The sequence below is a fragment of the Anser cygnoides genome, chromosome 4 (genome assembly GCF_040182565.1).
Source record: "Anser cygnoides isolate HZ-2024a breed goose chromosome 4, Taihu_goose_T2T_genome, whole genome shotgun sequence".
Classification (NCBI taxonomy): Eukaryota; Metazoa; Chordata; class Aves; order Anseriformes; family Anatidae; genus Anser; species Anser cygnoides.
Genome location: NC_089876.1, coordinates 76,857,674 through 76,910,844, shown reverse-complemented (window position 1 = coordinate 76,910,844; position 53,171 = coordinate 76,857,674). Strand labels below are relative to the sequence as shown.

At 42.3% G+C, this 53,171-nt stretch overlaps 1 protein-coding gene and 1 long non-coding RNA gene across 3 annotated transcripts; one reads left to right on the top strand and one right to left on the bottom strand.

The window, feature by feature from the left end:
- Positions 1-7,462: 7,462 nt before the first annotated feature.
- Positions 7,463-11,952, top strand: LOC106038676 (uncharacterized). 2 transcript variants are annotated; one of them, XR_001208764.3, is made up of 3 exons: positions 7,463-9,751; positions 11,313-11,551; positions 11,715-11,952. It is a non-coding gene; the product is annotated as an uncharacterized lncRNA (long non-coding RNA). The 2 variants fall into 2 exon arrangements; XR_001208765.3 differs by having other exon boundaries at positions 7,463-9,756.
- Positions 11,953-17,461: 5,509 nt separating this feature from the next.
- On the bottom strand, positions 17,462-52,022 carry ENPEP (glutamyl aminopeptidase). The gene is made up of 20 exons (XM_013185387.3): positions 51,153-52,022; positions 45,995-46,136; positions 43,374-43,505; positions 39,266-39,386; positions 37,013-37,167; positions 36,268-36,381; positions 34,464-34,598; positions 30,647-30,712; positions 28,845-28,910; positions 27,763-27,914; positions 24,237-24,316; positions 23,756-23,883; positions 23,585-23,640; positions 22,632-22,782; positions 21,807-21,880; positions 21,596-21,697; positions 21,315-21,485; positions 19,684-19,824; positions 18,640-18,718; positions 17,462-18,390 (listed from the first exon to the last, which is right to left on the bottom strand). Exons 1-20 carry the CDS (start codon positions 51,782-51,784, stop codon positions 18,241-18,243), a joined length of 2,847 nt encoding a protein of 948 aa, XP_013040841.3. The 5' UTR covers positions 51,785-52,022; the 3' UTR covers positions 17,462-18,240.
- Positions 52,023-53,171: the final 1,149 nt, after the last annotated feature.

Below are 53,171 nucleotides of genomic sequence, written 5' to 3'. Positions count from 1 at the left end.
GATAATAAGCCACTTGGCCAAAGTCAACATTAGCTTCAGCACACTATCCCCTCGACCAAAGCATACCTTCCATCCAAAAATTATGGTTCAGCCCCCAAAAGCCTCCTTGTTCCATCTTGCATTTAATACCATCGATCTAGGCTGAATACAGAGTTTTCCTGCAGCACTGGTCCATCGGTGGCAGTCCCTGACCGAGGAGACGGTTTGCTGGCATGGAGACATCTACCAACAATGTGCCGTGAGGAATGAAGAAAAGCCTGACCTCGGTCTGGTTTTCTCTTTGTACTTTTCCCAACATCCAGGAACAGGTGCCATACGTACAAACGCTCCGCTAAATGAACATCTGAGGCTTTTGAGCATAGATCCTGGAGACAAGCACCATTGCCCAGAGGGCGTGCAGGGCAAATCTCTGTAGCCTGTACCTCTCCTAATTCATGGTGTATTTCACTACTTCACCACTCCTCTGCTGCTCGGGATGGGTGTGCAGGCTGAAGGCGCAGGGCTACGCCTGCAGCACCCTCTGTGGCCTTGCTCTCAGTGGGCAGCAGGGCTGTGTCATGAGGCAAAGCTGGCCTGTCCCTCCTTGGAGCTGGTCGCCACTGGTGGTCCCCAAGCCCTGGGGCCACACGCAGCCCCGGTGTGGGATGGTGAGGGCAGGAGCCTGAGGTCCATTGCCAGCGTCAGAGGAAAGTCTTGGCGGCTCCCCGGGCACACTTTCACTCACGGCCAGGATTAGGAGCACCTCTCGTCCTGCTTGATAAAGCCCAGCATGGGAGCGGATTCGACCTGCTCCTGGGAGGAGTGCAGCTCAGCAGCCACAGCATGGCCTGCCCTGCTCTGTGCTGCCCACAAAAACCTCGCTGGAAAGCGGCAGCGTCGGTGATGCTGCCTCACAGCTCCAGCTCCTGGATAGGGAGAGCATCAGGGCTGAAATAATGGAGAAGGGGGCTTTACTGCTCCTCTGACCACCATGGAGATCCCTCTGAAAAAATAACTGATTAGAATTTTATACTAATGCTTCTAATTGGTAGCACAATGTGCTAGTTTTGCAATGCAATAACCCCAAGGAAGACGGCTTCACATGCAGCTGAGCACTGCTAGCGAAGGCAAGGTGAGAAATTCCCTGCTCGGAAAGGCTGCCATTTAAATAGATAAGGCAAATTGTAGGAGGAGAAGCAGAGCTAGAGAAAAGTGAAAAGACTTGCTCAAGGTCACATGGCAGATCAGTGGCAGATCAACAAAGCTGTCTGGTTCTCTGACCTGCCAGTCTGCTGTCCCACAAGATCCTTGGAATAAAGGCTCTAATAGCTCCTGCTGTCCTTGTGCCCACGGTGAGGCTGTGCAAACAATATATCACAGCATCACCTCTGGCATCCCAGAAATGAGGATTCCATATTTTATATGCTCATAGTAGGAGTCCCTAAAGTGGCTAATTTGAAAGCGGAATGGTTTGTTAGATTAGTCATTTGTTTTTAAAAATTAACTTTTGGAAAGCGTAGATATCCCGAAGTCTATTTTTTAACATGGTGAGACGAACACGCTGGTGACCATAATCGTGGCGAAAATATAGGATAAGGAGCTCCCCCCCCCCCCCCCATGTGCTATTTTAAGTTGGCATGTGTTTACAGAGATAACATTTGATGTCATAGTTGCCACATTTGACAGAGAAAAGCCTGAGAGAACCATTAACTATAGGACGAGTCAGCAATCTAAGGCATCTTTGTCCTTTGCTAAATGATTAGCTCAAAGCAATGCTTCTTCTGAAGTTTCCACCCCAAGAAAATCCTGCAAACAAACACTCTAATAGCTATTATAAAATAAAGAATCGTTTATACATAACTGAATTTTACAACTAGGCAAAATCAACTCATCTTTATTACCCACAGGAAAAAATATTTATTTTCCCTTCATTTCTAAATGCGTTATAGTGATGTTAACCACAGATTTGAAGGCATCAGAGAATGAGAGAATAGAAACTAGGGACAAACAGGAGTCACGGTGCCAGATTACTTTTTCTGCTCTACCACGTTGTTGCTTTGTAGCCCTGAGCAAGTCACTTAACCTTCTGCCTCAATGCATCCATGAATGAAGAAGGCAGTGATGATTTCTAGTTCACATAACGATGCTTCTTCTGCCAGAGCCCCCATTCCTTGAACCTCCTCAGGACAGGATTCAGGAAAACGAGATCTGCTTGTGAAGATGTGGGGAGAAGCTTTTTCTCAATGAATCCACGTAATCCCCGAGGAGCTCAGCAAATCCTAAGGGATCATATAATTCAGTGGATGAGACATAGCTGTCAGAGTTGCACAGGAACCATGTTCCTAGCGGGCTGCTGGCCACAGCTCCCCCAAAGCCCCTTGAAGGGAAGGGCGATGCTGGTCCACCCAGTCCATGGGTCTTCTCTCAGATGCCTCCAAGGACCAGAGGAGCCAATGATATTTTCGCCTGCAGCTCAGTTGGTTTCTCGACTGGAAAACTCCCTCGCCATAGCTGAGAGAAGGGGAGGACGAGAACGGGACAGGGACAGCTTAATTTGTCTCTGCAGGGGACGGGAAAGCAGCGCGCAGATGGTCCTCTGAGCAAAGGGATCTGAGTAGCTGGGGGAAGATCCCACCCTGAAGCATGCTTAACTGCTAACGGGTTAAGAAGAGCAAGATTATTTTTAACTCACTACTTGTGAAACATTTTTCCTTTTCCTTGAAGAAGTGCTTTGGCAAAAGGTGTGGCACAGATGCCTGTAATAGTAAACGCGGTTACTGGGAAACATTGCACTACATCGCATCCATGAGAATGTAGAGTTTCCTTTTGTAAAAGACTATTTTAGGCACTCAACATTTTTCCATGCTTTCCTTCCTACTAAAAACATCCCTGAAGGGTGTCTATCTTACGGTTGGTGATTTATTTATCTTTTGGTTAAAGATTCAGCAGAAATGGCTCAGCCATTATTTCCAGGGGTAACGAAATGAATCTGTCATTCGGCCCATTTTCTAAAGGGAGGAAAAACACCTCCATCCCACTGCAGAGCACTAGCTTGCGTGTGCTCGGGAGCAGGGATGTGAATTTGCTGACAGGGTTACTCTGGTGTCAGGAACGTGCCCTTTGCTTTCCTAAATAATATCAGCCAAAACCGTGATATTCTGGTTTGGACGTAGTTTGGAGAGCCTTGTTAGAGCCGGGCAGCTCAATTCTCTGAAGGTTACACGTGCCGTAGCCCCCGCCAGCTCTCATCAGGCTACGGCTGTTGTAGGAAACACACATCGATGCGTTACAGAGCCAAAACGCTGCAGCACATCCCAGAGGGTTCCCCGTGATGATGGCGAGCTGGGGGCTGCTGCTTGCTTCACTTTCTGGAACTAGCCAGTAATCCTTCAAGCAGCCCCCGAGGCTGCACTTTTGAACCCCAGCTCTCCAGCCCAGGCTTGGAAGATCGTGAGGAGGGTTTGTGGCCAAGCGTCTGCTGGGATCGCCACTCTTGTGCTCATGGGAGTGCAGCAGGGAGGCAGATCTCAGTGGGCATCTGGAGAGACACAGTCAAGGGACATGTAATGCTGCTCTTGCCAAGAGAATTAAGATACCCAGGCGAGGCTGAAATTGAGGGCTGAGCGTTTTCTCCACAGACGGGACAGAGAGCTTGAGATGGATGGCCATGCCCAGCTGGGGACCATGGGAGACAGCGCAGGCAAGGGCACCATGGCATTAAGAGGAACCGCAATGATTTGCATCCGCTCTGGAGTTTGTAAGCACTAGCAGAGGGCAATCAGCGCGGGTAGGGCAGGTGAGAGCACCGCTTGTAGTTAGAGGACATCCTCATTGGCATGGAAAAGAGCATGCCAGGGAAAGCAGCTCAGCCGAGTGGCTTGCTGCACAGCTGAGGAGCCTCAAGCCATGTCTTTGCTCAGGGACTGTATCGACTGGTGTGAGGCCTTTGGTACCCAGGACTGTGCCTACGTGCTCAGGTCTGAGAGTGGTTTAGACTTCCACAGCACAAGTATGGGTCCCAGTCACGTCCCCAGCCCATGTCAGGACAGGCTACCAGTTTTTGGAATCCGGTTTTTGGAGTCAGCTATCCAGCTCCTGAAGCAATGAAGCAGAAGGCTGTCAGAAGTGGTGGCTCTAAGGGAACACCACATTTTTCTGCAAAATCCTTTCTTGAAACCCTGTTGAATCCAATGGAAGTAATTGCTAGATGTGTGGCTGGTAAATAATATCAGCAGGATTTGTACCACGTAGCAGTGAGTACCCCAAGAATGGGGTGTCACCTCCAAGCTATCCCAGTTTTGTGGAAACTTCTTGACTTTAGCCTCTCTGTGCTCATTTCACCAAGTTAAAAACAAAGACAATACTTTTCCTTTCTTTTCTTCACCAGGAAAGTTTTATTCACCCTCTACCCTCAGGAAAATAGAGTCAGGAACAAAAGAAAAAAAAAAAAAAAGAAAACAGAATTAGATTTTTTTTTCTTAAAAACTCTGAACATTTTCAAAACCAAACATTTTTCATAAAAAAGCTCACATCTGTTATTTATAAAATTCAATTTTTATGTGTTTTTTTTTTCTTTCTTTCTTTTTTCTTTTTTTTACTGGCTCCCATTCAGATACCAACAAAACAAATCAGACACAAGTATTACATGTTGTACCAGTAAGTGCTGGAGTCCCTGGAAGAATATAGCAGCGATTACTTTTTTTCGCTAAAGACTTGGCAAGGGAGGTGTGCTTGGAGGAGGGATAGAAGGAAGAGAGGTAGCTTGAGAACAAAGACAAGCGTGATTAATAGAGTACAACCCTCTTTATCTTCTTTGTTCCAGATACCAAAAATATTCAGGTGAGTAAGGAAAAAGGCAAGTCAGCGTTACATCTCTGATGAGAGCCGGAGTCAAATGAAGCAGACTCCCAGATAAACCCATTTTCTTTTTCAAACAAATATATTCAAGAAGGCACAAGCTCGTCCGCTTGGGCACTAGGCTTATTTTTAAACATTTATCTAGTCAGCATGCCAAGCTCCTAGATATGCTCACCAGCAAAACTCTTAAGCCGGGTGCATTATAGCTGCAGGCTGCCTCTCTTGTCTTTCTTGGGAAACCCACCATTTCAGCCCCAGCTCCACACAGAAGCTGCTTCGCTCCGACCGCTCGGGCGTAAGGACACCGGCACAACCTTCCCCCTCTCCCCCATGTCGTGTCTGCCATTATACCAGCATAAAGACCCCATACCGGTATTATTATTCCTTGCCAGGAAAAGGAATGAATTGCAAGCACCTTCCTGCCACTGTAAGTGAATTGATACCAGGAGCTGTAGATGCAGTTAAAAGACCCTCCAGTGCTTCCCCCCCGAAGTCTCCCACGCAACCGACACAGTTACACTTGTACAAAATCTACCTGTAGAGCCGGCTTTCATGGGCCAGGAGCCTTTACCCTTCTTTAATCCACTTAGATTACCAGCGGTGCACTGCTAATTCGCATGGCAAAGGGCAAAGGGCTTTCTGCAAAGCACAACTTTTTCTTGTAGCAGAAATAGAGGAACCCACTTTCCTCTAAAGAATTGATTACTTGATGCCTTTGTTGGTTTTGTAGAGCACTCTGGCTGTGTGAATTAGGTGTAGTTTGGTGAATGTGAAAACTTAACTCCCTTCTCTCCCCGCAACCATGTGAGGGGATGGCAAGAATTTGTGTTTAAGTTCAGAACTGTAAAAAATACAATAAGCTGTATTTTTTTTTAAATGTAACTTTTCTGTTTCTACATGCAATAACACACATTTTAAACTAACAGAAATACAGAGCCTTCTGAAGTTTTACGAAAATGTCTGTCATGCTAAGAATCTCAGTCTCTGTTGAAATGGCAACACACATTAATGAGAAACATTAGATTATGAATAAAATCATAAATTTGTTATGTTAAGGGCTAACTTTGTGCTGTAAACATTGCCACTAGTCCAAACAAACCTTGGTCCAAATAGAAGTTGCTTATGAAATAGACAAGAAAATGTTATGGATTTATTACATATTAAATATTCTTGTACTTTACATATAGAACTTGATTTTTTAGGCACTCTGGATTTTCATTAATAGAAATCAAGCAAATCAGAGTCCAAGCTGTTGCAGTTGCTTGAGTTGAGCTATGCTGCTAAAGACATTTTTACATGTGACATGCTCTCCTACGCACTACCAACCATTTGGTCACATCAGTACTGTTTGACCACGTGCAATGAAGGCACTGCAACTAAGAAAATGGAAATATATATACTGTGATTGGTGTCACCAGAAATGATGGAAAGCTAGAGGGGGGTAACACACGAAGGCAATTTGTGCCCATCTTTATTTAAACTTTTTAAACTTCCCTTGGTATTCAGATTTTTCTTTCTGGAAATTTTCTCAGAACAGTGGGAGATCCCTGAGCAATTAACTGAAGCTGCTAATATTTTTAAATTTCTGACACTGAACTCAGTTGGCGGCATTATTCATGTAGTTAAAGTTAAGCTTGTGCTGCAGTACCTTGCTGAAAGAACCAAATAGATTTTTTCCCTGCTCACTCAGAAAAGGAGTTACGTCAGTGTTAACAAAAAGGCTTTCTGTATGAACCGATTATTAGTCACGTTCTCTTGGTCTGTCAGATTTACTTCCTCCTTGCCTGACACCACATCTACTAAATCTCCATTCACCTGTAGAGTAAGGCAAGTAGAAAAAAAGAGGACATTTTTTTTTTGTGTGTGTGTGTGTGTGTGAAGTATTACCAGAAAATCTCAGTCTGGACTCAAAAAAAAATGGTGGATTAGTAGAGATTAAGACTACAAAAAGTTATTTTCTCGCACTATTCAATCACATTCGGGGGCAGCCCTAATTCTGCATTTCCTTGTGTTTGCTATTCTTTTAACAGCTTCCAGTGAAAACGGAGATTCGATTCTTGACAGCAAAATGTCCATGACTGTAAAAGAAAGGTTATTTTTCTAGGCTGTGATGGAGATAAACATTGCACGGCCCTTCTTTTCCTCTTCCCTTCCTCAGGCTCTGTTTCAGCTCCTTACGCTGTGATAAATGGCACTTAGATCCAGGATCCTGCTGTATCGCAAGCGCGGCTTCCTTAAGTATAACATCATGCTCTCTGTACCAGCATGCTGCTAGCGCCTAGTGTGGAGCGCATACTTCCATCCAGCCTGTGGACGGCCTCCTGAAATGCAGCGAGGCTGTGGTTGTAGTCTGTCCTCTGCATAAGGCAGATCTGAAGAATAAACATTGATTCCTATTCGGGTAAAGCACAGAGCCTCCATCATCACCAAACATAACTGCAATGCTGATACTTTCTGCTAATAGCGATAACTTTGGTCTAATGCCGTATTGTACACAACATAGGGGGTAGCTATGTTAATGCGCCCACTCATATGTGGACCTTTTCAACTCCAGCCCTTCAAATTTTATCACACGGCTGCTGCTCCACAGAGAGAAGGCTCCTCTTCAGCTGACTGAATGGCAGGTTTATGGCTTTTAAAGGCTGTGTCCAAAACCCGCTGAAGCAAACACATTCAGAAATTCTGTATTCAGTGACTCTTTGCTCAGTACATGAAACAAAGAGCTAGCTTCTGCACTCCCCCAGATGCACAAAGTTTTTAATTCTGGAGATGCAGAGAGACCACATCCCCACATTTTGTCCTGACACAGAGGCAAGACGTAGCCAAGGCAGACAGCAAGACCCGGGAGCTAAGAGGTACTTGGGGTCAGGCTGCATAAACACGGTCAGTATTAAATCTGCATTATTTGCTTACGCCTCAGTGCCTCGGGTCTCTGAGAACCTTACTGTGCTAGGCACCATACAAGTCCAGAACAAACTTACCCAGATATAGACTTTGAATAAGGCAAGCATTGAATCGTGACAGATTTAGAACATGTCCGCTAAAGACATCATTAAAAATATTTTAAAATCCTGTTTTTTGGAGCAATACCACCCCCACTCCCTTCAGAGGGGAGACCTTGTCAGGCACTAAATAAATGTTTACAGAAAAGTGTTTATGACTCAACATTAAATAATGATTTAAGGTGGAAATGTTGACAGAGCCTGACTGCTAGCGATACATCTAAAAATCTCGATGCATCTGGGAATTTATTTCCTTTTACAGCCTATGATAAAAAAGAGAATATCTCTATGCATGTTTTGAAGTAAAGGCACAAAACTTCACAGCAAGTGCCAACCAAAATGACCTGCAATCCCTGAAAACAGGGATCTCTACTGGAAACAGGGACAAAAACTCTACTGTAGATGTTTCAGCAGGAAAAACAAAACAAAAAAAAACCATCTCTGTATGTTGCATAAATACCTTTTTTCATTCATAACTCATTGTTTCAGGAACCAGGACCGTTAACTAGAGCTGGCTTTTCATTTCTCCATTCCCCTTGTTTGTCATTTTATCTTAAAACGTCTATTTGCTTCAGAAAAGCCTTCTTAATTTTGACCCACTGGTGGCCCAGCTAAGCACTGAGCTAATATTGACTAATATTTCAAAATAAATTGCTCCCTCTAGTGAGACCGCCGTAGTACTGATGCCTGGCAGATGTGGTGGGGGGCGGCCTGGGTGAGTTTCTACGTGCTGCTCCAGCAAGACCTCAGCCCCTCGCCGGCTTGGTTCTTGCTCCAGACAAGCTTACGAGGAGCCTTCCCTGAGCAAGGAGTGCTCAATAAGGCCTTCTGCATTTAAGATAAAATTATTTACAAAGGCTTATGCCTCCTACGCTGTTAAAACCTTCCCTAAAAGAGCAGGCCAATTAACCGGCAGACCTTTGGAGAACCACACGGGCTCGCCGAATGCTAAAGTTTTTGCTGTGGATGAGTTTCATACAAACAACACTGCCATCACCCTCTCCTTCTCTTTTTTCAGCTCTGGGCTGTTTAGAAAAAGAAAACCCAGTTAAAAGTAGACCTGGCTCTAAATATGAGCTGAGTTCTTCAGGACACCTCCCTACACCCAGTGGCTTTCAAAGTAAAAAAATATTAACTTTGCAGAGTCCTCAAAAGACCCCTGAAGCAAAAAGACATTAAAAGGAAACGGAGTTAGCTCTCCTTTCGGCACCTGTCAAGATGGCGCCACCAGATGAGGCCTGCTGCCATGAGTGGAAAGGCCAAAATTCTGCCATGCTCCCAGGGAGGGGCTTTTTCTTTAAAAGAGTAAAAATCGAACTCTGTGCAGCACAACTGTAATAAAGCAAGGATTTGGAAAAGGCCGCCGGCGCTCCCAGGACCACATTGGGGAAAGGCCGCCTGGTGGGAGAGGTAGGCCTGTGGGATATGAGAGGGCGGACACGTTAAGAGTGTTGGCAGCCTCGTGCTTCGTGCTTGCTTTTCTGTCAGGGCAAACTCGACACCCCTCCTTTAGGATGAGTTGTTCAGCACAACTCATCTCCAAAATCCCTCCTTGAGCAGAGTGAGGGGCCCTTCTCCTTCAGTGCCCCGAGGCACCATGGCGAGGCCCTGCCAGCTGCCTGGCGCTGCTGGGAATGGGTGAATGATGGCTGGGGGCTCTGCCCCCGCTGGGTCCTGGTCTCCCAGCCTCTCTCTTGCTCTTCACCCTCCCCTTTATGACAGCACAGAAGTCTCACAGTTGCCAGGGCTGCAAACGTGGTGGTGAACATGGGTCCCTTTTCTGACAGCAAAGCTCAGCTCACCTGAACGGCTCTTCAGAGGTCAAAGCAGACTCATACTTGTGGGAGAACAGCCATGGACAGTGATGGTTGAGCTGTTCTTCTGTAAATGACATAATGACTTAAAGGCAGGTGGTAAGGTTTGTTAAATAAATATTTCTTAACTTCTTTTCAGCGAGGAATGAAAGAACATATCAATCTTAAAAGCAATGGATTAAAAAAGACAAACACAAACCTGTTTTGGAAATACTGAGCTCAGACTGAAAGCGCTTTGTTGCAGGCTACTGTCAGCCGGGTGGCGTGGTCCTGGACAGATGTCCTCTGGGGGAGGATGCGGCTCCTCAGCCCAGGCTCTGCCACGCCAGAGGCTGTTCCTGAAGGCAGCACGGCTCCTGCTGCAGCCCCACCACTGAGTACAGTGGGTTATCCAGTCAGATCATCGGCAGGTGCTTTTTTTTTCCAGAGCTCCCTGAAACACACACGTGTGTACGTTCGTAAAGAAAGTCAAGCTTGCGAGGAGATGTAATATCTTTTTAAGGAATCAGGTGGTATAAGTGGAAGGAGCTAGCAAATACCTGGCACAGAATGGTCTGAGTTTATGTGCGTTTCTGATCGCTGCAAATGACACGTGCCTGATTTTGCTAAAAAACTTTCTTTGGCTGCAAACAACTCCTTGAGGTAAAAACCATCACTCTCAAGCTCAATTTGCTTGCTGAGCCCAGGCGTGCAAGCCAGTTCTTTACAACTGTCTGAGGTTCTGAGTGTTTGGCTTCCTGGTCCTTTATAGTAGTGCCCAGCATTTTTTGAAACATAACTTGCATTTCCAACAGTTTCTAAGGACTTGAATGGCTAAACAAAATTTTCAAAAGCAACATAGAACCTTATCTTATAGGGGTTTTATTTTTTGTTGTTCATTTGTTTGACTTGCATGATTACAAATTTTAGCTTAATGATTGGCATTTATTCTCGGTTAAGTAGTCTTACCTGGTGTTACTTAGACGTGCCTGCATACCTGACTGGTGTTATTCCTAAGATCCTTAAGACAACTTTGTTTTCTTAAGATGTATTTCAAACAGTTAAGCACGCTGTGTTAAAGCCGGTATAATTAAATGCAATGACTGCTAACCGTCACTAGAGGATGCTCTTAATACACTGCGGAGAAATAAAAATAGGAAAATCTTTTCACTGCATGTTCTCGTCTTCGACAAAGGAGTATGGTTTTTGTTGTCGTTGCTGTTGTTTTTCTTTTACGAGGCGGAAAAAAGTTCATTTCTATCTCCATGATGCTTCTGCATGAATATCCTATTTATTTCCATCCTTTTAACCATAAACTCATTCTAGCTATTACAACCCCGTGAGATTAGAAAATGCACAGACAAACCACATTTCCCAGATCACCATATTCATTTTTTCTGGTGCACACAGAAAATAGATTATAATTTTCGAGTTGCCTGTTAAGATGTATTTGAGCAATAGCTCCTAATTATAGTAGTAAACATTTTAATATTTTACCTTTACTTTACTTTTTACTACATTTACTTTTTACTTTCCTACAAGTTTATGTTTTACTTTGATATATGTTTGGGGGGGCAATACCTTTCCCATAGCAAAAACTTAATGCCGTTATTTCTCTAACATGTTTTCTGATGCTTACTCTTTTCTGTCCTAATCTCCCCATCTGATTTGTCTTTGATAGGTTGCATTCATCTCCTATGTAAGGAACTACATCTAAAACAATTTTTAAAATATTTCAGGAACTCTTCAATAACTTGTGCAGAGCTGTTAACGTCAAAAATAGGCATGGTTAAACAAACAACACCCAGGATAGGACGTGTGTCACCAGGACATGTCTGTCAAACTACTTTGTCAACTTAAATGCCTCTCTGGTCCCAAGTCCTGCACATTGTTTCCGTGTTCACTTGGACAGCCCGGAAGGTACTCCAGAAATGTTTTGTTTTTATTTTTTTCCCGAGTGAAATCACCCATCCATCAGATCAGATTGTTTTGGACTGATGTTGTGTTCTCCAGCCTTTCAAAATGCACAGATGACCAAACGTTTCTCTCCTTGCTCTCTTCTCTTTTAATCATGCCTCTACAGATGTGGCCGTGGGTAGCAGTCTGTCCAGCGTGTGGAGCAATTGGAGCAGGAGGCACCAGCTCTGCTCTGGAAGCCGCATTGGCTTGTTAGCATAGCGTGCTCACATGAACAACGTCCTTCATCCTAGCCCTGACTTTTCTGGCCAGGCTGCTCCGATGCCAACTACGACATGCTGTTTGGCTGCCTAACTGATTTCCCTCTCCTGCAATCTGATCTTTGCCATGGCTGACCTTCTCCTAGGTTGTGTTGTTCCAATGCAAATTGCATGTTGTTGGCTCTGCTGGCTGTTCCGTGTTTGTAATAAAGCAGTGACTGACAGTGTTCATGAAAACCTGCCCCTGCTTGCATCAGCCTTTCTCAAATTGCGCAATTGTGTGCTTCTGTTTTGTGGCTAGGGCGATACCTGAGGGTGTAGTTTGCTCTGGTTCACCTCCCAGTTTGTGTTGGTTCACTTTCCTGCCTGGAGCTTGTCTTTCCTCCCTTGCAGTCTGGCTGGGAAGCTCGGCAGCCCGCGTGTGAAGCCAGCAGTTGTGTTATTTTGGGGCACTCGCTAGGGGAGCACATTTTTGTTTGTTTGTTTTTCTCCTGAACTAGGGAGGAGAGGAGCGAGCCTGTGCGGCTTGAATGGAGCTTTGTTTTGGGCAGGGGAAATGAAAAGCTGAAATCTTGCCTAGCCTGACACAGAACTGTGCCCTTCCACAGGGCTCAGCCTTTTGGTTTGGGGTCCTTGAAGTGGTAAAGTACAAGAAGGGCTGCCTTTACCAGAGCGCCAGAGCAGAGGAACGCCCCTTACGTGCAGCGGTCGGAGACCTTGTGCGGGAGGTGGAAGACTTGGTGAATTATTGTTTCTGCTGGAGAGAATTTCAAACCGCATGCCTTCCCTTTCGGGCTGTTGCTCAAACCGCTGTACTCTACAACTCTGATCCTATGCGTTTGTATTTGCTTAGGGCCTGTTAATGCAGGTCTGAGCTTATTAGCAGTCTCTGTTGAGGACATCCATCTGTACTTAAAGTAATAATAAAATACAGCAGTCTGGCATTCCTGTGTTTTCAGATACTCATGTGAAGGACCAAACTAGAAAGCTACTCATTTGCTTTTAGTCCTGACTATTATTTAAGTACCACGTGGGAATTTGAACGACCAGGCCTGGTATATTGTCACGTGGAAGAATTCTCTTGCATTTCTGTGGAGGAGATGGAACCGAGCCTTGATCTGCTTGCTTTCTTTGTAAGTGCTCCAGCCTGAGAAAAAGGGAGCTGGTGACTTTTCATCAGTGATTTTGTAGCTTCAGGTCCGCAGTGTTTTCTCCATCTGAACTTGCTTAACGAACCTGGGTGGGCCATAATTTCAGTTTGCTGAAAGAGAGCATTTGCTAAAATAAATGAATCAAATCTGTTTTTGGCTGCCCACCAGACACCTGCAAAATCTGCCTCCTAGACTGCCACAGCAACTATTTTGGCTCATAAGAACTTGATCTGCGGCATTAACAACTTCTTGCCATAATGTCCTGCAACTTTTTCTCTGGCTATAGCTACAGTGACTATCCTCTGGAGAGTGTCCTGCAGTTGTTTTGTTTCAGGCTCCCTCTTTGCAAAAGACATGAAAATACCCTGAAGTTGCAGACCTGCTACAGGTGTGAGATCTGTAGCTCTGTGGCATGCGGCTCCTGGCTGGACTGGCTTCTTCACCAAGCTGTTTGAATGAATTTGACAGCAGACAATGCAGAATGGGAAAGCTGCTGTGGCAGGACCTCATGATATGCAACTGGCTTTGCACTCCCTGGAAGAAAATGTATCTGTGACTAGACTCTAGTTCACTGCAAGTTGTTTAAAAAAATTCAGAAGTGCTGGAAAGGATATTTAGAGGTCACCTGGCCATTTCATCCATCTCCAAAGAAAAGTTAGCATTGATAATTTAAGCTAAAGCAAAGGTTGTACAGTGGATATCGCACATACAACTCCACCATCTACTTAAAATTAAGGTTTAATTCTTATTAAAAATAAGAATCTTGTATCCCCAGCCTCCCTTTCGTAGAGTTAGACTCCAGTGCTCTCTCATGCCTGGATCTCTTCCTTTCCCTGTCTGCCTGCTTCTTGAGACCACCTGTACACATTGCTTCAGCGTCATTAAACCACCAGCAAACAGACAAATCCCTGGACATCAGTGTGTGAAGAACAGAGGGTTGATATTGAAAGGATTTCCGTATGTGAGAGATTACTGAAACAGCTAGTGAGTGCTACTTAAGAGCAAGGTCTCTCAGATACTGTGCCATGGTCGTGTTTCTCAGGATTTGTTCTTCACTCGCAGCTCTTTAGAATATACTCTGTGAAGCCAGAACCTCTCAGATTTATCTGAACCTAATACAATTCAGGTGCTTTGATAAATAGATTTATTTTTTTTTCCAGAATGTACCTTGGAAATGCTCAGACACCTGGGCAGCCGTATGAGTCACTGCGGTACCTGTGAGCTGGAGAACACCTTAGTCTCATCTGGCTGTATGCTCCTGTACCAGTTTTCCACATACAGGCATACATTTAGGTGCTGTAAATGTGGGTGTGAAGTTGGAATACCTCCAGGTCAACTGCCTAAACACTAGGGAAAGCAAACACAGCCTTGTTTGACTAACTTTCATAATTGGATATGTATAACACAAGATGAAGTCTTAACCTGACAGCATAGTATTGCTGCTGATAGCAATGGGATGAGGCCCCGTGCTTCTGATCCCACTTGGCTGGGCTCTTCCGTGCCCTCTACAAGCTACTTTTCACCGTGAGCCCCCCAGACTGCTGGAAGATGCCATTACCCAACATGATGGTAGCTAGGAGATGGCACTGGTCATTGCAGGATGACGGGAGGGCTACTTCCTAATCCTGTCCTCTTTCAACAGAGAGACATACTGTAGGTGTATGGTGGGTTTTATGTATGCATACTGTGTAGTGATCTTAACTGCTGTTTTAGAACCTGACTCAGCTGGGGAGTTGTAAACCCCTTTGCATTTGCATTGGTGCTATTCATTTTTTGTGTTCTTCTGTGCAATAATGTGATGTTTTCAGTCCTTTCTTTACCTGAATCATCAAGATAAAGCATTTTCGTGTACCTATCAAATTTACAGCCTCCCGGGGCACACAGGCTCAGGCTCTATAGGACACACAGCTGTGGCTGGTATGAAAAAGATTTGTAGGGCTGGTGTAAGGCAACACTACAACAGTCACAAATGGCCCCTCTTTAAGTCCACCACACTGCACTTTGGTTACTCAAAGCGTTTCTTTACCTCTTTGCGTGCAATAGCCTTTGCTCCGGTACAACAGCAGCAGCAGAGCCTCCAAAGCTGTGCGGGTCTGAGGGGCCAGCCAGTTCTGCACTCCTTCACTTGGCTTTATCAGTGGAAATTCCTTCCTCGCTGATCGAATGACCAAGGCAAAATTATCTCTTTTTAAAACAGTTCACATTTCTTTGGATTCAGTTTCAAATTGGCATTCTTAAGCTTATCACAGACCATTTGTAAATGCACTAGTTCCTGACCGAAAGATTTAGCATGTACCAGATTTGTTATCCGTCTAGGACAAACAGTCTGAAAGAGGCACATGCCATACAGTACATTCTCCATGAACTGTTTAGGGTAGCAAGAGCACTGCATAATCTAGAGAACATTATTTAAAATTGACAGAACCTTTATCGTGCTATAAAAGCAGCCTTCTTCTGGGGCTTTTCGGTTTACTTCCACGTTCACCCACCTACTTAAGATCAATGCAGACATCCAACAAACCTTTCTGTAACATCAGAAGTACCCAAGCACTGGCCAAATGTCTCTCTGATCAAATACCACTCAGGCACAAAAGCTGCACGTGGTCCTCCTGTCTTCCTGAGTGGGGCAGGACTGCAATGACAGGAGGCAATTTCTTGGTTCACTACTTTAAATCCCTTTCTCTCCTCCATGCACGCAGGGTCATGCGCCCAGTTCTTGCTCAGGCTTGTGCTTGGCTTCCTGCTCTCTCTTTGCCTTAGTGGTATTTTTCTGTTGTCTCTCTCTGATTGACCTTTTTGGTTTTTTTCCACGACAGCAGTGCACGGTACTACCGATATGTGCCTTGTCTTGAATAGTGCTGTGTCTGTGGGTTTGGGATGAAGGCTGATTTTGTCAGAGCTTTCGAGCACCGCAGCAAATCTTCGTGCCTTCTTGTGCTTTCCCTGATGAAAGCCTACCACTGTAGCTAACAAGGTAGACAAGTTTGAGCCCACTCCACGGTAGCAGCACCTACGTATTACAAAGGTTAGAAATCTCTCAAACTAACTGCTTAATCTTAGCCCATTCACACATTTCTTCCTACAGCAAATTGAGACAGAAGCATAGGAACAGTTAAAGAATCAGTTCTTTCTGCCAGATTTCAGTGCCTTCTCTTAAAGGGAAGACTGCTGAGCTAGCTCCTTGAGCATCTTTGTGTCAGTTCTGCATCGTTCCACATGGTGGTCAGCAGGAGTTAAATACCTGTCACTAAAACAAACAGCACCTGCAGCCCAAGCGAAATTCTGTGCGCTGACCGTACGTACTACTGCCCAGTCACAGCACTACAGCGTGCTGACAGCATTACAGCGTGGGGTGGCCAAACCAGTCTGTGACCTTGACACCAAGAGAGGTGTTACTCGTTTTCTGGGCTTCCAATTCACTCCCTGAAAATGGAGAATGATGGAGGCGAACCCATACATCTCCTCCCGAGCAGGCAGCTGAACAAGGCCGGTCCCATGGCCTGATCTGCTGGTGGTTTTGCTTCACTCTCTCTGTCCTCTGTGTATCAATCTGAAAATAAGAAAACCTGGCAGAAATTGCTTGGCCCTTTGCTGCCTCTTGGCCTTAAAGAGAAGCTGGTGCCTATAGCCAGTTGTTACCACTGTTAGTCAGCATCCTGTCATGTTTTGTTTGTGGGAGGCAAATGGCTGCTGACATTTTCCTTTGACAGGACGGCTGACTTGGTCACCAGATCAGTCTGGGCTTGTTGCAGCTATTTGGGTATCTAGGGAGAGGCCCAAAACTGTACCAGCCCTGAATCTCCTGGGGGAGTAGGGTAAAGTGTTTGTTTCCACCTGTGACTATATGTGCTTCTCTGGAGCCCCCTGTGCTGAACAGAAGCCCAAAGGCAGGCAGAGCTTGTACCCCAGCATTTCTGTACATCAGAGACACCTCTTCAGCATCTCCAGCTTTTCCTTTGAATAGCATTGCAGGCTAAAGGGAAGAGAAGTGCTTTTCCGTGCTTCTGTCATCCCATCTCACTGCAGTTTCCAGACAGCTGTGCCTCACCTCTCCCAGATCTACCTACGGGGAGATGCTTTGTGGCCCTGCTCCCGGGGCATTCACACAGGGACCAGCTCCAGCTGCTTCCCTTCTGCTGCTCCTTTCCACCCAGGAGACCAGGGAGAAGGCGGTGAGGATGGGGCCGATGCTCACGTCTGCTGCCTGCACGGTGTCAAGACGCAGCTCAGAGGCAGGCAGAGTGGCCCCAGTGCCTTCCCCCAGCATCGCAGTGGCAGAGGGACTGGAAACAGAGAGTTGTTTCTTTGCTGCCTGTGCTTCTGCTGTCTACTGATTTGCAGTCCTCTGCCTGACTTTGCCATTTTTTTAATTCCTTGGAAGAGGGAGTAGATGTTTTCCCCTTAAAAGTCACTGAAGCTATATGTACCCCATATGAAATGGCTGCTTTTCTATATGCCATGCAGTTTTCCCACTTTATTAGAAAGAGACTGAGACTTTCAGGTAGATTTTCTAAATTTTATTTTTCCTTAAGAAAGGAGACAGCAAGTACCACCTGTCTTTGTTTGCAGTAAAGGCTGCCACAAGTTCTTTTGACAAGATTTAGAAATAAGACAAAAATAACTAAGACAACCCCTTCCCCAAGCTACCGAATCCCAACTAATAACATTGAAAAAGTAGCTGATAATATTGATCCCTTGTGTACCAGTAGTTAAACTTCAAAAATCAATGGAGATGGAAGCTTAACCGGCCTTTCTGTAGGATAAGAATGCAAAGCTAAATCCCAAATGTAGATTTTGTAAATGAATATAAATATAGGGGGCGATTTTCAGACAAAGTTTAAATCACTGCATAATTCCCTTTTCTCCAGAACAAAGCTCCCACAAGGTGCACATGGAAAGGAATCCCTGAGTGTCGTAGGTGTATTTCTGTATCAACCATGAAGTAGTTTTTCAGAGTGGTATATGGAAGGCCTGAGAGCCGCTTGATAAGCAAGGACCCCAATTCTGCCATCATTTCTGCCTTGAGTAACTTGAAATATTTGTCCTGTTTATTCAGGCAAATGAATCTCTCAAAATACAAAGCTATTCATGTGCACAAGCGCTGGCAGGATCCAGGATCAGCGGCTACACAAACATTGCTCTGGCAGTGGTCTCCTGAGTGGTTGCAGAAAAAATATTAGACCTTGGTCCCCTAAAGTACCTAGGTGAGAAATCCGCATTGCTAAATATCTCCGAGGATCTGCACGCCCAGAATGAAGGCCTGGTATTTTTAACTAAGACTTTAAGGGCCTTTCCATGACTCTAGCCATGCTCGTATCTCCTCCTTGTTATCTTTCAGCCACTGAATGTTAGTCTTCACCTGCTCGATTGACTGACTCCTGGGTGATTCTCCTGCCCCAGCATTAGGATATTTCTCAAAGAAATTTTCCATCTGGAAAAGAGAGAGAGAAAGAATTGGCATGAAGCAGATAACGCCGTCATTGGCAAGTAGGATTTTATGGGGACCAGATCAAGTGCAGTTGGGGGTGAGAGTGATATTTAAGCTCAAGCTAGTAGCACTGGTAAAGCTTTACAATAATTCATACTGCTCTAGATACTTAGGGAATAAAAAGTCCAGTTTTCTGACCAGTAGCTTTTAAAACGTGATGGCTTAGAACCAAGAGAAGTGCTGGCACCATACCTGCCAAAGCTGGAGTTCAGTGTTAAAGGTTTGGCTGATGGTTACTATTCGGCCAAGGTTTCTGTCATTTATAGTGAATCTAGGGAAAAAAAATATAATAATAATAATAATAATGTTTGATGCAAAGCTGTTCAAAATAAAAGACAGAAGTAATTATCTGAAGCTTAAACTTCTAACAGCTCTATAATAAAACAGATGCACCCATATTTCAGCATTTTTGGAAACACGTGAAAAATGGTACTCCTAGAGAATATCTATACTGTTCTCAAATAAGTCTAGTAATGGAATGATTTCTTCTGGGGGATTATTATTACTTTAATTTATGGTTTATTGTCTCACATTGGAAATCGGGCGTTTCAAGATATTTTGGTCCTCCCAGGTCTATCTCCTGCTGTGGAATGAACTGCTTAGCAATACAAACACTGCCTGGTTCGCAGCTCTAGGCTAGCAGGTGGGTTCTGTTTCCGTGCCCTCACCCAGCATTTAGATAGGGGAAGGAAGGAGAGGGAAGTCACTCCAACAGGGAGGAGCAAAACTAAGAGGTTTGTTGTTACTTCCACTGCTCGTCTGTACCTCCTGCTGCTTGCTGTTACCACCAGAAGGGTTTTAATTCTAAAATTACTGCTCTGTACACTGTCTTCTCATTATGAAATCAAGAGAAGGAAAACTCTACATCAGAGTGGAGACATGACTGACTACTGCAGAGCATTTCCATGCAAAAAGAAGAGATCTCTACATGTTTAGTGGAACTTTCTATACTTTTTCATCACCATTTATCGGTAATGGTCATTTAGGGAAAGAATGGTTTTTGAGTTAGCAGCCAAGTACTTTTTCACAGAAGGTGGCTGTAATTGTGTTGGTTATGCTTTTGGTTTTCATTATGAAAAGAAGCTGAGCATAAGAACTGGTTGCTTTTACAGAAATGAAAGGAAACTCACAAACTTTACCTTTCCAGAGAAAAGAAGAGGACAGTGATTATGGCTGTACAGTGACAACAGAGAAAGGCCTGTAGACCTAAACTACTCCATGAGATCATTAACGTACCTGTCAACTAAGTATTGCCAGTTAAGCCGAATCCAGTCCCAGGCCATTGTTTTCCCATAGGTGTTATAGGAGATGTATCTCAGGACTGTGAACACATCTTGGCTTTTGATGAAGTTGGTGTCGTAAACGTATTTCAGATACCTAAAGGAAATCCCGTAAGAATCAGTGCCTTTCATGGTTGTTACCAGGGAAAGCAAATAATAAGTTAATACTTTCAATGCAGACTTCACTGATGTCAAAGAGAAATAATGCAGTGCTAATGCCTATGTTTCTCAAGCATTTGCCACCACAATTTACAGTCATTTCCAAGCAGGAATATTATTTCTGTCGAAAGCATTTTAATGGTGAAGTACACCAATCTAAAACATAACTACCCGTTGAAAACTGTATTAAGAGATCATAGAGTATTGAAAGTAACCTGGACAGTTGAGCATCTGTTTAGAAAAGAAGTAGAGTTCATGCCACTAAGTTACTTGAAAATAGCCCAAATTTTTTTTATTTTTTTATTTTTTTATTTGTGAATACAGTTTTGATGGCTACAGAGGGGGGATCCCTCAGCATGCACGTGTGCAGGGCAATGAGGAGCATGGTCATGGCTTCTCAGCAGCAGAGCCTTTGGCTGTCATGTGTTGGGATTATGTTTTGTCTCTTTTTTTTCCTATATGCAGGTGCCAGGAACAATTTATCAAACCGTTTGCTCTTTTTCCCTCCCTTGGTATTTTAATAACAAATTAAGAGGCAAATTTTCCCTGCTTTAGGAGGGATTCTTTATTTTTTGCAAATTTAGGTTGATCTAGATAATTAATTAATGCCTTCATCATGTCAGTGATTACTTACTGAATGGCTTTAGGTTATGGCTCTTGTGGCCACAAGAATTTATGAATACAGCTGCCTCCTACCACTATTTTAATTACTCCAACTCTTCTATTTACTCTTCCTGAACCTCCTGTACTTCCTTGTTTCATCTTGTCTAAACTTGGGTCTCATTCACGCAGAGACTGCTCCTTTTTATGATATTTAGACAGAGCTCCAGCAAAGTGGTGTATGGTCCCAGTGAAGATGTTTGCCTGCGGCTCTGCTCTGTGGTACAACTGCACACAAAGGTATCCGATAAGCTTAAAGGAATTGGTGTGGCCATGCAGAGTCACAGCCAGGGGAGGTGCTCGCCCAGTCTGACGGCTGCACCAGCCTGGCACAGCAATCAGGTTCCCCATCAGTGCATCAGTACCCTTTGATTTTGAGTCCCTTTCCTGGTCTGGGATGAACAGTGCTCTGTAAGTCTTGCTTCCCTTTCCTGATTATAGAAGAAATGTAGAAGAATATTTTTCTCCTGCTGCCTATTAGGCAGCTAAAATTACACAGGATGAAGGCACTGCTGGAAAAGCTGAAGGCTGTTGATCACATGCAGAAACAACTACATGTTCAACATCTTTCCACTAAAGGAGCAAGGCTTTTTTTCTACTATGGCACAATCTCGGAGGGGGGTGTTAGATAACTGTGCTTTAAAATGTGTTGCATTCCTCATGCTGTAATCTGACAAAATGACAGCACAGGAGAGAGGAGAGGTGAATGAGCAAACGGTGAATAGTTGCGTCTCAAGGGAAAGAATAATCTTTGTGTATGTAAATCACCTGTCCAAAAGGCTGATGTTATTCACTGACGCCAGGCCATACAGCAGTTTTTCTTTTTCTTGTGCTAATGAACTTTCCTGGTACATCTTGAACATGTAATTCCACGATGACTCATTGCCAGAGTTCTGCATCCCATAGCGATATACCAGGAGTCGGAGATTTACAGCAATGCTAGCATAAAGAAAAAAGCACTTTAATATTCTTCCCCCTTTCCTGCTTGAGATCTGTGACCACGTCACAGGCAGTGTTATTCACCAGCCACAAAAATCATGAGCTCTCACGTTGTTCCTTGTAGCCATTGCTCAAATTGTTGAGAAGCACTGCTCAGAGACTCTGGGTCATTCATGCTGCACGCAAAGTCGAGAACAGATGCACGAAGAAGCCTTTAAAAGAAAGAGAAGGGAAGAGAGAGAGAAATATTCCTTCTGCTTAGCATTCTTTGAAACCACCAATAATATCATAAAAGAAAGAAAGAAAGAAAGATTTTTCAACCTGTCCAAATGGCCTCCAGAATCACTCCAGCCCAGTTTATTCACAATGGGTTTTACCAGATGGCGAAAATATTCCTGAAGTAGAAACAGGGTTTGGTTATTTGTATAGATTTCATTAAAGAACAGCGTATTTATCTTTATAGGTTATTCTCATTTATTTTCCAAGAACTAGCATCTCTTAAACAAAAAGTAATACAAACACACACACACAATCTTTCCAGATCGCCACAGCATGCTCACACACTCTTGCTTGTAGGACTGAAGGGCAAAGTCAGTCAGAACGGCAGAGTCTGCTTCTCTCGAGCTTTGCCCATGCCCCAAAATGAAAACCAAGGTATAGCAAAGGCACACTGCCATAACATTTTTTCCAGGGGTAATCCTGAATTCAGGACATAGTTATTTTAGCGACCATTGAATCATGTTCAGCTTCAGGTCAACTATCAAACCTTCTGACTGACAAGTTGAGACGTAGCCATTCTTCACGTTGAGGACAAGTGTCAGAGATCTTGTTGCCCAATACATCCTTATTTAGTGGATGCCGAGCAGCCTTCAGAAACAAATGACTGTATTGTGGCTTATGGTGATGGATTATACGAATAATTAGGCATAATTTCTTTCCTCCAAGTACATAGACTTGAATTGATCCAGGTAATTCAGAGATTGGTACTAAGCAGCTTTCAGCACTTTTTTGAGTACAGTAACAAAAAGTAAATCCTGATAGCTCAGCAACACTGAAAATCACTTGAACTTCAATATTATTGCCATTACAGATACTGAACTGTCAGATCCAGTAGTGCCATGCAGGAATGTATTTTTGCTTCATCACCTGAAACAGGGGATAGAGATCTGTATCGTCTTCAAGCATATCTGCGATGTAAGTTACAGATGATATAACTCTATGCCAAGGTAAATAGTCTGCTTCATTTGTTAAGTATTTTGTGAGCTCCAGAGGAACAGAGTAACTCACAAGTCCAGCTCTGAGGAAGGAGAAAACATAACTTCTGTTATTTTAATGAATTTGGAGAACTCACTTCTGTAAAGATACTAGAAGGCTACTCACTTTAGAAGGTCCGAAATAATAAATTTTGACGGGGGAAACAGTCTGGTATGTAATGTGGGACGCATTTTCCAAAGAGATCACTGAGGACCACTGTTGGCCAATGCCTAACTGCAGGAGCTCTCATTGTAATGAGAAGCTGCCCATGTTGTGCAGCAGCCCAGTGCACCCACAAGTGGGCAGCCCTCAACCGAGTGTATTAAATCGTGTCCCACAACAGAAATGGCTGGTTCTGGAGACATGCTGAAAAGGTGAAGAGCTTCAGACTTACGGGCTATTACAGAGTTCACCTAAAGTTCATCTGCGTCAGCATGGCTGGGAGCAAGAGCTAGAAGTATCTAAGCAAGTTTCTAAACAAGGTAGCTGAGGTGGGAACTTCCTAATGTCCATGCTGTGCCTTGAAGGCATACCTCTGATTTTCTGGACACCTGGCTTCTTCTGGAGTGCTTCCATCATTGCTTCCTACATGGCAAAAGCACCCCTTTCTAAGAACTCCTCCTTTTTCTTCCACTGAGCAGAGAGGGAGCATTTCTCTTGACTATGTTAGTACTGCAGGTTACCAATGCATACTTGTATTTGTTCTTTTGAAAGGACAATATAAGTAAAAAAAAAAAAAAAAAAGTAAAAAATTCAGAATTTTTCTTTCAATCACCTGAGTTAATTCTAAGAGGCAATGGAAAGTGAAAAACCTGTGTTGAAGTCTCTGCAGGGAATTAGTTTACCTTGCTAAAGAAAAGGCATCATCCAAAATCCCCGCACGGTCAGCAGCTGATAAATTCTGTATGAAAAGAGGAAGAGGGTGATCAAGAATGTATAGATTATTTCCAGATACAAACTGTCTCTACAGACTTCTGTAAGACACCAAACAGACAAGTTAATGTTATGACACTCACTCCGTGGCCGTTGAGCAGAAGACTGCTTAACTCGGTCCAGGTTTGATTATCATAATTCACACGATAAAATCCGATGTGGTCTGGATTCACGTTCACAAAAGAATCGGGAGATGATGTTATTGTAATTCCTGCAAAACAAACCAACAGTGATCAGTTTGTGCATCTGATACGACATAGAACTTAGTGGAGATGTCTTGGCTCCAAAAGTAGTATTTGGTTTTAATGAACATCAAAATAAGATCCAGACCTCAATTATAATTATTATATTTATGATTATTGTTATTATAAATGGCTGTGAGGAACAATGAGTTATTATAGACATTAATGGATACCAGCACTTGTGTTAGAATAGGGAATTGTAGTAATTACTTGAGGCTGGCTAGTTTTTAAATTTAAGATGGAGACCTCTGTGATTAGGCTGAAGATTGACATTGAAAAGCTTTATCAGTGCATTGCTAGTAAAAGAGTAGGGGAAGTTTACCTGCAGAATCTGATGTGTTGTACAAAGTATAATTCGTTGAATTCCCCAGTCCCCATTTCACTGGTATATTCCATTTGTAACTGAAATTATTTAAAGAGAAAGAGAATCAAATGACATTTGAAATCAAATGCTAAAAATAAAATTCCAGTGTATGCTTCTAATGGGCTTAATGTGTACACCGTGTTTTATGAAGCCAACTGTGTATTTATGCATGTATAAATATACCAAATACCCCTCGTAAACCCCCCCAGCTTTTTTTTTTTGGTTATGTGTCTAACGTATGGCAGCTGCACTATCTGCCAGATTCTCTCTCTCTCTCTTTTTTTTTTTTTAATCAATGGAACTGCTAGGGCAGTTCAGAATACATCATTCTTCATCTCTTGGTAACAGTGCTGGAGAGAGTAATTACCTGTAATCAGAGAGAGATTGTGTGGATGAATTTCTGGTGTACTCTGTTGTGTAGCTAATTATCATAACTCTGGAACACGCAGCTTTGAGTAGTATCTTTATGTCATATCAGATAATAATCTAGCAGGGCACACACCAATTAATTTAGTAAAAGATGATTATATGTGGATGGTTCATGTCAGTGTTAATATGGCTAGGGCTTTCTGCAGACACCAGATAACCTTTATAACGCTCACTTGAAACAAGTGTTTAAGTGCTATTAAACCCTTTCTACAGATGGGAAAACTGAAAGAGCTTAAGCAACCACTGCCGTACAGCCAGTAAGACCTCTTGCCATTTCCACCCTCTTCTCCTTCTCTGAGACAACCATAATTCCTTGACTGTAAAGCACCGAGGGCCAAGCGTGACCTTACCTCTTGCTCCTCGATTCCACAAATACCCCCAGTGGCCAAGTGCAGGCTTCTCAGCCTGGGCTATGCCCTGTGTCCAAGCTGAGTGAGGACAGCCCAACGCTTAGACATTTGGGCTGTAAGCACAGCCCGACCAAGAGTATGACTGGACAGTCAGAGAAGTAGGAGAGCAGAGCAAGCCACGGGCACACCTGCACTGCCACCTACACAGGGCTGCTAAAATTAATAAGCTATTTTGTTCCATGTTAGAACATTACAGTCCATCCCAAGGAGGTATTTATTCCATCTGAAGTGCCCTGCTGACAAGTGCTCCAGGAAAACGTGAGCCTTCTTTACAGCCCTGGATTAAGTGAATGGTCATTAACTTCTAGGAAATACCAAAATGAGGGTTATGGCATCTCCTGCTGCCTCCAGGAAGAAACATCAGCTATTGTTTTGTATCTTCTAAACAAAAACATTTTAACAGATTTATACACTTTGAGTTTTTACTAGTACTCTTATGCAGCTTACTGCTGTGGAATTTTGAAAGGTTATTGTTTGGCCAGAAGCCTCAGTATTGTGTTTCCTCGGGAGAAAGCCCATAAAAGACATTTAAAAGAAAAAAAAAGAAAAAGAAAAAAAAAGGCTTGGAAATGCATTTAGTAGTGGGAATTTTATTTAGTTTTCTTTGCATGTTCTTGAGATTACATGCATAAATACTTTTCCTGAGCATCTGATACAATAGCTATGTCCTCTTAACTGTGCACATTGAGGACGTGTTCCTGACATGCTATGCTGCAGCCACATATTTGCCCAGCAGCACTATTGTAAGAGCACAAGCTTTCAAACTACTATTTCTTCTGAGTGCCAGCATGCAGCAGAGGACTCTTTCAAGCCAAACAAACTTGAAACAAGCAGGCAGCTTATGATACCATCCCTGCAGGGTTCAGAGAATAAAGCATATACAAGACTTGGACTCTTCACTGCTTAAATCAAAACACTGCATCCAGATGTGAAGTGGGCCAGCCTCATCTGGATCTGGTAGGATCTCTTTAAAACCTTTCTCACTCTCATCTCCAAGGGTTGAAGGAGGAGGTAATGACTTTCAATGGACTTTTAGGCAAGGGAGTAAGTCTGTCCCAGGATAGATAATATCAGCATAATGATATGTATTATTACTGCATTTCATTTCTAAGTCATTTATAAAAACTGCACATTGAGAATCAAATTTCCCTATTGCTTTAGAAATGGCAGGCGCAGTGCACAGCTCAGGTTCTTGACAGGTTAAGGTAGGAACCATGCTGGGACTTCTTCTCAAAAAATAACAAATGACAAGGTACTGTAAGTCTTGAAGTCAGGCAAAAGTCAGATTCCTGAGTCTGCTATCTCAGAGCATAGTGCAATAAGTCGAGATTTTTAACACAAAGAGGTAATTTTTGCTTGAATAGTCTGTAACATCAGTCTTCATCTGGCACAGGGCTGGAGTTTGCAGATAGTGGTGCTTCAAAACCAGCAAACTTTTCTGCTTGTGTTGGGAGAAGTACAACATCGCAAACGCTTGGTTAATAATCTCATCCCGACTCTTTTGATACCTATCCAAAACTGCCAATGCCATGGGTCTTCCCATTGCTCAAGTGTTTTCTTTTAAAGCAGAAACACAGTTGTTTCTTTGCTTTCTCATTGTTCTTGCTCTTTGTATTAAAATAACTAGTAAAAGCTAGTGGGAAATGCATTTGGGTTAACTTGCTTCCTGTTCACACATGCAATTTTTACTGGTTTAGTTGTACGGGGCTAGTTCAAGGAATGAGCAAGACTTTCCTAATATGGGGTAATTTGAATCTTTTCCACTGAAGCATTAGCAAAGTTGCATTGCCTCAAAACTGAGGCTGGCTAAGAATATACACAATGGCAGCTTGGAACAGTAACTCAGCTGGTTAATGCTATGGTGTAGCAGAGTCATTTTTCCATGCTGTTCCACCACCCCACAGGCAGGGTTCCTCTCCCCTTAAGCTGGTCATCTGGTAATTAACAAATATGCTTCTGTTCAGTATCCCAGCTGTCTTGAAGAGGGTAGATGTATATCTACAGATGGTTGTCTGGACACATTAAGTCTGAGAAGGCTATTTATGACTGTTGTTTATATGGTTAAAATTAAACAATACCACCGCGAGCTAAACAGGAGGAAAAGAAAAAAACAGCTCTTGATGAGGTTTCATATCATTTATACATGACCAGCTATTTCACAGTAATTCATGTTTTTAAGAGATGTAGAGAAGACCCTGTATTGTGATATATTGTACATCCTCTGCAATACAGGAAAAGGAATAAGCTTTCATGGTCTAAGATACCTGGATCATAGTATCTGGTTTCTGGGCAAAGACAATTGTGTGCCATTTTTCTTTGTTCTGGCAGACAGTAATTTGTAGTTGTTCAGCAGATGTCTTGCAGTCATCTGAGCTGTCCATGCATGGGACTGAGATCTTGTGAGAGACCCTGTCCAGTTTCACTCCGCTGTGTTTGAGAATGAAGCCCTGAGAAAAGGTCTGATGTCGTGCTAAATTTGAAATATTTGCATCTAAAATCCTGTTAGTTTCTTTTAAAAACAAGCTCTGAGAGTAAGCTTACCAATAATGGGTATTAAACTGCCTACTTTCACATCAGTAAGAGAGGTTACGTACCTCTACAGTATTTCTACCTGGTTTGGACAGACATTTACAGTAGGCTCTTACCCAAGATCAGAGGGAGGAGAAGAAGCATCTGCACTGGGATCCAAGAGAAAACGTTTCTGGCTGAATACTGAATTACTTCCCATCTCCAGTACAGGGTAGCCCATCTGCCTAGTCCATGTGTCCATGACTTCGCTCACAGGTTTATTACTGGCCTGTGAATGGTGGGAGAAGGTTGCAGTGAAAAAACAAACTCAGGCCAAAGAGGAAAAACAACAACAACAAAACAATCTCTGAAAGAAGGAATGATCTAGAAACTTGAACACAGCCAGAGGAAATGAGAAGTACATGGAAAGGAGACTAGCTAGTAACGCAGACAAGAAATACTGAGTGTCTTTTGAGGCCCCTTGCACACTCTTAGTCTCTCATTTTTTTTCTGAGGAAGGAACAGAAGAGGACAGAAAGGATATAAAGAGCCTTTTCTTCAAAGCCAGCAGTTACCTTGCAGCATTTTGAGTGTGAAGGAGGAGACATTATTATCACTAACATCAAATTTGATCCCTTCTGTGGAGCACAAACTTCTACACTAGAGACAGGAGCTGGAGAAGGCTGCCACTGAGATAGATGGAAAGGAAAAGTCCAGACCAAAAAAAAAATGAAAAAAAAAATAAAAATGGAAAGAGCAGAAAGTGATGGCACAGAGAATGACCCAGATGGGACTCAGAAGCTGGAGGTGGAGACAAGCACCAAAACTTCTTGGTAATGGATACTGTTGAGAGCTTTCAAACTGATGACTCTTGTTAGAGATGAAGGAGAATGAGGGGTGTAAGTGTGTGGTGAATGTGGAGTGTTTTCACCCATCAAATGAGTTTGGGCTGGAGGGGAGATGCTACAGAAGCAGTCGATTTGTTAACAAGGCCTCCTTTCTTTTTTCTTACTCCACTCCTCACACCCTTCTGCCAAAACTGAAGAAATAATATATACTCGCTAGAAATGAGTTGCGTTGGAATACACTGGGATGCTGCCTAGCTTACGATCTCTCATTGACAGAAGAGCTACAGAATACAAAAAGGTTGGGAAATTGAAATCAGCAGGGTGAGATCTGAAGCTTGTATTAGTGAGGGTTTGATTGCCGCAAAACATACTGCTTCCAGAGCTTCCCAAAAATGCTGTGTCTTGGCATTCTGGAAATGGTGGTTCTTCAAATATGCCTAGAGAGAGGTAGAAGACTGTGAAAATACTATCAGCTCTTTTTCTTCTCCTGTGAAAACAATACACACATTCAAATAGGATCAGTTGTACAGAATATCTGTGGGGGTAGTGCGTTGAACCTGGAGGGACTTTGAGTTACTGATACACTGGTGTATTTCTCTGTCTTTACTGGCAACATTCACCACACAGGGTTCCTGTAGGATATGCTACAAATATATTGGGCTGTTCTAAAAATAAATAAATAAATAAATAAAAATCTGTTGTCTTAATTTCTTAAGTACAGGAGACAGCCAGTTGCTTTAAGCAATCCTTGTAGCTTTGCGTATGCTGAAAACATGGAGAAGTTCCTCAGAGAAATACTGAAAAGGTCATTCCGTTGAATAAAAAGTATTTCCTAGTGATAATGTTGTAGGTGGGAAAGTATTGAAATGTTTTAAATCACTCATGATATGGTATGATTGGTTTTTACACACACAGACAGACATAAATACATCAATTTCTCAGGAGACAACTTCAATTCTTATGAACTATTGTTTTAAATACGTCCACCTCAAAGAGAAAACCAGCAAAGACCAAAGTGTCATCACGGAAGATAAAGTTGCTCGCTGAAGAGATATTTCTGGCTCTGTGCATAAAGCTCCCCAGCACATCCACCCTGTGTTGCCGTGGGAGGTTAAATGGATCCATATTCATCTGATAAAGCTCCTTTGCCTTCCAATGTATCCTGTAACGCTACAAGCCAGCAAGTTCCAGTGTGACTCAGTAGTATGAAATATATTTGCACTTGAAGAGTTCTTCGTGTTTTATTTGAATGGACACCAGTGTATTTATTCTGTTGCAAATTTCTGTCTAACGAAAGAGGCTGTTAGGAGGAGGCAGCTATTTCAGGTTTCGCGATCTGTGGACTCGGAGTGGTAGCAGGACAGGCTGGCCACCTCTAAGCTGTGATTATAATGTCCATTACGAGGAATAACAGTATTTGGGTAAGCGTCTGCCCATCCTAAACGCTGTTCCTGTCCTTAGCCTTACCTGCCTGTCGTTAAAGTGTGCTTTCCTACCCTGTTAACTGGATTCTGGTGAGGTTTAGTCAGCAGATGGTGCTGTTTGTCTCACTGTTAGCCACAGCTACCTGCTTTTGTGTTCTTGAAAGCTCCGAGTAAAGAGGAAGTATTTGACTTTTGTGGACAAGGTGGCTGCATTTTCCCATACTGTAGAACTGTCCTGACTGAATATATGAAAGGAAAAAATACAAGGAAAATACAACTTTCCTGTAGCGGCCAAAAAAGTGCTTTCTAGAAGGGGAGAAGCTAAGAGCAAATTTGATAAACCTGCACTGTAACTTTTCAGGGGAATTCAGAGGAAGAGTCTCCCTGCATATTGGGCTTCGGTGGATTGGGAGGCTATGGCCATATGAAACTGCAAAGACATGCTTTACAGATGAGTGAGGGGATCCTAGCTGACAGCAGGGCAAACAGCAGGGTTGAGGAAATTTCTCTACTATCGGCTGTCATGAATTTAGGACCTCACTGATGCGCTGTCAAATCTTCCTGCAGTTCACATTCCCGTTCTGTGGGAGTGTGGAGCGTCCCCTTGGCATTGTCCGCTCAGTACTGAAATGAGTTAAATATTTCTGCTACTGACAGAGAGTCTCTGGTATTGACTTTTTGCACAACGGCTTTGTTGTTGCCACCTGAGGAAGGGCTGCCTTTCTGGTGTGTTTTGGTGCCACTCGTACCTGACACCCTTTCTGGAAGAGGTCCGGCGTAATCCAGTCTTGAAGCATCCTGAGAATCGATGCACCCTGAGGACAAAGGGAAAGGGAAGAAGGTCATTCCACGCTGCTCTAACGCTGTATTCCCATTCACCTAAAAAGCAACGTGTGAACGAATGGTTTATAACGCCAAAGCAGAAACCATCCATCTGACTAAAGAAGTGGTTTTTCTAACCCCTTCCCGGCACTGCATGCCTGCCTGCCCAGACCTGGAGATTAATTCTGCATGTGAGGGCTGGTCTTTTGTGGAGATCAGATGCCCACCCCTGAGCCTTGCAGCTGGGGGTAACTGTCCAACTCCTCTGCCACTTTGTACAAGCAGGGCTCCCTGTTTCACTCGCAACAGAACAGGAGAGAGGGCATCTGGGGAACCAGCCCCATCCAGCCCGAGCAAGGAAGAGAGCTCTGCAGAGTGCCCAGCAGGTAGGGAACTCCTAAAATGCTGCAAGTCTGGGGCACCACCTGTTGGGGATGCCAGCTCCAGATTCAGAATGAGCTTTGCTTAGGACCAGTGTAAGAGCTTTTGTCTCTGAAACAGGGTAGAATTGGGATCAGAGAAGTGACTTATTTGGGTCGAGGAAATAAAACAATTACGACCTTGAAAGAAGAAAGAAACAAAGGGAATACAGGAGAGTGAAACAAACAAACGTGGGACAAAGAACAGTATAGGCACAAAATGAGGAAAAACAGAATCAATGCAAACCAATTCTAAAATGCAAAATATGATCTTAAGATCAGTATGTTTTCATTTTCCCGACTAAATCAAAGGGCAGCTGAAAGCCTAATGCTATGAATGGTTTAAAAATCCTGTTGTCCCATGAAAAAAAGAATGTTATCTGAGTTCTTAGTAAATCCTGTCTCCTCCATTTGTGTGTCTGAGAATAAAAACTTGGCTGCACGAGTAGCAGGATAGTAACTGAACAGATAAGCTTCAGACTGCTTTCCAAACTATTGTTGCAGAGTCAAGCTGGTCAGCAGATGACTTTTCTGATACAGTAATTTAATGTGTTTGCCGTGAAATATGTTCAAGAAATGATTGAGTAGAACTTAGAACAGATATCCATTAGTGGTTATCAAACAGCTGCTAATGATTAATAGTGATCATAAGGCCACATTTATGCATTGTGATATCTCAGTTCCTCAGCTTTATCTTTCAGCCACTTCTTATCTGATACCACCTCTCATAGACCATCCCCTCTCATTTATATTAAAAATAAGAGTAGAACTGTGCGCTTTTGCAAGCATTTAGGGGCAGCAGAGATTTCCTTTTTGCAGTATACAGTTAATTCCTGCATCTTAATACAACTGGTTTTCAGTCTCTTTGACCACTGTGCGTCCTCTGAAGTTAGTGACTGAGTGCTTTTGAGAAAAACTCATGCTAACAAAATCACTAGTTATAGGAACCCCGGTGTTTTCATAACTTTCCTTTCTTTCAAATATTTGGGAAGGTTCAAGAGAGCAACCTTGATTTGAATAGCTGACCTCATCTCATTGTGATGTCTTTACTTATTACCGAGATGTATTAAGTGCCAAGTATATGACAAGACAGTATGTGGTAGAAATGTGCAGCTTTTAAGCTTAACCTTCTCTAGTTCCAAAAATGCAGAACTCCTAAGAGCAAATTTCTATCAGAACTGCTAAATAGCTGTTTTCCAAAAAGGTAATCAATGCTTGAACTCCAAGGACAAAAAAATCTCATTGCTATTTTAACACAATCTTTCAAATTAAGGGAGATGGTTAAACTGGAAAGGTGAAGTGCAATTTCTTTTAAAGTGTGGATTATGTATATTAATTGTGTATTCACCAGCTCTACTCTAGTACAGCTTTCTTACATTCCTAGTAGGAACGTTTCCTAGTATGTTCATAATGCTATTGTGATCATGCAGCAGTCAGAAGTTCACTTACAGAATACACTGCAAGGGCTCCACAGATCCTTCGGCATTTCATTAGGGTTTTAGGAGTGTATAAGCCCTGTAATTGCTCTGGTAAAACTAACAGAGAGCATTCCAAATTATACTTTGTTTGTTTATTGATGAATATTATCATGAGAAGATTGTTTTTATAAGAAAAATGCTAAAGAGAAGCCAAAATAGAACCAAAAAGAAACAAGTTAATTTTGTCACGCATTTATATATAAATACCAACAGTAATTTGAGCTAAATCTATGCAAAGACTTCCTCATTCAAGCCAAATTATATCCCACGCCAAATTATATCCCAAGCAGTCTATTCCCAAACAATGCACGAGTCCTCAAGTGTTTTGCTAAAAAAAAATAAATAAATAAAAATTCATGTAGCAATTATCTAGGCATAAAGAGATGAGTTAATGCTAGAGTTTTTTTTTCTCCATCTTGTTTTCAGACCATGCAAAAGTGTGCCACTTGCTTAGCTCACCACTAAAATACGTTTTGGTCCAGAACATTTGATTTAGCTCTGTATGTTTCTTGACTTTTGTTAGCTTGATTTAAGAACATCAGTGTTACACAAAGCAGGTTTTCACATGGTTTATGATTTGACTGTGAGGCATTTATGATGCAATAAATACTGATTGTATTGTTGGACAGAGGATTTAACAATTGAAAACAGAAAACTGATGGAAATGGATGGATCAAGACTAGCTAATAAAAGTAATACTTATGGCTACGGATTTTAGCTGAAACACAGCGAAAGCTAAAGTCAATGAAATGCATACTTCTTGTTTAGCTGATAATGGGAACTTAGAGGAAAGGAACAAACAGGATTTAATAATGGTGGATTTTGCATGTTCTGTGGAAAGTTGCTGTAACATCAGATAGGAACCACTGTCAGCCATACAAGAAGCTGCTAACACAAACACGGTGTATCAGGGTCGTATGCAACACGGTATGGGAGATAGCTCATTGAGGAGAGAGTGAACAGAGCCCCAGGACTGGTGTAAGGACCAAGAAGTTGGATGGCACAGGCATCCTGGAGTCTCACTGGGCAGGCGGACCTGGGGGATTCTCCCAGTTGGTTCCAGTTGGCTCTAGAGAGACCCCTTAGAGGCATAGGTCCCCCCCACCACTGAGAGGGACAGCCTCAGGATGATCATCATGCATGTCAAAGACCTAACAGGGGTGCCCTCTAACACCTCTTGGGCTACAGGCTTAGTCCAAGTCAGATGTGAGCTCCACAACTGGCAGCGAAACGTGAAGCTAACATCTCCCAGTTTAGGGGCAATGCCACTAGAGGCTGGTGTTGCCCATCTTTGCTAAGGCTTCTAGGGGGCCTGAGATCCTGTGAGCAACGTGAGACAAAAAGTTGCTTTCCTATTCTCACTGCTTGATTTCCTGCCTGGCTTCCTAAAAATAGAAGTTACGGTGCCCCAAAAGTGCAATGGAGAAGTGAGAGAGAGGACACCTGGCCATCTGCCCTTGCATCAGGTTATGTGGCTTGACAGAATTGGGCTGCATCAACACATGAGGTGATGGGAGAGGAGTGTGCTTAGTATCTGGCTTAGGATAATTTTAAACCCAACAACTCTCGTAGCAGACACTGCTGACACTGCCATTTCCCTGCTCCTCCGTGAGCAGGTTTGCCTGGAACATGGTGGCCGACCAGGGCTCTGGCTGTATCGCTCCTCTAACCGTCACTTTTGGCTGAATTACCACAGACAACAGCAGGGAATGTCCTAGAAGCAAGCTCTGTGCAGACACAGCTCACACCGGCTTAGGAACTACGATTACGAGCTCCCCTGACTTCTGCCACCTCTCCCAAGCCTCCACTTTCTGTGCAGCCCAAGTCACCGCAGGGGGACGTCCTACCTTGCTGTAGGAAATCCCATCAAACACAGAGGTGATTTCAGCTGGAGATGACACGTTGACCACAATTGGGTGGGAAGAAAGCAAAGAGTCATCCTTCATTACAGGAAGCACGTCATCAATTAAAACCTGGTCAAGCTGAGAAGGAGAAGGTGTTAGAATAAAAACAAAGGCAGGACTGTACACCTAACTTCACAAAATCAGTAGCTTGAGCTGCAGCTTCTCTAGAGGGAGGCGGTTGGAAATGGAATGAAATTTCACCTCCTTTGAAGAAGACTTGCAAATTCGTGCTTTACCTCTGAGAGGGGAGGGATACACTTTTTCCTTAACTACGATAAATCACCTTTTGTAAGTCGTATTTTCCCATACGTATCATACCACACACACACAAAAACAAAACAAAACAAAAAAAACACTCAGTAGGCACAAAAGGAGGCTGTATTACCAATTTCAGCAGTGTGACAATATCTCAAAGCATTATGGGCTCCTCTTGCAAAAATGGAGCAGGCGAAAGTAAGGAGGGAAGAAGGGAAGAAGGAAGCAGGCTTCTCCATCCTACAGGTGATTATCATTTTTTTTAAAATATGAAGTAACCTTTGGTCAAAATCCCCTTACTTCTTAATCAGTGTTGGTGAAAAAAAAAAAAAAAAAGATAATTTCTATTTAGTTTTCCTCTTCTAATGCTCGATAGGATGAAAATACTGAAATGGTGCAAGGTCTTAAATGAACATGGTATCTGCATTTAACAGCTTTTAAATTCTAGGCTCAGTAATGAAATTTTTGCTTACATAGGCAGCACAACAGATCTCCTACTTCAAGTGCAAAAGAAGTGATCCAGGAATGATTTCATCCCAAGTCTCACATAACGCATTGAGAAGAGCGATTTGTGGGAGGCAGGGGAAGCGCAGGGTAGGCACTGCCTGCTCCAGATGTCTCGGCTTGCCAGTGGGCTCAGCCTGTGCAACACCTACCCTGCTTCCTTCCAGGGGCATATGTTATGTATTTTTTAGTAGCCAGAAAATCATTAGTCCTGGACAGCTGGGGGAAATATGAATGCTAAGTGCCATCACATCTGTTTGGGAAGGGAGGAAGGAGAGAGCAAGAAACCTCCCTTTACTCACACGCTGCTATCATTCCTCAGAGCATAATGCATATTGAAGGCTGCCCTCTTTGCAGCTCTGCAAAGCGAATGGAGTTGTTCTTGCTGCATAGTACCACAGGACATCCCCTGTCACTACCTATTTTTGCATTGTGCAGATTACACATGCTCTTGAGCTGGAGCACTGGAAATGACATTTAAAACGCTGGCAGCAGATAGAGGGGGAGCTGATTTTCTCCTTGACAAACAGCCCAACCTGTGGGACAGGCTGGGGTTCCCAACCCGCACCAGGTTGAGTAATGATCCTAAGGCAGGCCCTGTGAAGAGAGACTACGGTCCAGCTACCTAATTAAGGGCATTCTCCATCTTCTAGGGCTGGACTTTGAACAACCTTTTAAAAACTGCTAACACTGCCCAGAGTCCACCTACGTATTATTTGCAATAACAAGAACCAAACACTTCACACACTTGTTAAAAAGGATGACTCTTCCCTGCAGACAAAAACTTTTCAAAGTTTACTTTGATTAGTTTCAAACCACAACGCAGGGAGGTGGAAAAGCTTAAGCCAACATTTTCTTTAGATTGCATTGCACTACATTTTAAAAATATAAATATATTTTAAATCCTCATCATCCCTGTCTAATTTTTACACCCTTTCAAAATGCTCCCCCCAGCCCCACCAACCCTCCACAAGACAGAAGTAATTACCATTTTCCAATCTGGTTCTGCAGCATTGACTCCCAGGAACTCAAAGTAACTGGCAAATCCTTCATTTAACCACAGGTCATCCCACCAGTCCATGGTCACAATATTTCCAAACCACTGTAATTTATCAACATTGAAAGATGTAGTGTTAGCCAAATGGTAAAAGTATATCTCTGTATCTCACATCTCCACGTAGTACATTCATTTGTTTACATTTCTTCCTGTTACCAGATGAAAATTATCCTAATGCTGGGGTTTAAATAGGAACTCAGGCCTTGCCTGATGTTAAAACATCACTTTTATTATCAAATTACATATTACTGGGGAAATTGCTAATGATTCATGTGCCACTGAAAATATTTTTAGTTTCTTCCTCTTGATTTGCTGATTTGTGCTTGAACAGATATGTTTTCAGACAGCCTCCACAGTGTATAGCTGTCCTTATTTGCTTGCCCAAAAGAGACATCTGCACATGCAAATGAGTTCCTTTAAGACATTTTCGACAGATTTTCATAAGCTGGCTCACCGTCTGGACCCAAGCATCTAATTTCCTGAGAAAAATTCAAAGGCAGTAGTTCTGGTACTTTAGAGCTCTAACAGGGAACAGTTTTAGCATGGTATTTTGCAATCAAAGTGTGAGCACACGTAGAAGATCCTGAGTCGTGATTAATAAGAGTATTTTCCTGATTAAATAATTGATACTAAACATTTAAAGAACTTTGAAAATGAGTCGTGTCCTAAAACATACCTGGTGAACGAGCTCGTGAGCTATCACGGCTGCTACTCGCTGTTTGTTGGAACTGGCAGACTCGTTGGGATCATAAAGTAGGTTTGTTTCTCTGTATGTGATCAGCCCCCAGTTCTCCATAGCACCTGTCCCAAAATCTGGAATAGCTATTTTATCTACATTGAAAGAAAGAGAATGTGGTTACCACTGTACCCCTTAAGCCACTTAAATCACCCTCTTTTCTGCTTATTCATGGCTGGTTTTGCTTGCCGTATGTGGTTCAGGCTTACTGCTGTGGACTGCAGCCTATAACATGTGTTTAAGAAGCAGGGGACTGGCCTACAGCTGCTCATAGCAAGTGCCCAAGCTCTGCTGGGATTAGTAGAGCTACAACCGGTTGCACTATCTGAGGATCTGTCCTGAGAGACGATGCTGTGCCACCTCCTGGGAGCGTGCATATCACACAGAACTTAATTTTGGCTCCCAAAATTAATAGTATTGTCTGGGGATGTGCTCTAGGCAGTAAACCACCTGAAACTATCTGTAGCATAATGAGGCATGTCATTGTTTGTCACACTGTCGCATTAAAAATATTTATTGACATGTTAACCGAAGTAAATCCCCCATGCAGTGAACAACATCTGCTTCTATTCCCGGCAATTTGTGGGGGTCACTCCTTCATGGTCAGTAATCAATACAGGTTTAAATGAGAACTGTGGACTAAATTGGACTGGCATTTTCTTCTGCAAATAATGACCACAGCCTTTCTGTGTGAGTTAGTGAAAAAGTACAGATGGATTTAAAACTGAATAGAACAAACAACCCTTACCCCACCCTAACAGAAGACAGGAATTAATCATTTTAATTTAAACAACTTGATTATAGAATCTGAGCTGGTAGTCTGGCCAGGGCTCCACTGAGAGTCAAAATGAGGATCACAATGGGAATGACAATGCCAGAAGCCATAACTCAATGTGAAACATATCTAAATATTTTGCAGAAATACACTTGATTCATCAGGTTTGATCTAGGTGACTTCTAATACTGAGGGAACAACATAGTAAGTCAGGAATTGTGATCCAACAAATAGATATTCTCAGAAAAACAATATACAAGCTACAAGAGCATCTGCCCTCTTATACTGCTGACCTGGCGTTGCCAGTCCACCCTGCAGTGCAGACAGACCCCTGATGTGGCAAAATCATCAGGCATTTATGGAAATGAAAGCTTGGGTATGAAGCACAGTTAAGATATAGTCCCAGTTATTAACTGGAACCGGTGTGCAAAAGGACAACATCTAGTTTCCCTAAAACTCAGGTACTGTTGACACGCAAATAGATATTTCCAGTAAACTAAACTGATGTTTTGAAAGGAGGTAGAAATCTGTTGCTAAACTAATACAGGTTAGACTGTTAGGTATATTTGTTTGTAGTTGTTTTGTTGTTGTTGTTTTTTTTCTTGATCCTTGTAAGTTTATCAACATGACTGCATTACCTCTTGAGGTCATAGGAGGGGGCATTTCCAACACATTTTCACAACTCTGATTACATTCCCTACTTTACCAGTTCAAGCTGCACAAATCAGATCCAGAGACCAGATAGCCCAAATTAAAGGATGCCCAAATGCACTACTTTTCTTTTTTATATATATATATGTATATATTTATATATATAGCTTATATATATATGTAGCTTATTTTGTAACCATGGGCAAAATTTAATCCTATACCCAAGCTCTGTGTCTTTATTCAGCCCAGCAGTAGTAACTACAAATTATACACTGGACCACATTCATCTTTCTAAGAAATGGTCACACACCCACTTTGCACTAAGCTTAGTAAATAGTATGACATACTCTCTGGCAATTTGCATCTTCACTTATCTCATTGCTGACTTTTGTCCAGAAGTTCCCATGGAAGTGGTACTTGTTTTTCTCAAACTTCATCTGGCTCTGTTTTAGCTCATAATGTTCCTTTGCTGATGTCACCAATGATTCCCCTGATTTTCCACAAAACTCTCTAAAATATCCATGCCAAGAGCAGTTCTTCAGTTCATTTTTGAGAACTGCTAATGGAACTGTTGCTGAGAGCAATGCTTCCATCATGACACTTAAGAACATCTCAAACTACATTGGTACGATTTTAAAGCATCCTGATATAATATCAGCAGGTAACAACCAAACACTTTCATACTCTGTTTACCAACAAAATACAGGAACTTGTAGGAGAAACATAACCACGACAGTAAGTTAACAAAATGAAAAACTAATAATCACCTAGTTTTGGAAGAGAATAGCTCAAATTAAAGTACTCTTCAAAGAAGTCGAATACAATTTTTGTTACATTTGCTGCATATTCTGCCGTTTTTAATTGCAGTGGCTGGGCATAAACTCTCAGCTGTAAAATAGAGAGAGACAATTAGAGCAATCTTCAGTTAAGAGAAACTAGGAGGTGGCAAGCATTGAAAAGTCATTCAACATACATACCTATAACACTGCAGATTTTCTCTAAGAGATTGGCCTAAGCAATGACTTCTGTTCCCTGACCTATTTATTCAAAAAGGTTTTTCAAACGTCATGCATAGAAGAAACCAAGTCAACATAATATGTGCATGCTTCCTACACCATGCCTGAACTTCAAAACTGGCAAGACCCATGCCCAGAAGCTCACAGTAGCCATCTCCCAACACCAAAGCTTGGAGCAAGGCCTGAGTGCCTACCAGCCACCCTTCTCCCAAGGTCCGGTTTTCTCGAGAAGGAAACGCTGCACAAGCACAAGTGAAAGGAATCCGCTTGTTCTGAGCAGCTCATTGATTTAGACTGATCTCAACAGATCAATTTCAGGAGGCACGTTTGGCATCCCTGTGCACGATGGCTGACCATTTCTGTGCTCTTCTTGTGTATCTGAGCTTGCATTTTTTGATGAAGGCAAAAAACATTGTCTTGAGTGCTGACCCTTCCACCCCAAAGGTTTGGTGTATGAGCTATTACTGCTCAAGCCCAGGAGGACTAGAGTCTGTATGGCACTCATAATCATGACGAAGAGGCCTACAGCTTGAGAAAGCCTTTTCAGATGTTATCTCCACATTGGGAAGACCAGGCTTTCCTTCAGAACTCATGGAGCTTTTGGGGGTGGGGGGTCTTTTCCTCAATCTCTTTGTCCCAAAATTTCCAGGTCTCTTTCCCCAGACCTGAACTGTAGTGCTGCACTTGCAGGAGCTGTACGCTGTCCCCTTCCCTGTCCCCCAATATTTCCAGCGTGGAAAGTGAGAGATCTTCATGTGGAGTCAAATTGCTGGCTTTGGGGTAACCGATCCATCTTTTTGCGTTGTTGGCGCCTCGTTGTTGGCATGGCTTGTTTACTCCTCAGTCCCGTCTCATAGCCAGGCATTTAGGGTCCAAACTTAGCAAGGGAGCTGGCCTACTCTAGGAGCCTCTTTTGAGCCTAACACATTTATTTCAATACCATGAAATTACACTTCCTCCAACAAGGGAGGAGGATGGGAGAGTGGTCAGAAATAAAGATGGAATGAAAAAAGCAAAACCAAAAAAGCTTATGAAATTCAATTGGGAATCCATCCCAGCCAGGGGATTTCCCTCAGGGTCAGTTTGCAATTACAATCCGTAATTTCCACTTCAGTAAGCTCTTTACCCAATTTAGCAATCTTTGGTCCCCTAGCTGATCCATATTAATGGGTTCCAAAACCTTTAGCGTGCACTAGAACCGACTTTGAGTTTCATTTGTGTAATCTCCTCTGTGATTTTCCAAAGCAGACATTTGGTACCTGACAGGTAATCAGCTCAGGAGTGTTGTTTCCAGCTGTGGGCACATTTTCCACCGTTGATTCCATCAAGGTCTTTGTCAGGGTAATGATTTTCAGAGCTAATGGCAGAGTTTTTAAATAGTGGATCGTATCACGTGAGTTGCATGCTGTTGCTGTTGTTTATGCAAGCAATATATGGATTACACGGATAATTTCTGTTGGGTGCATGATTTATTACTAACGATTTATATAGCAAACTATAGAATGTTTTTCTCAACAATCAGCAACTCAATATCTCATGGCTTGGCAACACTTCAAAGTTTTTTGCATGGAAGTGTTTAGTTAGGAGAAGGACTTTCTTACTATCTGATTAAAAACTCTAAAGATGACCTGCTTTTACTGGTAAAAAGATCGTTTTTAGTGATGTTTATGTGGCTCCCTTAATTTAAAACAATCTTATACATTTACTTTATATCGCTAAAATATGTCCATACTAAAAGAAAGGGAGCAGTTATGGTTTACTTCACTAAAAAAAAAAAAAAAAAGAAAAAAAAAAGTCTTCTAGTGCAGGCAAGTCCTCAGACATTGTTTAGTGAATATCATTAGTAACATATATAATAACCAAAGCCTCAACTAGAAGGAGTTTCTTCAGGCAACCTTTATACTGACACAAATACCCCCACTTCTACACACACACGAACACACACACACACACGTACATGCACACACTTTAATTATCACGTTTCAGTGAACACTCCCTTCTCTTTAGAAAAGCTACAACTGCTCAATAACATTTTGTGCTTTATGACTTTGCTTGAGTCAAAAAATAAACAAGTATTGGCCTTATGGCCATATTCTGGAGTGTGGTGTGGATGAGCAGATAATAAGCTAATTTTTATATCTAGAAAATGAAGTTTTCTGCCTTCTTCAACATTCAGGTCTTCATTATTTTTTTTCTTTTCTTTTTTTTCTACAACACTATGTTCTATAAAGCTCTCTTTTGTTTCTTTTCTCAGGTAACAAGTGATAGGATGGGAGGAAATGGTCTGCAGTTGCAGTGGAGGGGGGGTTAGATTGGATATTAGGAAGAATTTCTTCACAGAGAAGTTGGTCAAGCATTAAAATGGGCTGCCCAGGGAATTGGTGGATTCTCCATCCCTGGAGATGTGGACATGGCACTAAGTGACATGGCTTAGCGATGGGACTTGGTAGGTCTGGTTGATGGTTGGACTTGATGATCTTGAGGGTCTTTTCCAACCTAAATGATTCTATGATTCTAGAGCTGCACAAATTCAGTTTTTTTAAATAACTAAACTCTAGAGAATATCTGTTGAGGCCAAAGAACCAGTTTTGTTCTTGACAATGAGTGGAGCAGCCAAGCCAAACAGCATCTTGTTAACAAAAATGCGTGGCTGAGTGGCCTAAAACATTCTCCTGTTTTGCAGATTACTCAGCCAAACAGCGGGGATCTCAGAATATTGCATCACTATGTCAAGCCAGGCTCCATTTCCTTGGCTAAGTGCAATTTAGCCTCAGTTGTTTGTCAAGAAGTAAGACAAGCGTACAGCACGATGCTAGCAAAGGCGTTGAGGAGGGAGGCCTCGGCACAGCGCTCTGTCAGGAAGTCTTTGCTAAGAGCAGGATCAGCACTTCGGAACTTTATACAAGGCAGCTTTTCACACCGACGGACAGCCTGAATGTGCCATGCTTTTTCAGGTAGGGAAAGGAAGGGGAAGCAGCAAGGGCACGCATCACCCTCTCTCTCGGATGAAAGGCAATGTAAACCAATAAATAATCAAGAGTGGGTTGAGCATCCCAGACTAGTTGTAGGCTAAATGAGGAGCTTAGGCTGAGGTACAAATTCTCTTCAGGCTTTCGGCTATTCAGTAGAATATCTTACCTGCTTATGCCTGTTCTGCTGCACCGTCAGGAGATTTTAATTGAATCCAAGCCAGAACTGGATTGGAACAGTTGTGTCTGTTGCATCTAAACCAAGGAGCTACTGTGATTTTATGGATTCAGATTCAAACATAATCCATCAGAGCACCTGCCAAATACCCAGGCCCTGTCACTTCTGTATGGTTTAGTAAAGTATTTGTACGGTGGCAAATTACCTTTAGCCACTGTTGCAAGATAAAGAATATTATAGCCAACATGCAATTGTACATAGCATTGTAGTCCTATGTCTCCATGACTGTAAATAGGAAAGACATCAAATGTAATACAGATTCATGCTTTTTAACCCCCCCAAAAATGTAAAGTATTTGTATCCAGGGCCTGTGAATCTCTTGTACCCTTGGATTTGGACATTCCCTCAGGCTCTGGGCTTTAAGTCAAAGATGAGGTTAGAGCAACAGTGCTCCTTCCTCACCCATGTGCCTGTATGGGTGATGCCAGCTGGGATCTCACTGAGATGGGAGACAGGGAAAAACTGCAGAATGCTCTATGTACACAAGGTCAGAGGGAGCACAGTGAACACCTAATCTGATCTGCTGCCTAAAATACATTATGGGAAAGGGAAAACTCTTGTTTGTATTATAAAAAGAGCTGATTCATTAAAAAAAATGCAAATCACTGTACATCTGTCATCTGAACCATGTTCATGCTGCAACAGGACTTACGGGTATTCCTCTAGCAGACTGCCTCTCTACAAACTTGAACTGGTGCACTGCAAAGCATACCAAGTAAGTGCTCATGGGAACTGACTTCTCAAAAGTTGTCCGATTCCAGCCATCTTCCACCTGTACAGTTTGCTGTAGAAATGGAAAAATAATTAATTTGATTTTGAAATTACAAACACATGCAAAATTGAGTATAACGTTCTTATGAAGGCTAAAACTAGCCAGGAATGATACATCACCTCTCTAGATTCACCCCTTCTGGCATCCCACTGCTGATGGCATGAGAACAGACAAAATACATAAAATGAAACTTTGTTTTTCTGCACTAAATAAGTTTACCTGGTTCTAATTTTGCATCAAGGATTTGAAACCATTCACATGCATGGGAATTTTGCCAATAGTTTTCCAGTGTACTTTAATACATTTTGTTCTTGAAATAGTTGTATAAAATAACATCACTCTGGACAGATCAAAGAGACTGGATTCTGTCCTCTTAAATATGTGCATCACGCAGGAGTCAGGGGGTGCAGTGATGTTAGTTAGGGTAAAGACCAAATTAATAAATCTATCCTGAACTTGCTCAGACACAAATTAGCACTGCTAATTGGTGGGCTGTTTAAACGTACAAAAGGCTTAGTGATCATAGTTTTTATTTTCTTAAATCAATTTAAAACCATTCCTGGTTTTCTCAAGTGAACTGTATGACCAAATCTACAACCTTTTCTATGAAATTTGTACTCTGAAAATTTGTTTCTGCTATGCATTATCTGTCACCTGTCTAATAAATTTTTGTGCTTCTATCTGGATGACTAAAATAGGAGAAAAGCACGCCGTATATAAAAGACACTAACTTTCTTCTAGAGATACAATACTTCATGAGATTCATTTGTTATAAGTACAATGTAAATAAAGCATACATGTTACTGGTGATATGAATTCATGAGCTAAAAAATCCTTTTCACAGATATATTCACAATCTACTTTTTTGTTATTTGACTCTAATTTGGTATCTTTTGGTCTTTCAACAAAGTCAGAATCTCAGTGAAAAAAAAAAAAGGCTTTAAAAAAATTCACTCCAGTGAAAAATGCAAATGAAATATACAAGATCCTGGTTTTGCTGAACTGATTTTGCCACATGGACTCTAAAACTTCCCACCACCAAAACTACTACAGAATGTGTAACACACAACGCGCATTACATTTACAAACTACTTTAACTTCCATCCATTGAAATGATTCCCCAAAGATCCTTCACTACTAAGAACAGAGCAACCAACCTTGTGACCACACCAGATGAAAAAGGGTTCTGCTGTCATCTGTTAGTCAAACCCAGGATAATCTGTATCCCTCCCTGTACTTGGGTTTTAGCAAATTAATTAACAAGCAGTAGCTAGCTCTTCGAAAGCTTATTTTTTATGTCCATTTTAGAGACAAAATACACGCCTAGAGATGTAAAGCAAATCTCAAACCCCACTAAATCTTGATAACAGCTAGTTTTACCCCCCCCCCCCCCCCCCCATCCATACCCTCACTTATCTGAGATCTATGTGTAAAGGTACCACAAACACTCTTGTTTCATGTGTTGTTCATCAAAGTACCTGCTGCTCTTCTAGGTATCATAAACATATTTTTTTTAATAACAATAGTTCAGAGCTTTAAATTTGCAAAGGGTCTGAGAGGCAGCTGTATCACAGCAATAATAGTTCTCTCAGCCACATTTCTGATGCATAGTTAAAGTTTGGGGACTCTTTAAATAAAACAGTACACAGCAAAGCAGATCTTTGTTTGTTTTCTGGGTGGGGAGTGATCAGGAAGATGCAAATGTCAACAGCCTGGAGGCTGGAAGCTTTTTTTTTTTTAAACTTGGCACTTTATCTCCCACTTCAGAACGTAGTCATTAGAAATTAAACATTGGATGACACATTCAGTTAAACTATTCATTAGAAACTCTCAGCTGAAAGCCATTCAATCTTCTTCCAGAGTGCCCAGAGGTAGATAATTGGTGCCATTGAATTTCATCCCAAACTTGGAATTTGACCTAGCAGGTCCAGAAATAGATTATTTAGAAAATTAAAGCCATAGTGGACTGAAAAGTGTCCACACTCATGATCTGACAGATGGGATTTTAGATTGTGTTATATACACGATAGTCTTAGACTATTTCTTGCTAGCAGGATCCTTTGCTGTTAGGTTGTGATCAGCAGGCTCTTGCACTGGAACATAATGCAGTTTTAGTGATTATTATGAGACTCCTGATCCGGGAAGCAGCTGTCTTTCAGAGCATTTCTTCTCAGAGTCCACCTGGTTTGACTGAAGAGCCTGCTGTTACCTATTTATGGTTAGTAGTGGATGCTCATACAGCATATCTGAAGAGAGGGTCAGCTAGCTGAAGACAGAAGACACATTTCATTTCTGATTTGGATTTGGCTCTGCATTGCTATCTTGTGTACTGACTGGTCACTGGGAGTCCTAACCAAACAACCAGTCAGATTTCATGGAATATTTATTAACCATTAGCTTTACAGCGTCAGGGTGGTAGAGACTGAGAATGCACAAGGACCTTGTGTCCAGTGGCTTTACAGAACCATCCCTCTTAGGCAGTAGAGTTGGGAAATACATACCTGTACTGGCATGTTGGCAAGTGCTTCATACGTGTTTTGATGGATGATAGATACATTGTAAGTTGCCTTTTTGTTGGGTTCATCAAAGCAAGGAAATGATTTCCGTGCATCTGTTGGCTCGTGGTCAGTAGCTGCAATGCTCCTTAAATAAACAACAGATTGGCAGGTTGTTCTAAACCTTCACCGCATACCTTTCAAATCTTATCTGCACTTTCTAAGCATAAGTATTTAGCAACTTTACAAACTAAAATCAAGTACAAATATTTTGTGTACTCGTCCATTCATAAAAGTAGGTGACATCAGAAATGCAGAAGATATCATATAGGCATGTGGAGCATATGTACCTCAAACTCTGTCGTCAGCTTCCTCTAGGGTTCAGAGCAAAAACTAAAGACAATTACTTATCAAGAAATATTTTAGGAGCCAGGTAACAAGATACAAATGACCCATCCTGGATGGTAAACTTTTGCTTGCCTTCCTTATGAGTATTCCCATTGATTTCTGTGCCTAAAATAAACTGCTGTTGGTATCATCTATAAAAGGAAATATAGGTTCTGATATAGAGCTATTTACTTAAGTAATTCCATGTGTTGTTTACCATCTAGAGTTCATCTTGGGATTGGAGTCTTAAGCATCTCCAAGAAGACACCTTGGAATTCTCTGAGTGCCCCTGAAAATTCACCCTACCTATGTGTTTCTTTCTCTGCAGTGACCACATACACTTTTCTGCTGGTGCCGTTACACTCCTCTGACTCCAATAAAGAAAGTGTTTGAGAAAACATGGGAAGTCCAGGTAAACATCCTAGCACAAAACTGATGCTATGTTAGCTCTCTCAAGGGGGGTTAGCAAGCCATCTCACTTAAACAAGAACAACCAGAAGAACTAGAGAATAAGGGGTCACAGAAGAAATTAAGATGAAGGTTGTGAAAGTTCCTATTGTGTGCTTGCTTCTCACAGTGACATTGGGCTCCCCCATTAATGAACCATTCAGTGGCAGAACATATTCTTCAGTGATTAATGGTGAAAGAGATCACAGATGCTTCTTCAATTAATCTGGAATGTTGAGCATTTTTTGACAGCACTTCTACAGCTGCTCCAACTATATTAAGGTAGTTTTTCTTTCCAAAATGTAATTAAAAGTGTACATCATAAATTACAGATCTGCAGCAATCCTACAAGCTCACTTGACAACCAATTTTTCAGTGTTTCTGTTGCCCTTGGCTTTTCTTTGTGATGGTTAAATACTAAACTGGTCATTAGGAACTTGTAGCAGCAAGGTTCATTTACAAGCCTGATGAGGTAATATGTCTGGGTTCTCACCATTCATGTTCATTGGAATAGTAACTCTGTAGTTCATGAGCAGAAAGCATAACGAACCCTCACCTTAACATAACTTCAGGCTCAATAGAGTTTCATTTGCTCGGTAAATTGTTTGATGTAACTCTCTACTTTTGGTTGGATTTCAAAGCTATTTCACAATGAAGTTAACTTCAAGTCCCCAGGGCAATGCTTCACATATATTGCTTAAAAATTTGGCTGTATATTTTGACACATTTATATCTTGTTCCTAAAGACGGATAACACTATGATAGCTCTTCTGATTTATAAGCTGATTATCTATCCTCATCTATTTGTGGAGGCAGACAGACAGCAGCAGTGCAAAACCACAGCACTACCTCTCCAATAGGGTAGATGATCAGTACTCCAGGCTATGGCATGCAAGTAGCACTAGAAACATGAGATGTTGTAACTTCCTCCCAAACTGTGTAACGTAGTTTTTAGATAAGATTTTCTTCGCTGCTTGATGGATTCCACCCTTCTACTTGCTGTTGATGTCCAGACCTTTAAATGTGAACTTGAGGTGACAGCTGTAAATATCCTAGTAATAGGGAGTGAAGACCTGGCTGAGACTGCATCCAGCTGTTGTTTCCAAAATAAAACAGGTCTGCATTTAGAACTATGATTAATTTCCATTTTTTTCCCACCCCAAACACAGGGTTTTACTGCAAAAGAGCTCCCCTTGAGCTGAGTAATGCTTTTTTTTTTGTACCTAGTGTTTCCTTAAATTTATATCCATTGCTTCTTCTGAGAAATTCTGCTCTTGAGATGCAAGAGCGCTATTTCCTTGTAACAACAACAACAACCGTGCCTTTATCTAATCAATAAAATCCTAAATGAAACTCTTCTTATCTGTTAGAGATGTGCCCAACTGAGTATCTTTTACAAGCCTTTTGTTCTCCTATGGAGGACGGAGAGAATTCCTATAAAAGGGAAACCATACATTGTCACAAATAGTAATTCAAAATCAAAATCAGGTGTCTTGACATGTTTGTTTTATCTGTAATACCAATGTGAAAATAAAGGAAGGTATTAGCACATTCCTTTTCAGGAACCAGTGAGTTAAAAGAATCAATAATACCAGGCAGAGACTCTTATTGTGCTCCCTTCCTCAATATTTGAAAATAACACAGTTGTGATATATTTTTACTCACTGCATCATGTAAAGTAGGGGAGGACTGTTATTCCCCTTTCATCAATGAAGAAATGCAATGCACAGAGACAGTGGAATAGCCTTACAAAAGGACTCCAGTGCTTACCGTTGGATTCAGGCACTCTCAGGAGGATCTAGGCAGGTCTGTTTAAAATCTGCATTCTCGAAATTTCTACTTTCCTGCTCCCTACCTGCATGCTCACATCAATTTAAATAGTTGTGTTCCCAAGGTATCTCAAGATCCATTTCTGGGCAAGTCCAAAAGTACCTTAAAAAAATGGGGATTGTGCAATCCGTCTGAACAGGATTCACAAATGAGGTGTTCTCCCTAAGCCTCCCAAAGGTTCCTGGACTTGCAGGCATGTTCCGCCCATGTCTCCATGTTTTCCACAAAATGTAGTGGGAGATTCGGATCTAAGCAACAGCAGAACCTGGACTTCTGCCCGCTTTGTAAACAAAAGTCGTTATAGCTATGCTTTGGCAAACCTTTGCCCTCACAGATAGACAGCTGGGGAGAAGCTCGGTCTGGAAACTGAATTTTCAGTGTCCTTTATTTTCTCAAAAGGTCCCACTGCTTCTAATACTGCCCAGAAAGGATGGGGGAGTTGGTTAATTACAAATTGGCTCTCATTTTCACCTCAGCCCTCTTCTGTCTAGCATCTGCTGCTATTAGTAGACTTTCTTGACTTTCGCTATTACCTGATACAATCTGTATTTACTTCCAGTATAACAAAGAATGAACTATTTGGGCTGAAATATTGCAAGGGTGATAATCTGCCTCAGGCAAAGGTAAAGCAAAAAGCTAATTTCAGTCAGCATCGTTTTTGAGTAGAAAGCCAGGGGAAAAATGCACTTTTAATAAGGAAGAAAACCTTTCCCTCACCACCTTTCCTTAACCCCTTCTACCACCTACCCTCATGCCAAGTAGCAGCATCTTGAAATTTGGCTAGTAGTTGCTTACGTTTCAGAGCTTTACTTATCACTATCACATACATCATCTCTTGGCACCTCAATGGACTATCTACACAAACTTAACCCTATCAGAAATCACCATTCACTCATACTTATTAGAACCCTTCTCAAGCCTAAGAAACAAATTCACACACTCAAGTTCCCTTCGGTACTGAGCATTTGCAGACTGCCAGCTAGGATCAGCCTTGCAATACAGTATCTCCTAGCATCCAAACCAAGGAGTAGGAACTCTCTTGAACTCTTGCTCACTTCATACTTTCTTCAGCTTATGAAGTTCTCCTTTCTTCCTGCCCGCAGATGCTTGGTCCTTGTCTTTCTACACTGTCTGGATCTGAGGGATAAGCACTCACCTCTCCTGCTCTGTGACTCAGGAGACCTGTGCTCTGGTTCTGCTGTTCCGGTGTTGGGACAGACCAGGGGCAATTCATTCAATATCTAGGTTTCCTTCACCATTAAAATTTCCATTAAAATGGAAATAACACACCCCAATTTATAAAGATGCAAAAGGGTTACACTTTGAAACTCCCATGGGGTCGTCAGATGCTCAAAGTATGAAACCAAAACGCCTTCCAAGTCAGAGCAATACTGAGTGGTACTAGACGGAGGAACAAGAGGGAAGGAGCTGGCAGGAGTTCAAGTTATTCCCTCCATGGCTTCTTCACAGACCCAATAACCATGTTTACACATAAAAATGAGTGCTTGCTTTTTTCTCTGCTTCCTGAATTTTCTGCTGCTGGTGCCTGTCACTGCTACTACTCCTGGCACTGCCTGCCAGCAGTTGAATGAAGCTGATGCAACTCTCACTCATGACACTGTTGTCCCAGGAAGGCAAAAAAAGTGCCATGAAAACAGACCAATGTTTGGCTTTGTGTTCCTGAAACAAGACCCTAGAAGAGTCTAGCCAAGTTTATCTTCTAGTTTTAAAGGCTGGCCTAAGTCACTTCAGAAATGTAGATACTGTAAAATGGATGGTATTGTGCCCTTTCCATGCATTAAGTGAGAAGTTTTGCCCCTGAGCACTGAGAAATGGCTTTTTCAGGCTTTCCCCTTGAAGTGGTGCAAAACTGGGAAGTGAAGTGGGTTAAACGAACCACAAGAAGCTTATATCAATAACTACTGATATGTTAAAAAAGAAGAGCTGGAGCAGAGAAACTTCAAGTCAGAGATAACCTTCATAGTTCAGATCTCCCTAACTCATAATTTAAACCAGCTACAGAAGGGACAGAGTTTGGATATTCCTCAGGCTTGCAACATCAAGGAGGCACAATGTCAGGAAAAGTATCACAAGAGCATTTCACACCAAAACTATTACTCTGGGGGTGACCAGTGCGTTGTGAGAGCTGTATGTTATTTATTGGACTATGGAGCTAAAAAACAGGCCTCAGTCCCTCTACCTCTCTGAGGGAGCCTTTTGTAATGCTCAAGGGTAACCTGGGACCAGTAGAGTTTGGAAAAGCTTTTCAAATTTTCAAAATAATAACAGAAGCCCCCAGCTCTCCAGCGCGCTCTTGTCAACAGCCAAAAGATTTTGAATACAACATCTTCCTTAGGGGAATGACAAAATTAAAGAGCAGCCCAGAAATGTCAGCAAGTTGGTGAGAGACAAGACTGAGAAGCTGACACAGGAATAGAGCAGGTCTCAGCAAGTAGGAATAGAGAAGAACATTTAATAAATAAAAGAAAATTTCCTTTACTTAGTCTGTCCGTTCTCAGTGTAGGTGGTCCTATAAAAGCCAACCAGGGAACCATTCAGCCAGCCTTGAAACTTCAGGGTGAGTATATAAGGGTCATTCTCATCAGTGACAGGGAGCTCCGCTTCTGCCTTCATCACTATGTACTCTTGTGGTGTGTACTCAAAGCAGTCAGTCACAGCAATCTGCTGTCCTGAGGATTTCTTGAGCGTGGGCCTTTCTGTAATCTTGGTCTCTCGCAGATGGAGCCACAGGTGGGTGGTAGATTTTTCCAAAGCGATATAAATACTGACTGTCCCTGTGTAAATGTCTGCCTCCATCTCAGGCTTCACTTCCAGGTCATAGTGGAAAGGCTTCACGTAAGTGGGTAGTCTGAAATGTCTCCACTCGCCAGTATCATCATTTTTAGGAGGACAGGAACCTGCATCCACTGTGGGAGGAGAGGTTGTTGGCTGATCTGGCTGATTTGGCTTATCTGTTTCCGCTGAAGACTGCTGCGATTTAGGTCTGGTCAGTCCCACACCAAGCCCCACAGCAAGACCTACAATGGCCACAACGCCACAGATAATAGCCACATGCTTTGTCTTCATGCAGTACTTCTTGGGCTTCTTATCCTCGAGATCCATGTCCTCCATCTCAGCTCCCGGGTCTGTTCTCAGAGCAAAACATTAACCATATAAAGCTTATTAGTCAATTCAGCACTTGCTTTCGGTAAACTCAGCAGACTTGGTTTGTACGTTAATTGTGTAGCTATAGCTGTTCTCTCTCTGTCTCCCCCACCTCGCTTTCCGCAAGGCACTCAATTAATTAAAGATAACATGCATTTAGAGGAAACATGAATGATCAAAAGGAGTGCAGCTGGGCAGGGAGACCGAGGGAACCGACACAGAGGAACATTGTTCCCACTGCACTCCCCTTATAAGCAGCACAACCCCACCCCCAGCCCCTCCTGCTCCGGCCTGAGTTAAATATAAAACAGTGCTATGTTAATCAGCAGTTAGGAGATGATCAGATGCCAAAGCTCTGTCAGCAGCTTTCAGAAGGAGTTTGCAGATAGAGGTGTAACTGCTCCAAAACCTCAACCTTTGCCACTGCCTCTTCCTTTTTTTACCTTGCTGTGTCTTGTTTGGGTTTTTGAGGTTGCAGGGTTTTTTTCCCTCTTACTAGCAAGGATTTCCTTGAACTTCCACCCTATAGTTTGTGAAATGACATCTCTAAAGTCTCAAAAATCCAGCAAAATCACATACATCTTTCAAGGGCTTTTCAACTGTTTCGCCTCTTTTCTAGGCTCATTTACCTCTGCTGTGTAATTCGAGGCAGTTGCAGGCAGAAGAATGTACAGCGGAATGATAAATCTTCATCGCTGACTTCAAACTTTAAAACATGTCCAATTCTTTTTGTCTCATAGGGCCAATTTTCCAGGAGACTGCTCATGACCGTGCATGCACAGGCAGCCTGGGATATGGCTGCCTTGTTGGTCAGTGCAATTGCAGAGCTGCCCGTGAACCCTCGCTGGGAGGGACACTTCTAAATACGCAGTTGGATGATTTATGTACTAAAAATCTAACTCAGCATTTACTGCATGTCATCGCAATGTGGCGCTTCATTGAAACAAATTAATTGAACAGAGCCCAGTTCTGCCTGGAAAACCTTATTATAAGTAATGCCTTGCTAAGCTTGCAAGCAAGGTGTTGCTAATGTAACACCAAACTGAGTCTTGACCTTGTTTGACATAGAACTAAAGGAAAACAATAGAATAGAAACCTCAGTCTTCAGCTCTCTTAACCCTTTTCCTCCACTTACAGAGCCCATTTCAGTAGGTTTTAAATCAGGCACATCAGTTTGGCTTCGTGCCTCCTGTTTTAGTTTATAATGAGATAGATTAACGTTGCTCTTCACATCAGTTACAATTCTCTGACTACTGAGCCTCTTTTCTTTTTTTTTTTTTTTTTTTTCTTTTAGGATAGATAAAGTTTTACCTGGACAGGGAGATTCAAGACTTAGAATTAGTGAACACATGCT

What these genes read in the sequence shown, in the direction of transcription:
- ENPEP (XM_013185387.3), bottom strand. Translation starts at nt 51,784, where the DNA reads ATGGAGGACATGGATCTCGAGGATAAGAAGCCCAAGAAGTACTGCATG. An exon ending in GATGCCTTTTCTTTAGCAAG is followed by an intron (nt 22,783 to 23,584) that starts GTAAACTAATTC and finishes CTCCTTCCTCAG; the next exon opens with AGCTGGACTTGTGAGTTACT. An exon ending in CAATGGCTACAAGGAACAAC is followed by an intron (nt 21,486 to 21,595) that starts GTGAGAGCTCAT and finishes TCTTTATGCTAG; the next exon opens with CATTGCTGTAAATCTCCGAC.